The sequence below is a fragment of the Pagrus pagrus genome, assembly GCF_965226575.1.
Source record: "Pagrus pagrus genome assembly, chromosome: 6".
Taxonomy (NCBI): Eukaryota; Metazoa; Chordata; class Actinopteri; order Spariformes; family Sparidae; genus Pagrus; species Pagrus pagrus.
In genome coordinates this window covers 28070739-28142827 of record NC_140190.1, presented here as the reverse complement: position 1 = coordinate 28142827, position 72089 = coordinate 28070739, and the positions used below count along the sequence as shown (strand labels likewise).

The window sequence follows — 72089 nt, the reverse complement described above, 5'->3', positions numbered from 1 at the left end:
GATTACCATTTTTGGGGTCTCTGCTGCATGTCTTGGGGTCGTGGTGTGTATGTGTTTGAATATGTTGCTGTGCACTCTTGCCTGCCAATGTCATGTCTTGCCTTGCCTCGTCCGGCGTCTGTAAAGAAATCAATTCGCCTGCGAGAAGAAGCGCTGGCTAAGGAGGAGAAAGCTACGAGCAGCCAGACCAGCGCTGAGAAATTGCGTAAGATTTTAAAAGAGGAGAAGAGGTGAGTTGGCTCTGATCTTTTAAAGGTATGGCAGGTAAATACACTGCATATAGAGGCATGTAGGGCATCTCATAACTTCAAAGCATCTCCTGTTCGATGAGAAAAAAATTCAGCGAATGTCTTTTCTACAGGATGAAGAAAAAACGGAAGAGATCATCCTCTTCTACTTCGACATCCTCCACTTCCTCCAGGAGGAACTCCTCCTCTTCATTGTCTTCCTCCTCTCGCAGGAGGTCCAAAAAGAAGAAAAAGAAGAAGAGGAGGTCTGAGCGGGGAAGTAAGCGCCATCGCAGGATCTCCTCGAGGGAGAGTAGGAGGAGTGAGGAGGGTAAGAGCGAGAAAGACAGGAAGGAGGAAGAGGAGGACGAGCTGGAATGGTATCCGGCTCCTCCCAACACCTCCGCCACCTTTCTCAACCAGAAGGGAGGCCCAGGGTTTGGAGAGAGGGATGAGGAGGAGGCAGAGGAGAAGGATGCTGAAGAGAGGAGGATCAGTCAGCTGTATTCTTTGTCTGCAGCTTCAGACGATGACGAGTCCGACTCCTCACGCAAAGATAGGAAGAGGAGGGACAGGGAGGAGGGCAGGACAAGGAGAGGGAAAAACAGTCTGAACAGAAGCCCAGAAAGAGCAGAGAGGAGAAGCAGGAGTAAAGAAAAGAGGGATAGGAGCAGTGAGAGAGGGAAGGAAGGTAACAGGAAAGATAGTAGAGACAGCGCTTCCAGGAGGAGAAGCAGCTTAGACGAGAACCGAAAGCGGAAAGTGTCTTGCTCGTCGGCTGAGTCTGAGTATTCACGGAAATCCAGTTTCAAATCTGAATATTTTGGGAACTCTGGTTCTGCGTCCAAACACTTGGAGAGTAGGATGAGACATGACTCCTCTAAGAGGAACTCGTTTGATGGTGGTAGGTATGAGAACAGAGGACGGGAGGTAGAAGAGGCACAGAGAGAGAAGGACAGTAAGGGGAAAGTAGAGGAAGAGAGCAGCAGGTCAGAGATAGGAAACAGTAGAAGGTCAGAGGTTGCTGGAAATCACAAACAGAGTGGTTTGACATCACTGTCAGGAGGAGGTCCTAAAAAAGACCTCCCTTCTAACCTGATGGATATTTTCAATCAGATCGCCCAGTTTGAGAAGGAGAAAAAAGTCAAGCCAAAATAATAACTTGAAACCAAAAGTCCAGAATGAGCCAGATACTCGTGAAACAAGACTTTGAAACAGATGTTTGTACTATGTTGTCATTTATTCTGGACTGGACATCAAGATAATCCTGCTGAAACAATGGCCAAGTGTTGTTGATTGACTGTCCCCAGTTGTTGTGAGTTGCCGTCAGTGTTCGAGAAAACCCTCGAGTTGTTTTACTTTGAAATGTCTTGTTCTTTCTGGTAGATTTAAGGCCTGTGAACAACTAGCTGGGTATTAAAATGTTCATGTGAATGGGTTGAAAGTATCATTTAAACGAAATCAACACTAGATAACATGTTATTATTGTAACTGGGACATGAGGACATTTTGTGTACATTTTGACAAGTTATTACATTCATCAGCACTCAGTTTCCACAGGCTTTGCCAGGTCTTGATTTGTGTCCGTCTTAAGTCGAGACTGTTTTCTGTTAAAGAAGATAACTGCCTTATGTTGACTACCTTGTGCCATTTTGTGCATTCCTTCTGTGGCTTCTTAAATCTTTTTCCGCAACAACCCGACTGTTAGTACTGCAGTGCTTTTTCAAGCTTTACACAACACAGATGTTAGTTGGATTCCAACACGTTTTCTCCTGTTGTAAAACAGACTGTTGAGTAAATAAAGCATTTTTAAATGTCAAAAGTGCATGTTGTATCAAGTCCTCTTGATTAAGTGGAGTTTTTAAATTTTTTGAGTTAGACGCAGCTCTACTGTCTGAAGGCAAAGGTGTTTTGTTAACGTCTACCTAATGATAAAGGAGTATAAATATTTCTCTAATTAAATTAAGGAGGAATGAAGGCTTCAGGAATGAAGCATCCTTGTCCTTAATTCCGTCAAGGCAGCAATATGAACATTTCATTGCCTCTTTCAGGCAAGACAATGTGGCTCATAAAGCACGGACCCATGAGAAAAAGATATTTTATCAAAAAAGAATGCAATTATTGACTTGGATCGTACTTCTTAGTCAACACTGCATTATTTAGAACAGATTTAAAATTCAAGAAATGATTCATAACTTTGAGAAATGATTCTGTTATATCATCTGGATATCTTGTTTACACACCGTTTACTCAGGTATTCTCCTTGTCAATTTAATTAAAATATTTAGGCACTTTTTATGCTTCTAAGTGTTTTTTAGTGTTTCTAAACGACTCATGCCAAACATTGACCGAATGTTACCCTATATGTTACCGTCACAAGCAGTGTTGTAGTCTTGACCACCTAAACCGAGACCCAAGTCATGATTAAGACCAGTGTGAGTCCCACACTGCATGACACACAATGTGGAACCTGCAAACCATGGGCACTCCTAAAATTGATCCGAAAAGATCAACAATCGCTTGAAAGCCCCCACAGAAGAGAAACGAATATCTATATTCACCTCTTTTCTTGCCATAGATTTTAGAACCAGTCAGTATTACCTGATATCCGATGTGTAAGTGTGTGTTTTCTCATATCGGCAAGTATAAGACCTTTTGTTTTCACGAAACATGATGCAGAAAATGATGCTTGGGGTGATTCATAATTTTAAAATTTCAAGTGAAGTTTTCTGTTCCAGTGTACTGATGTCATTTTAGACGAGACTTGGACTTTTTTATCCCAAGGGGAAATTTCTTTTCACAACAGCGTACCCATCAGACAGACAGACAGGACATGTATACAGACAGTTCACAAAAACAGTACATACAACAACACACAATACCAAACTGCAATTACAAACCACACTCGGGTCTGTTCAGCTAGGCCCATTTTTTAGGGCAGTTATGGCTTAGGGGATCACACTCATATCACACCCCAAAAACGAGCCCTTCTGCACCTCAGTGCCCTGTACCTCTGCCCTGTACCTCTGCCCTGAAGGCAGTGGGGTGAGGCTGATGTGTGATGTCCTGTTAGATTGAGGTTGCAATGTGTGTAATAACCGTATTGTTCAGCTCTATAGGGCTGGGTGTGGGAAGACCAATTATCCCGGCAGCTGTGTTGTTTATGCGTGCAAGTTTGGCCGGTTTTAACAGATTGATATTGAATTGATAACCATGTTAGAGGGATTATTGTGAAGGACTGAGAGGAAACTGTATATTCACGAAAACAAAGACCAGAACAAATGTAAAACAAAGATATGGATCAGCATATGGAGTAAATTTGTGGAAAGATTTAGAAATGGAAATGAAAGAGTGTAATATACACAATAGATTAAAAAAAAAATTTAAACAAGATAATTACCATAAGTATGAAAACCATAGTGTACATAAAATGTATATATTCTTAGTTGCTGTTACTTTTTTTTGTTGCTGTGTATATATGTGTTTTCTGAAGCTTGAAAAGCATGAAGTTAATGTTTTATTTATTGTCTATCTACCAGTGTATTTGAGTTTTATAAGTTGGAAAATGACCAGAATAAACTAAAATAATGAGTCTATCGGCCGATATATCAATATTAGAATTCTTCACTCCCTATATGAGCATTGGCCCCCCAAAAAATCATGTAATGGTTGGGTTCTGATTTATGTGTACATGCGTAAGTGTACCTTTTAGATACGTCTTGATAGAATAATCAAAATCATTGTAGAGGAGCTGAAATTAACTTAATTATTAATTAAATTAACCATTTTTACTCAGCACCCCATTCCATGTTTTACCATCCACCTAACACAGTGCAATTTATTGTGTGAGCTAAGTGACTGTTGTCTCATAGAAAACCATCATGAATTACAGAAGTTATCAAACAGTTATTAATTCCAAAGATATCCCTGCAGGCAAGGTCTTGACTGGTCTTGAAATAAAATCCAGAGTCCTCTTTGTAAGAGACCGAGTAAAAACAAGTCCCTTCAAAATGTGGTCTTGAGACCAAGACCGATATAGAGCACCACAACATTAATCTATAGTGCAGAGTACAGGAAGCTGCAGTCACATTGTTCTTAACGTGTGTTCTTAAAAGTGCGTTTTGGCAGCTGTGCGATGCACTCCTGAGAGAATTTCACAAACTTTATTCATTTCCATCCAAATCACGACCAAAGCGGACCTAACACGCGTGAAATTGTCATTGTACCGTGAAAAGAGTCAAAGTTTTAACTTGACGGTTGCGAAGAGCTTGCATATTCAAGGCCTCGGTCAGTGATGATGTAAATGCAACAGTGCTGAAAAACCTCCAGTCAAACTGGATGGTGGAAATATTGAGCTGTGGGGCTGTTTCATGTGACTCAGCTACACACCTGCCAGAGAGAAATACCACTGTACTCTGCAGAGGCATGCGATCCCTTCTGGCCCAGTAATATGTGTGGAAGAGGATTCATTTTCCAGCAGGATATTGATCCTGAACATGCATGGAAGCTACTGTGTACCAGGCCTGTTTGATGTCCAGGGAAGAGCCAGCACTGCTCCACAATCACTTAACTTTGCTGAAGAAAATTGGGGAAAGTCCAAAAGTTAAAAGAGGAAACGGTAACATCACAAGTCACTGATCTGGGATACTGTCAAAGGGTTGCTTCACCCAAATGACAAAATCTCCATATTTTCACATGTTTCTGTGGTGGTTTCCAGCCAGGCAGGTACTTCTGGTTTTATCCTTCTTTGTTGGAGATGCTTGTGATTTTTGTTTCCTTTCATATCATTTCTTTGTTAGAAAGTAGTTCCACTGACAATGTTGAAAGCGTTTGATACCGTCTCTGAAATAGCATGTTACTGTTTTGAGCCGTGCTAACTGTATGCTTCTGTGTCGAGTATTTTTGTAAGCAGTGTTTTAAAACACTAAACGGTCTCCATCCAGACGAGCTTTTTAGCTTTTTAACGGATCTAAATGAGCATTCATGTGCTGTTGAAATTATCAAAAAAAACATTTTTCCAACTTGGAAAATTCGCTTGAATGCCCTCTGTTGACGTCACATGACGTTTGATGGCAAGAAACTTTTACCTGCGCAGTCATTGTATTGTTTTATTTACTCTGCCTTGTCACTCAAATACTGGAACAGTTGTCAACGTGTTTTTGAAACGCTCTGAGCGATAAAATGCAAAACGACTCCTTTTTGGCGTCCATCTTGCTCCCACATTGTGACATAACGCACATAAACACACAGGCGTTGAGAGAATGACTTCCCAACTCAGGAAGTACGACCATCAGAGATTGCCTTAAAAATTTGGTGCAGACATTCATGGTTTACAGAGGATGATGATCAAATCCCTGCGAATCTAATGACATTCTCCTCACCCTCACCTGTACTTTGGGTTTAGTGTCAATTAGCAAACCTAGACAATCTGGAACCGGAAAACTAAAGCTGTTTAGCTGGCTTTGTACTACACAAGGGATAAGGGAGAAACCTGAGATTGACAATTCATTTTTGAGCTGAGTAACAAAACGATCTCCACTGAAAGTCTTATCACATGGTCCTTGTCAACAGATGAAGTCTGCTTAATTATCACAACACTGAAGATTTTCAAGCTTTTCATTATTTTGAGCAGCTTTAGGAAAGCAAGTGAGTGTGAGGACGCTGACCGGAGATGTGAAGAGAGAAAGTGTTGTTTTTTTATGATTTGGGCTATCTGACCCTTTTAGTTTAGCTGGAATAGTGTTGAAGCTATAAGGAAGGCCAAATGTAGATGTCAGATATTAGGAGCCAACTCTTTACTTCCATCTTGTTATTCTGTAGATGCCTAAACACTTCTAGTTGTCTCTCATCCTTTAACTTTAGCCAATTAAACCCAAAGTGGCATTATGGCTTATTGGTGCTTTAAGCTACTTGGTGTCACACACATTTGATTAAATATCTGGACACACACACACAGCAGAGGCTATGCGACCAGCTGTGCGTCGCCCCGTGCCAAAGTAGCTTACTTCAGGCTTAGCTGCCAACCTCTCTTTCCTCCTCCATCATTACTGGTTCCATCATCAGTGATGCAGTGGAGAGGCTGCATGTCCCAGTCTATCTTGTTAGGGCAGATTAACCACTAATATACAGAAGCCTCTTCATCTTATACTGTACACACTGATCCTGTCCTTCCTGTCTCACACGCCTGACATCTTAATCTATATAAGTACTGACTACAGGAGACCCTGCAGACGTTCTGCTCTGGTCTCACTGAGTGCTCACTCACACTGTGGGTCATCATAAAGAGGCACGGCGGGAGTTTTTGGTCCTGAGCAAGACGCATCACTGAGCACATGGATTATCCTGGTGCCATTATGCGTCCTAAAAATGACTGGTATATGGATGCAGTCTGATTTTGCTGCACACTTTCAATTATAGTTGTCAAACATCAACATGGGTAAAACGATGCCTCTTCCTGTTTTGGTCGCTCAATGGCAGAGGTGCTTCCTTTGTGGCGTAATGCTGCCTACATTTTTTGTGGGACAAATGGAGCCCAGTGAAGAGCATAGTGAAAGTGATGTTTATCGGGAACCAATCTATACGCAGATGATGTCTTGTTTCTACAGCCATTACACTATGCAATGAAGCAAAAACATTGTAAAAAAGTTGGTAGCTAATTACAAGCAGAGCTAGCCTTTTTGAATTATAAATGAGGCTTGCAATCCTTAGTTTAGTTTGGTAAGCAAATAGCAAGAAATCAAGTGTTTTCTAAGAATGCAGTTATTGTTTCTAGGGCCAGGGTTAAATTTAACTGTGGCTATGTTCTGTTTAATTCGTTCAAAAACACAACTTTAATCTCACTAGACAAACGACTGCCAGATTCATTCAGTCAGATTTAAATCAGTCAATCACAAACCTTTATCTGGCTTTCCTTTTATTCCATCTCCAATTTTCTCTTCTTCAGCACCATTTGTGTTACAGTTCATTGAGTTAAGCCACAAATGGAGATTTATTGCAGCGGCAACAAGCAGACTCAACAGGATGACAACAAAATGTTGATCCAAGGCTACCAACAGTGCTGCTGCTGAGCGAGTCAAATATAACATAGTGTCCACGAGTTTCCTCGGGAAGTCACTGGGGAAATGATTATGGGTGATATTTCTGGTGTTTGGCAGAACTAAAGAAGTCATTATAATGGCAGAGAAAGTCTGACATCAACCTTTGTTTGGATGTTGATGAAAACAGACCTGTACCATCAAGAGCAAAAAATAATATGTAATAAGTTTCTTTAATCACCACAAATTCAATTTTCTCAGTGAAAAGGTTGCACATCACCAGTATCAGCTGATAAATGTTTACAAATGAAATGTTGACATTGGCCTGATGACGCTTTAATTATGCGCCAGCAATGTGAACCGTTGACAAAGTCATTTTCTTATTTTACCCAGTGAATGTGTAGATTTTGACAAGCACTGTACGTAAATTAAGTGGAAAAAATATCTGCATATATCGGAATTTGAATCTCAAAATCGGCTTAAATGATTTGAAGAGGATCAGCATGTCAGATATTGGCTAAATCCAATATTGTGCATCCCTTGAAAAAGTAAAACTATGTTGTCGCTGTGCCCTTAGCAGCAGTAAGGACAATATTACAAGTGGGAGTACGACCGCAGATCTTCCAGAGTGCCACAAATCTCTCCACCAAAGGTTATGACCTCTGCAGGGAGGTTCGTCAGCTTTGTACGTGTTGCTGTTGCTCATTTATTTCAACATAGACAACAAAGCACAGGTGTTTCATCTTTCTTAGTTAGACATCCTTTTAGTATTCTTAAATATATTCAAAGGGTTACCTTAAAAAATGTATTACGATACAATTACTAATTACCTCTTTAGAAAATGTAGTCAGGAACATAATCCAAGTATCACAATATTTATAAGTAATGCAACTTAAATACTATCCCTTACTTTTGGATTACCTCAATATCAAACATGCAAATAAAGACAAGAGAATATCAATAAGATTACTTTTATTTAATCCTAATAATGAGTGTGTCTTCTGTGAGAATACACACTTGTGTATTCAGTTTCTCACAAGACCAGACTTTTTTTATGTAGCTTTACTGGAATACAGTTCCCTTTTTTTGTATCCTTATTACTAATCCCGTTATATGTATACCGCTTCTCCCCAGTCCTGTATATTCACAATACTGACAATAAATGAATGAATGAACTCACTGTTGTCACTGGAATTGTTACCAAACTGAGCGACTGGTATTTGGCTCCGGTGTGATGTTTTAACATGCTGTGTGCATCAGAGGCTCTGAGATTTATTTTACCATCGTAGTTAGAATCTCAGTTTTCTATGGTCCTGAGAGAGACATTGACAGTCACCTGCTTCTGAGAAAAATCTGCCTTCTCTCGATTCATGAGTGAGCACACCTAAATGTTTAAAAGTGCCATTGAAGAAGAAACACCACCCTCGAGATGCTTCAGATCTGCAGTTCTGCAACTCTCCACTGGAGGGCAGTGGTGCACTGTGTCTGGACACCAGCAGTAGATTCTAGGAAAGAGGACAGAACACAGAAGTCTCTTCCTTGTCCATACTGATGGACCTGCCTGCCTTTGTTTAAGTAACAAAGTGTATCGTACATAAATGTATGATGTGAGCCACCTGTGAGTGATTCTGTAACAGACAGTCTGGCTCATTGTAGTGGCTTTAATAAAGATGCAGCATCTTATTAGCAGGGCTGCTTCTAGAAAATCTGTCTTCCTGAAACATATTTCACTCTGGACCCTGAATCAGTGACATTAAATAGTATTTTTAAAATATTTTAATATAATCCTTAATGTATTCCTGGCCCCTGTCCAGATCTGAAACCCCTTTTTACCTCTACACAACACATCACACCGGCTCATGATAGTTGTTTTCTTAACTTTTTGGTGCAACAAGAATGGCAGAATTGAGGTATTGGTGTATTACAACAACAACAACAACAACGACAGAAGAAATGTATTATTCCCTAAGTTTAAAAATAATAATAAAATAAAATAAGGAGAAATGTCATCATACATATGGCAAACCAAGGAACACGATGTAAGAATGTAAAGAGACGTAGATAGGTAGAAAACAAAAATCCACCAGCGCTGCAACTAATAATTATTTTCCTGATTAATTAATTAATGTTTTGTCAGAAAAAATGTTAGAGGATAGAAAAAATGCTCATCACAATTTCCCAGAACCAAATGTGTCATATTTGATTTACTTTTCTTGTCCAACCAACAGGCCAGGACACAAAGTTTACACAAATTCAGTTTACAACAATGTAAGACAAAGAAAAGAAAAGAAAAAAACTCAACTGATGGGAACATTTTATAATGTTGTATCAGAATCAAATGCTGAAATTACACAAACCAGAACAGTGATGGTTTTTCAAGATTCAAGATCAATTACATGATTGTCATACAATACGGATTTTAGTTGTATTCCCAAAACAAAAATGTAATGAATGGATAATTGAATAATACATAAATCCTAAAAAATAAAACTCGAGTTTAGGAGTCTCCCAGCCAGAGGAAAGAAGCTCTGTAGTCTGTTAGTACAACAATGGATACTAACCCTTTACCAGATTGGTGAACAGACTGTTGCTTGATGTCTTTTAGGGTCCTGACACATAAGGCTGATGGTCAGCCTTTGGCCACCGTCGTGGCCGTTGGATCTAGTTTGCCTTTTCTCAGCCGACTGAACAAGCAGAACCTGTGACAGAGCCCATTGGTGTGATGGTTTAGTTATTTCCTGTTTTATTTTGTAGTTCTCTCCTCATGTCATGTTTTGCTTTTCACTTCCTCTCTTTGTCCTTTTACCTCCTTTTTTTCTGTTCATTTGTCAATTAGTCCCTGTCTATTTAAGCCTGTGTGCTACGTACTCTTTGTCAGTTTGTCTGTTCTGTTTTCCCTGCGTCAGTCCTGTGTCTCCTGTGTTCCTCATGTTCCCGCCTGTGTTCTCAGTACTTCTTTAGTTAGTACTTTATTACGTTTTTTATTCTTTATACTCAGATTTGTCTACCTGCTCCCTCTATTTTTGTTGCCTTCTGTTTGCCAGCTTTTTTGTGCGTGGACTTTTTATTTATTGGACTTTGGTTCATAACTTTTTGGTCTTTACCCTTCCTGTCTGTTTGTTTTGACTAACACCCATTTAGTGAGGTTTCTCTTTAATTTGGATTCCACCTGTTCACCAGTGCCATTTCCACCTTTAATCAGATATGTTTTTGATTAAAACTGGCTGTTTTAGTGAGAGTGGTGCAAAATTTGCTAGGCAAACGCTGCTTTACCATAACAACCATTTGTGTATCCACAGTCTGGAGTCTTTCCCTTGTTGAGTGATGAACGGCACCTTGTGGTATGGAGTGTATCTCTTCTTGTACAGGCTAGTTGGCCATCAGCTGTAGTCTTTGAGCTGTGTTCGAGTGCAGCTTTTTGGTGCTGCTAGATGTTTGATGATGTCGGTGTGTCTGTGCTGTTAGTATCCTTTGACCTCCCTGATATCTTAGATGCTCTTAGATGGGTACCAATGATTTTTTACGTGGTTTTAATCACCTGCTTTTTTTGAGGACAGACCAACTATGTTAGTGTCTGTAGCTGTTTCTTCGCCTCATGAAGAAGGGCAAAGTTATCTTTCATTCATTCGTTTAGATAAGGTTTTAACTCACTCATGGACGAGCGTAAACACATGTTCACGTATACTATATTTCAGGCACAGAGGCACCTCCTCACTGTCCTTTTCTGCAGGCCTGAAGGACTTTATTTCTCTGGGAGGTTAAGTCCTAACCCTGCAATAAGCTGAGAGTGAAAAAGTGGTGGAGAAAGAAAAGAAAGAACGACAGAAGCAGGGAGAGCGCTGTGACTGCTGGAGGGAAACTAATAAGCAGACCTTTAGTTGTCGGAGGTGCGGGTCTCTGCGCTAGTTCGGGGGGTCAGCAGCAGCAGCTGTCCTGCTTGACCGACTCTGATGAAGCTGCAGATTCTCACCTCCATGAATCATCCCGCCCTATTCTCCACCTCCTCCTCCTCGGCTCCCACCTGGACTCCTTTTCACAAAGAGAGGGGATTCCTCCTCTTAGGCCTCTTTCTTCAGCACTGAGGCAATCAGACTGTTGAACACGCAGAAGGAGATGAGACATTTTAAATTAGTGTTAGGAGAGGGGGAGAGAGAGAGAAGAGGAAAATGACATTTTTCATTTTCTACAATAAAAGGCACTACATTGAATTCTCGGAGCATGACAATACGGAGGAGTAAGTAATGGAATAGGAGCAGACGTGGGTGCCTGTGTGTTAGTGGATAATGAGGAATTTAAAGATGTACGGTCCTCTGCTGCCATTCAATCAGACTCTCACCCTGCCGCTGTCACTGGCCCTCGTCTCAGCGCTGTCACAATACGGCACGGAGACTCGAACTTCTTCCACGGGGAGATATGTTTTTAAAATAATTTCTGTAGTCATCCAGAACTGGTCTGAAGGAGATTTTGGGCATCAGCTCATCCAGTGATGGAGGAAGTATTCAGATCCTTTACTTGAGTAAAAGTAGGAATACCATACTGTAAAGCTAGAAGGTATGCATTAAAATGTTACAAAAAACGACTAGAGCTTTGTTATATAGTTTGTTGAGTAGTGCACTTATATTATCCCAAATGTTTCCTACAATGTTTAAAGCAGAGAAATCCACAAGTTCACTCAAGCTAACGGTGAGTCTCAGGTCGCCGCCGTGATAGGGAGGTTGACGAACAAGACTACATTTAAGGTGAAAACTTTTTAAACTTTAAAAATGGCCTTATTCAGCCACGCATGCACGCTGCTTATGCAGGCAGTGTGTTCAGCCCCCCTGGTGTGAGCCCAGTCTTGGTACGTCCATTGTTACAGTACATAAAACAGAGCTCAGTTTCAGTTTTAGGCCACGTTTACATGATAACACAAAAGTTATGCGTTGAGATGACATCCTTTTAAAGACGATCCCCGTGCACACAGCCGCGTTAATGACACTGGTGCTGTAGAAAATGCTGTAGTATGTAACCGGGCCAGTAGTTGGCGGTGTAACTTTGTAACAAAGCTTGGTAGTCCGCCATTGTTGTAATTGTTGTCCACCTACTTGCACATAGCTAATTGACTGAAAGCATAATAAGCATGCGCGAAGTTGGGTTGGAGCCGTGTATTTTCCAGTTTACACTGCGACAGTAGGAATGGCGTTTTCAAAAGATTACACTCCAGAACCTGGTTTCAAAAGTTCCTCAAACATCTGTTGTTTTGATAGAGAGCCCCCTAGTGGCAGGAGTTACAAGGTGTGCGTTTAAGTAAAAGTATGTAACTTAAATCAGGAAAATTTACTAAAAGAAAAAGTAGTTAAAATGTTAGCTGTTATATTATCGTACTGTATATGATATCATTAGATTATTATTACTTATGCAGTAATGTAAAAGGGTTTTGTACCATCCGAAAGTCTTTTGACTGTTTTATAATCAGGGTGTGTTGGAGCCGATGTGTCAAATAGTTTGTAGTAATTTGATTAATTGCAAAGCACAATATCAAACTATCAGATGATATTACATTGCAAAATCTAATGGCTATATATTAATGACACCATCCCTGTTTAGATTGGTTCTGTATAAACCTCTGTTTTGTCTGCTCCTGGACATGAAATCTGTCGGGAAAATGAAGGCTGACTGCACATTCAGTCAGGCTGGCAGTCTGGCACCTTTTCTATCTGCTTTCACGTCTCCATTATAGACTAAATGAAAGACTAATGTCACGTTTTGTTCTGTGTTGTTGGACGTTGCTACTCTGAGGAAAATGAAACATAGTAGCTGTGATATGGTAAAATAAGTGAAAAGCATATATGAAGTGTTTTATAACCCAACGTGCACACTTGGTTTCGCATGGTCATGTTGTTGGACAACAATGTCTCTGTGTGAAGTGTCCAGGAGAAGGAGGTACTCCGTATGTTTTACAGAAATTAGTTTTTTTCAATGACCTGAGGGCAATCTAAACACAGACAGTGAGTCTTTAAAGGTACAGTGTGTAGGATTTAAAGTGGCATCTAGTCGTGAGGTTGCAGATTACAACCAACTAAATAGCCCTCCCCTCACCCATCATTGTATTCTGTACGATAAGGTTGGGTGGTCTTCTCTCAAAGAAAGATGTGCTAAGGGTGTCTTTTTATCGAGCCCTTAAAGGATAACTACCGTTTTTTACAACCTGGACCTTATTACTAGAAAAATATATGATCATTTACTCACCCAGATAACTTTGGTGTCATTTGAAGTCGTTCGGACGAAATGTTTAGCGTGTAGTGTAGCGCCGATATATCCATATAATGCGAGTGATCCGGGCACCGAAGCGCAGCCTCTATGAGCATTATCTGCCACGAAACTAGTTAATTTCACCAATATTTTGTTCCTATACGCTAGTGCTATTCCCCTCTGAGTCCGGGCTCATCTGTTATCAACATCCGGGGTCTGTAGGTTGACCTACTACCTCTGACCTGGAGGATGTTGTCTCTGAGCTGCACGCGCACCCGCGACAGCCCGGCTTGTTTACCTGTAGCTGCTTCTGCTAGTTTGACCCCGGATGTTGATAACAGACGAGCCCGGACTCAGAGGGGAATAGCACTAGCATATCGTAACAAAATATTGGTGAAATGAACTAGTTTTGTGGCAGATAATGCGTTATATAGAGGCTGTGTGTCGCTGCCCCGTCACTCGCATTATATGGATATATCGGCGCTACACCGGATCTAATTTCGTCCGAACGACTTCAAATGACACCAAAGTTATCTGGGTGAGTAAATGATCATATATTTTGCTAGAAATAAGGTCCAGGTTGTAAAAAACGGTAGTTATCCTTTAATGATAAATGATCTGCCAGAGCTGCTTAACCTTTCAGATGGACTTCATCAGATCATTTTGCTTCAGTTTCCACAATTTAAATCTGAACTTGAGAAGAATGCTTATAGATTTCAGTGCTTCTGACTCCTGGAGCAAAACACAGCATCGCCTTAAAAAATTAATAACTCTTTAGAAAATTGAATCTTAAAACTTCCAACCTCTACTTGTAATTGTTTTGAATAACTGTGTTATATTAACATTCAATTGTAGCTATTTTACATAACTTTGTTTAATTTTCTTTTCTTTATTATGTAATCCGTAGTTGTTCCTTTTGAGGATTTGTGGTAAACTTTGATTTTCGAGTTTTTGCTTGAATATATTATAACCTTGCCCATTCATACTGTTGTAGGCAGACAAGATGATGCTTGTTTTCTGTTAGTTACCAGTTTACTCTTTATTGAAAGGTCCTGAGTCAACTTGTACACAACGCGAACAAATGCTTGAAGGGTTGTTTGTTCGGGTCGGCCGCCATCCCAGTGCATTTTTCTTGAGTGGGGAATGAGACTCAAATATAAACTTTTCCTAGAAATAGGACCTTTAAATTGTAAATAAATACTAAAATACTAGTACTACTTTTTGCGCCTAGATTTTATTTTCCTCTTGTTTTACCCTGGTTTTAAATGGGTTCTGTGGAACTTGAGTGTTGTATTAGAAGCCAGTCATTATTTTACCTATTTCTAGGCTAATGTTAGCTACTGTTGCTCTCTGTTAGTGTAGCGGAGAGAGGCACTGAGGCCAGGCACTCGAGAATTAGCTTAAAGTCACGTAAAATCTGACTTGAGTAGCATCAAACAACTTAAACAAATCGTCCATAGGCTTGTATGGGGCAGGAGTTCCCAACGTTTTTGACAACACAGACCAGACATGAGCTGGAATTTTTGTGGTGGCCCGGGGTGGACTTTTGACCGATATGTGACATAAACAAAAATGTTCCTACTGGGTCCACCCGGTAGGCTACTGAATGGCCCAAGACCCGGTACTACACTAGGCCTGGTGGTTGGAAACAACTGGTATAGGGGACTGAGAGAGACGGGGAAGGTCTTGTTTTTTGCATCACGCTACAATCAAAAAAGTGAATAATAAATTGCTACCATTGTCACATAGAGCCCCTTTAAATTCAATTTGTAATCCCCCCGTTTCAGGGACGTAACACCTGGCTCTCGTTACACCCACAAATGTCATCATCTGTTTATAGTTGCCACAAATATGTTTTTAAGACCTCTACTGTAAAGTAAAACAGATTTGCACCTGCTCTTGCATTAAATCCACTGTAGGTTGCTACACAGTAAAATACTGATCCTAACATTACCAGTGCACATACAGAATAAACATTATTCCTTCTTTAACTACATGCTGCAGGCATCATACAGTGAAGCATGTCAACACAATAGTATGTCTTCAGGGTTTTTGTTCAGTCTTTAAGCTCTGTAATAATAATAACCACATGTATTTGTAAACTATAGCATATCATTTAGAAACATTGCGTGGTGACATCATCACAAAGCGGCACCGTAATTTCAACTTCAGCCTTCAAGCAGAAAGAAAAACCTGTCAAGCACAGGAGGAAACGTTTTCACCGGACAGAAATATTCTTTACTGTTACAACTATAAACACTGTTTTGACATAATTGCTGCCCTGAGAGTGCACGAAGTGGAGAGTGAACCCTTATTTATTAGAGCCCTAACACCCCCCACTGGGCCGTTTTCCTCCCAGTGAGCAGTCATTAGAAAGCACGCACACAGCAGGACGCCCCAAGACAAAATGCAAACATCATTGTTCCAGTGTATCCTCGGAGTTATTCCTCGCAGCCTAATGGCATAATGTGTCTTTTATTTATTTCATTTCGTTTGAGGCATTCAGTGTTCAGCATTCTTCCCCACACACGGCTGTTTTTTTTCAATATAAAATGCGCAAAGCTGAAAACATTGTTTTTGCGACACAGCCCTGTGCTGGCAGGTGAACGCTCTCTTCTGTCTTTCCTCGCAGCCAGGCAGTTTTTAATTTCACACAATGTCAGAATGTCACCTTCGAGTATTCAATTCAGTTACAATTTAGATTTTTTTTTCTCTTTGCACCTAATGAGTTCCAGTTTGGATGTTGTTGGTTTTTTTTTCACTCTCATTATTGAATCAGAGCAATGAAGAGAGGCAGGAGTTCAGGTTGGAGAGAGAGCCATCAGAACATCCTTCAGCTGGCATGGATAAAAAGGCTGAATGTTCTGGAAGTGTTCAAGGCCAAAGTGAGAGATGAGAGGAATCTGTTGATTTGCTAATGGAGCAGAGGTGGCAGAGCATATACAGCACCCTGTGTACAAAAACACGCCTGCTCTGACCTCTTTTTTTACTCTTTTTACACCCGGCCTATGTTCTCTCCCTTCATTTCCCAGTTTTGCTTTTTTCCCTCTCCCTCTTTATCCATGCATAGATAAATATTCTAGTCACCACTTATGACTGATATTTTCCAAGCCTTCAGCATTCAATTGCTACATCCTCAGCTACTCTGAAGATGCAGGGACAAGCACATTGTACACCCGAAGGAAATTTCCCTCCAACAACAAAATTACACTCAGATACAAAACAAGCACGCACGTCCGAGTATACAAATGCACGCTGGAGCACACACGCGCATACTCCCACCGCTACACGAGTGCATATTAGCATACACAGATAGACACACATACAAATAGATGTTCTCACAAAGCTCGCAAATTCCATTACACTTCAAAAACTCTCCCCCTAAAAAGGATTTGGGTTAATTTAGTAAACACAGGGTCAGAGCCGCCACAAGAGCTGAGAGGAGGTGTGGCGTGTGTGCACAAGCTTCAGTCTGTGTGTGTCTGTGTTTATGCACGTGCATGTGTGTGAGGAAGAAACGCTGACTGTGTGAAGCAGAGAGTCCTGGCAGCAGCAGCAGCAGCAGCAGCAGTCTAAACCCAGCCACTCTCTGCAGAGATAGCGCTTCTTTCTCATTTGCTCTGGCCCTATTTTAATAATAGCTGTGCATAAGTAATTTCTAAAAGGCCAGGCAGGCACATGGGCGTGGGTGGGGGGAAATTAAACTCATTTTATCTGTGAGCAGGTGGATTCCTATTTATCATTAACATGCATAGAATTTGCACAATGTTATTTCTTGCTGCTGCTACTGATGGAACGTCATCCAAATAATGTCGGAGGAGGGTCTGCCTTTTTTTTCCTTTTTTTTTTCTCCGCTTATGCTGGAGTGAAATTCATAGATAAAAGTACCAGGGGTTTTTTTTTCTCGCAATTTTCTGCAAACGGAAACTAATTCTGGGAAGCTTCTTATTACAGTGCCGGCTCATTTGGTTTGCATTAAAAGGGGGACAGGAGCGACATTAGGATTTCTGCCAGATTTCCAGGAGATGCTCCAACATTTTCTCTTATATCATTAGTAACGCCCCTCTCCCCCCCTCACCTCCTCCTCCTCCTCCCCCCTCTACTTACAGAAGCCCTTTTCCTCTTTTAACTTGCATTAAACAATCTCTACTCATTATTGGCCCAATAATAAAACTGGAATATATTTGACTTCCTGATTTAGATCCTATCAAAATATTGGAATGTAAATGTGTAATTTTGAACGCATGATATGGAGGTTTATAATTGCTGGATAATCTCTGTGTTATTTTAGCATAATTCAACAGCAGGATTATTTGTCATTTAAAAAAAAAAAAATTAGGATTGTGCTTTTTAATTTGTTTTGGATTGTTAATCTTTTTTTGTTACAGCATGATTAAAGCTGTTTCTATTTTATCCAATTCTGTCCTCAAAACCCACTAAAATCTGCCATTAGTCTGACTGTTTCCGTCATTCGTATAAATATATATATTTTACTCTCATTTCATGTGTGTATTCGGGCTACAACTGAGGATTATTTTCATATATCATTAGTTGATGGATTGTTTGATGTGAAAAAGGTCCATTCAAGGTAGGGTTGCAACAATATATTTTCACAATTTGATCCCAGAAAATATCATGATATTAAACAATTATTATTATTTTCATTATCAGTAACAATGGTCCATAAAGGAATGGAAACAGAGGGTGTTTTTTCGGTTAAACAAACCAAATTTTTTTTATTTTGTCCTGAAAGACGTTAAACTTGAAATAAAATAAACACTGATATGGTAAAATTCAATACTGTAGATAAACTAAAGTGCACGTTATGATAACCATTGAATTTAATATCTTGAAACTGGTATACTGCTGCAACCCTAGACCAATGGGACATCTAGAAAACACTGACCAACAATCCGAAACGCAAAGATAGCCTCCAATCTTCACTTTTAAGAAGCTGTAACCAGAAAATGTAAAAAAAACAATATTAGCATTGTTTAAAATGACTTCAACAATTCATCAAAATAGTTGAAGATTAACTGACTAATTGCTGTAGTGCTGATATATAATCATCTATTTTACAGCTGATTGGCGATATTGTCTTAAAAATATTGCAGTATTTTTAGGTTTTTATCACGATACACGATATATATCTCGATATTTTGAAAACTCCTCAAAAGCCCTTCATAAATGCTACAACTGGGCAAAAAAAAACAAATCAAAAACTTAATGATTTAGGTTTTTGGGTATGAGAACAAGTAATACAGTCCGGTAAGTTCAGAAAATGACATCAATTTACTGTAACGCAGCCTTGAAAACCAGGAAAAGAACACGTATGTCATATCACAGTATCCAAAATCTAAGCCAATAATTAGTCTGATATCACGATAACGATATATGTCCTATATATTGCCAAGCCCTCATCTATCTTCCTGTACTTGCGAGCGTTATCTCATTGTATCTGTTTTTAAAGCACTCTTTAAACTTAACAATGCAAAGACCAAACCGCATCTAACTGCCACTTTTACATCCCCTCCTGTCATCTCTGCATCCACGTCCATGTTGTTGTCATGTAGTGGAACAACATCACACGCCACACTTTGCAGAGGGGGATCATGGGAGATCCGTCTGCAGGCGGGATTAGACTCGCCGTTACGGGCGATGAGGAGCGAGATGATGATGTGTGTCTCTGTCTCCTTTTCTCTTCCCCTGACAAATAACAGCATGGCAGCTCATGGCAGCCCCGCAGCTCCTGACAGCCATCCAAGCAGCCAAGCAGGCAGGCAGTCAGCCATTGTTTTGTAATGTGTTTCACTCTGCCAGCGCTGATCCTTGCTAAGGTACTTACCACGCCATTGTTGTCTAAGTATGCTATTTTCTGGCTGGGCACCTCCACTATAGAATAGGGTGCTTTTTCCCCCCTTTTCTTTCTTTCTTTTTTTTTTTTTTTTTTTCAAAAGAGAGGTTTGTTACAGTCACCGTCATGCTAATCCCGGTGTGTGATATGTATATGTGTCAACACGGAGAAAGAGAGAGGGAGAGAGGAGAGTCTTAACCCGACAGACAAATGGTGTGAATGGCAGAGAGGCAGATAGACAGACAAGTCCCATTCACTCCGTACTGTCCTCCATGACACCAAATTACTGTTTATCAAAATAAGACGAGCGGTATAATAAGGATACTTTAGGAGTGTGTCGTCTAATACGTCTTGAATGTGTACAGGCCTCATGCTATTTCTACAGTAACATTCACCCGGCAGTCAGATTAACAGCGCAGGTCAGAGGAGGACTTTCAGCTGCTGCAGTGATTGATTATTCATTTATATACAGACAGAACAGTGATGTTGAGGACAAGTACGAGTCTTCTGCAATGCAATATGAGGAAAAAGAAGACGTGTCATTGTTTAATCTGAAATTTATAATTCGATATTTGGGAAAATATTTTTATGGCTGCACTGTGACAAAATTCATTTGTTATATTTTTTTGGGAAAAGTTCTGTGTGTTTGAACGATACTCAGCTACACAGCATGAGTTTGTGAACATGCGGGCACCAAGCGGGGGCCAATGCCCCCCCTGCACCCCCCCTGTGTCCACCAGTGATCTTTACATTTCTTTTGGGTTCAATTTTCTATTTCTCTCTTGTCACAATACTGTGTTTATGCTCTCTTTAGGTATAGGCACAAAAAACACTTGGTTACGGTTAGGAAAACATCATGTTTTGGCTTTAAATACCTGTTTTGGTCGGCACAAACACAACTGGAAATTGTCCTAAGGGCTCCTTAAAAATATCCAGTGGTGTCATGCTTACAATTGTTGAAACACCTTGGTCCCTTGTAAAAAACATCCAGTGGTGTTACGCTTAAAAATACTGAAATACAGACTTGAACTGTGATCACTGGCTTGGCAGCCTTGTCACCTTTAACTCCGCCACTGTCCCCTACACCTCCAGACAAGATAATCAGGTAATGAACATGTAATGTGAAGTTGATATGACACGTTTTGTAGACATGTCAATATGGTATGTACTGTAGCCCATGACACCAGCAAATTTGATTTGAACTTAATTTGTTCAAGTAGTCATTGAACATTTTGGTAAATATGCCTTTTCACGTTCTTGCTGAGAGTTAGGTGAGAAGATCCATACCACTTGTGTCTTTAAGGTAAATATAGACCTGCAACTAGAATCCTGTTAGCTTAGCATAGCATAAAGACAGCTAGCCCTGCTCCTACTTAAGAAATCTGCCTGCTAGCGTCTGTAGAGCACCTGGAGAGAAATTGTCCATAAAACCATGTTTTCATTTTTTCACTTTATTTGTTGTAGGGATTACTGACTAAACATGGAGGCAAGATAAAGTAGTGTCCAAAGCATAAGAATTCAAATATACAGTATATGCAACAATTGTAGTAGACCAAGCAACAAACAAAAAGGAAAATTAGCAGAAACAAACTGAAAACAACAACAAAAAAAAGAAAACAAAAACTAGCATTGACAGTGATCCCAACATCTTATCACATCCAGTCAAGCACATAAGATATTTGAGTCGGTTCACTTCTGCTGGGTTGTCGAACATTTGTCAAGAAGCAGTTTTCAACTTTTCATGACAACATTTCTCTTATTGACAAGCTTATTGAAGATCTTCTGCATGAATCACCTTTCCAAGCTCCTTCAGCCATTGGTGGAATGTGGGGCAGATTTCCATTGTTGGAGAATGAGGATAAGTCTTTGATAAATAGTCAAACAAGAAAGACCAAAAGCTGTGGGGTTTGGGTCATAGCCAGAGCTGATGCAGAAAATAAAAGGGATATAACATGTTGAATAGTGAGCTGGGTGTCATGAGACTGGTCTCATCTAACTCTCACCAAGAAACAAATAAGCACCTTTACTAAAATGTTGAAAAATAGCTTTCAGTTGCTCCCAAAACATATTTTTCTAACCCAACCATTTGTGCCTTAACCTAACCAGAGTATAAGTACAGCATTGTGATGAAAGAAAAATAGAAAATGTAACTAAAGAAAAGCAAAAAGATGCATAATAAAAACGCAAAGTTTTAACTTACGTATTAAGGTACTTTGCCAATATGTATTCTGGCAGTTGGGTTGCACAAACTCATGCTGTGGTCTTTCCAAAAAATATCATAAATCAGGCTAAATTTCAAGTGAATGTGCATTAAATGGAGCCCAAAAGTAGGGGTGTCACAACATATCAATACTGACGATGACCGTGATATAAAAAAAGGAAATATTGATATTGTGTTAATAATGCACATATGATAATATCATGTGAATAATCCATTAAGTGTGACTGTAACTTGCTACACTCATATTTTGACTGTAATTCATTTGCCAAGAAAAGAGACAAAACACACAGCCGACAACTTCACCATGTAGAATATTTCCATTTGATGTCATAGTGTAAAGTCTTGAATTTTTATATTAAACACCAGATTCATTAATGAGGTGGCAAATACAGACTACATATAATGCTGCCAAAAAGTGGAATATTCCAACCTTAAAGAGGAAAAAAGTGGAAAATTGTATGTCAAGCCACCGTGTCAATAAAGACCTGCTTGTTTCCTGTTTGTTGAGAAAAAATGAGGTTTGACTCACCCATCGCAACCCCACCTCAACCAGACATTTAAAACATTTGTGTAACATTCTTTGCATTTCATGTATTGATTTAAATGTTGAAGTATGTTTTCAGCATTTTTGATCCCCCCTGCATGATTATCCAAATGTCACTTTAAAGCAGAAATACAGAAACTCAATTTATTGTTTTTATTTTATTTACCTCAAAACAGCCAAAAGTATCACTGTTGACGTTATATAGAAGCTTTAAAACAACTGACCATGTGGAATTTATATGAAACAGTAGAATATGAACTCCTCCGGTAGGTCAAGCCCCTTAATTCTCAGAAACAATACCAGAGACGGTGTCCATCTTAGTGGTTCTGTCTGATGCAGCGTTGACCACACTTTGACTGCAGCACTTCTCTCTGTCGTGTGATGTATCACTGCACAATCTCCACTTTAATTAATCATCCCTCTGAGACCTTTTATTTTCCCGTTTCTGGCAAAGTGTGCATATTTCATTCGGTGGAACAGAAAATCTGTGGGAGCATTAATAAGCCTAATATAGAAACATATTTGAACCCTGGTCCTCCACTAAGTAGATTATAAACATTTATTATAGCATGTTATCATAATATCCTGCACAGCATATTGCAAAACTTCTGTGGGCCAGTTTTTCTCCCGGTGCAGTGGAAGATCATAGTTAATTCAGCAGCGTTATGGTAATGTAGAGGTCCCTATCGGTCCCGGCATCACACATACTAACAAGCTTAGGATAAGCCCAGCCTGGAATGGTATGAGGTTTGAATTTCTGGAACCACCGCGGTCTCTGCAGCCAAATCTCACTTCAGCAGAAACCAGTGGGGTGATTCCTCTGCTTAAAAAATTAGTGCTAGTGCATATATATTTTTTTGCAAGGAAAGGCGGTTTGGTACCTTGCAAGGAGAAAAATGCACTGTATGTAGAAAAAAAAATATTTTAAGGATGGCAAAAATCGTCTTGAGAGGGCTAATCAGCCGGCAACTCTGAAAAGCCTGTAATGTGCATTAAGAGATTTATACACAGCGCAGAGGTAAAGCCTCACAACATTGTTGACTCATTTAAAGATGCCAACATCTCAACTTTGTGCACTGTTAACAAATGCACACATGTTAAGTTGGTGTACTCTGCACTTCTCCTGTCTCTGTAAATCGCAGTGTATCTGCCATAAGCATGTTATGCCCCAGGGCTCATCAGTACCATGTGATCCCAGGCAGGGCTGCCACTGTGAGACAACATGCTAAATCCTGTTTGTGAGACTTGGCTGCTCTCAGCTCTTAGACTAATCTAACCACCCTCAACCTCGAGCGCAGGAGAAGAGCGTCTGTCGATCCGAGCTGAGAGGAGAGGAGAGGAAGAAAGGAGCTGGGGCGCTGGGCCATATGCATTACTCTACACTCAGATTTTTACCAGCAGGTTAAGAAAACAGGGTAGTTTGCAAGTGAAGTGCAAAGTTAGTTTTCGGTGTAGCAAACAGCAACTTACTGGAAGTGGCCAGAAATTTGTACTGGTGTTGAGGTAAAATTAGAAATAAAGCAGCTTTTCCTGAACAGGATGCAAATTACAACTATGAAGCTCTTTCATGGAGCTGCAGCACATTTATCAGAGTTTTCAGTACTGGTAGAGATGGTGACTCAGGTGTGTCTTGCAGAAAATTGACTAAATGCACTTAAGTCCTTCATGAGGAAGAAATGAAATGTGTGAATTTACAATCAGCCCAGTTGCCAGGATAAAGTGTAAGCAGTTAAAGTTTCTGCAAACCACAGATACGATCGGACTTGTACATTTCATAGGCTGCTAAACATTTCCACCAGACTTGTCATATCACATTCACATTACATGTTTACAACCTGGTTTTTTATGTCCGGAGGTGGAGGGGATTATGGTGGAGTTGCAGGCGACAAGGCTGCCAAGCCAGTGACCGCAGTTCGAGTCTGTGTCTCAACATTTGTACATGTATATATCTTTAAGGAGACCTCAGGACTATTTCCAACCATGTTTGTGGTGACCAAAAAGGCATTTTAAGCCAAAACATTATGCTTTCTTCACCCGAACCAAGTGGTTATTGTGCCTAAACCTAACCAGAGCATAAGTACAGCGCTGTGACAAGAGAAAAATTGAAAATTGATCCAAAAGAAAATGTTGGCTTCTTTGATAATTGCAAGTGTCAGAACCTGCTCCTGAAAATCCTTTTCAATGACTCTTTTAATGTTATTAACACCGAAGAGTTTCTCGAAAAACTGACAGAAATGACTGCTTTTTGATGTTTTTTTAAGACTCAAAGGATTGGTAAGGACTGCATAAAGCATCATGCAGAGCTTCATGTCACCTTTTCAAGACTGAAATTATCAAAAACTTGTTATAGGATGTAATAAAAATGCCAAAAAGCCCAAGTTGAGGTCTCCAAACTTTTGTGTTGGCTGTCCAACAGTCCGAAACCCATCAATATTCAATCAACAATGTTAAAAAACAAAAATGAGCAATTCTTCACATTTGAGTTGCTGAAAAAAGAGGAAATGTGCCATTTTTACATTGTTTCAACTCTGTTCAGATCAGAGGATTATATGTTTAGTTTGACTCAATTGTTTTAAAACAGCTTCAATGTACAAAACACAAAATGCTATGCTGCAAAATATGCCAAAAAATAACAACTATCTCTGGTCATCTCCTCAAAGTTGATACAGATGTCAATGAGAAAAAAAGGGCTACGTAGACGGACCTAAGCATAAGGCAAAAATGATTATTGTTACTGCACTTCCTCTCATCCGTTTACTTTTTGTTTTCTTAAAAAGATTTTGTTTTTATTCAAGACACCAGATATTAAAAAGGTTGCTCCCTTGTAACATAACATAACTTCTCTTAACTAGAAGACAGAGAAGGAGCAGATGAAGAAGAAGAGAGTTAGCAGGGTGGAGTTTAAGTCACGTCAAGAATAAAAACGTAACGTTGAGCTAAATATTTGCAAGTTTTTTTTTCTAAATCCCAAGGTGACATCTCCATCCAAAAATATCCTATTAACATTGCTATGAAACAGATAAAACGAGCAATTCTTTACATCTGAAAAGCTTTGGCATTGTTTCAGCTTACAGTATTGTCTGATTGCTTTGGCTTTGTGCAAAACTCAGAGCACAAGATGCAGAAACAGATCTATCAAATAAAGTAATCCATCATGCATTGCAATGTTGAACATGTTCATCGCTGAATCTTAATTGGTGTTGAAAAGAGTTGGCCATTGCCAAATGGGTTAGGGTTAGTATGCAACTGTTACTTCCTCAAAGATGATTGCAGTGAAAAAAATAGTTTATTATGAAAAGAGTGTGGACTTAATACTACAGTAAATCTGATGTCCACACAAGGTAAAATGATGATTGTATGCAGTTACTGCTGTTTACTTTTTATTCAAGACATTAACAAACATTAAATATTTCACTCACTTGTAGCAGGACTGTAACTTATCATAACTAGAAGACAAAGAAGGAGAAGATGAAGAAGAACTGAATTAAAGCAGAGCAGAGTTAAAGTTAGTTTGTCTCAGTTTTATTCTCCTTCAGCTGTCTGTCTTTCTCTGTTCCTCTCTGTCTGTCTGTCTGCCTCTCTGTCTTTCTGTATGCCTCTCTGTCTGCCTGTCTGTCCCTTCTTTCTCTCTAAATGATAATTCAGAACATCACAGATTTGGCACTTGTAGCAGGTCTCGCAGAAAAATTAATTAATGCAAACTCCAAGTGCTATCAAAATTATACATTTGGAGCGCGGGCAGATACAGATACAGAGAGAGAGAGAGATGTGAGGACGTTCTGGTCTCATTAAGAGAGCAGGCAGAGTGGAATTAGTCTGAATATAATGACAGGCCACACTATCTCATGTAAAAACAGCCCTGTTTTCCTCTCTCATTCATTGGCACTAGTAATTAGTTTTGGCCCTAAAACTGTCACCCTTTACTCTAGAAAAGGCAGATGTGATTTGAGGTGCAATTTAATCTTGCTTTAATGAAGAACTAATGGACGCATTGCAAATTACTTTTTTCCCCCGCCAACCCCCTGTGTGATTGAACAGGGGCTTGGGAAAAAAAAAAAAAATCTATTTCCTGCTTTTGAAAAGATCAAGAGTATCTTTGATAATGGTGAGAGCGTCACCGCCAGCTTCATTGCATCAAGCCAACAAGCTCTTTTACCCGAATAACAATTCAGTGGAGAGGAGGCCACAATTAGTGACAAAGCAGAGAGAGCGCTGCGGGGCCTGGGCAAGCAGAAAGCCTCTCGGTGCTCCAGGCTCCTTGTTAGAAACAGGCCCTGGAGGTGTCACTCAGGAACAATGAAGCCTGATAAATTACTCGCCGAAAAAAAAGAAAGGATGTACTTCTAATTTTCAATTACACCTATAATGCATTCCCGATTGGAGGGAGAAATTGGACATGTGTGGAGGAGAACAAACAGTCATAGGCTCAATACACCTGCCTGTGTTTGTGAGACTAAGAGCGTGTGATATCCAGAGTGTATTAGCAATAAATTACATGCTGCTTAATGTAGCAGCTCGCTGGTGATAGAAAATGAGAGAGAAGGGGAGTGAATATCGGTGCAAAAATAATGTCTCGTCATTACATTTGATTTTTGTCAGAGGATAATCACAGCCAGAAAAGACAAAATTGCATTCTTATCTAATTTAGCCCCATTTCAAAAATGATGTTGTTGTTTGGAAAAAGAACATTTGTGCAGGCCTTTTGAAGAAGAAGCGAGAGAAGAGGAGGGGAGAGTTTTGAAGTGTGTGTGTGTGTGTGTGTGTGTGTGTGGGTGGGAGAGCTGCCTGTCTGCAGCTCTCTAAACCACTTAAGGGACACTGTGTTTCAAACTGGCATCACTAACGGATGATGTTGTGGAGAATATATCAAGGCCAAATAATAGTCCTTGAAACGGGTGAAAGGGGATGTGAGAACTGAGGAGGGTCAGACATGTGGAACATGTGTATCTGTCTTCCTGTGTGTGTCTGCGTGTGTGTGTTTGTGTGTGTATGTGCATGTATTTGACTACGGCAGGAGCAAGGCAGAAAGCCTAATGGGAGTGGGCTTAACTCTTGCACACAGCCTCGCTACATATCTGATTACTGGGACCAGTAATTTTCTTTCCTTAAATAAGGAAGAAATTGGATAGGATGAATGAAATTTGGCTGTCATATTGCAATGATGGTGCAGCAGGGAGATTATGTGTTTCACATAATCGTTCATCATTTCCCAACCAGTGTTCGGGCTTAGCATAATGGAATTGGTAAACTGGTTTAAATCAGAACGTGAGAACAGACTATCAGGCAGACTGTGAGGGTCTGTGGTAATGTCTTCAGACCAAGCAGAATATTTTCACCACAGAGCTGCACACACTGAATCACACACACACAGACACACACACACTGAATCACACACAGTGCAAACACTACAGGAACACGCTGTCCTCATCTCTGCCTCATCACACAGTCAGAATACATCAAAACATACCTTAAAATATCCCTAAAGATGTTTATTTCTTATTATTTATGTGTCATAATTTGTCTTTATTTCATTGTGCAATAATTTCTCTGCCTGTGTAAGCTTTTTACATACACTGACATAATACTGAAGTGTATTCTTGTTACATTTTTCATGTATTCACTAGAAGAGTGAAATCACTATGTCTTGTTCTTACTATAATATTAAAAACAGAGAGCCAAAAACAGCAGAACCCTTAAAAATGTTTTAAATGTCAGTTTATATCAACAATTTCTTTTCAGATGTCTAAATCCACGTGATTAAGTGACTTTGTCATGTGCTTTTGGTGTGATATGAGATGATGTTCATCGTAGCAGAATAAAGAAAAGTATTATAATAGATACTTTTCTTTGGAAAGGATTGGCCGTTATGTTTTAACATGACAATGATGAAAATGTTTTTGGGATGTTATGTGCCTCCTTTGTAGCAAATGATTTCTGTCCTCATATTAACAGGAAGGACAAAACATGTACCTGTTGAATGTGACGCCTCCAGAGAATTAGTTAAACTTCCCAAAAGGCTGAGTCAGTAGTTTTTGCCTATATGAATAACTGAGAGGGAGTTTACATTATATTAAATAAGCGCGTTTTTCATTTGATCATAACTGAAAATGTGTTACTTAATATGAAAATCTAATTTCATGTTATTTGCATGCAGTGAGCAAATTAAACTTCATATTCATGATGAAGAAATAATAATAATGTTCTTTGACATGTTAGATATTCTGATTGCAATACGCTCACTAAATCTCTGGGATTCTTGGGAATATTAGAGGTTTTGAACACAATAAATGCTTATAAACATTCCTATATTATTGTTTCATTTATCCATTTTGAACATGCTGACATGTTGTATGGGTGAGTACTTTTCCAACTTATCTGTACAATCGGCTTAGATTAGTGACCTTTTCCAACATTGTTGCACTAAGTGCACCTCTCTTTTTTAAGTTGCAGTTGTTGGCTATTTTTGACAGTTTTAGATATTATTTGTATTAATAACTCCTAGACAGGCTCAGAATCTTCATCTTCCTCTGTATAAAATATCCTGTGGTCAGTTTCCTATGAAATACTGTGGAATTAAATGGATTCTTCTGTGTTTTTGTCTTTATACAAAAAGAGACAGTTAGAAATGTTCGGCTGTCAAAATCATTTGATGTGGAGCAATAATGCTCACTCTGAGCAGCTGCTGTTCAAACTGTTAATATGTCAGTTTATTCTGCATTTGAATTCTCAGTCTACACTTATATTGTGACATTTCTGAATACTATTTAAAATGTATTAAGTGATCTTGAATGTTTGTATTTTTTCCATTTTTATGACATCTGGGTGTGGTTACAATATTAGCCAGTATACACTTCTACCACCCCTTCACATGTACTTTATTATTTTCATATTCCCTCTTGGTTTTGTATTTATGTATGTGAAACAAATAAAAGGACAAATAAACAGAATAAAGAAATATAATCCTAAAATGTTTGACAGCATCAGCAAGCAAGACATTACTCTAAGATAATTTTGAAGATTATTTAAAGGTGCACTGTGTAGTTTTGGGGAAGAAACTTTAATCAGAAGAGACAGATCTTCTTTGATTGATTTTCACACATAAACATACTAAATAAACAAACTCTTCGTTTTCATGACTGACTAAACAAACAACCCAATTTCATGCTGTTACTTAGGACCGTACTTTCTTTATATGTGGTGGACCCCGCCACCTTTCTAGCTTCAAACAGTGTTCTGGGACCTTATTTTCCTCTGAGAACAGCTGTTTATCAGTTATGGAAAAAAATAAAATATTTCTGAGTTTGTATTATTACCTCATTAATATTGTAAATATTACAGTTCTGAGTTTGAATTTCTTCTTCAAAACTACACAGTGCACCTTTGAGGGATCTTTTGTCATTTCGTTGTAAGTGATCATTTTGATTTTATGACCAGGCAGAAGTCAGAGTGACTTTTCCGACTTCTTAAAACTGATCAGCTTTTGTATCTCAACCTGACCTAAAACAACTTGTCAAGTCACACTGAGAATCCAAAATCGAATGATCAAAAAATCAAATTATTTCCTGTGATAAATTTCTATATTTTCAAACCAGGGTTTGGCTTGATTTGACACCGATATGACCCATTGAAGTTCGTTTTACCATTGAGCTTTTATCTCATGTTGGTACCAAATCAGAATAAGTATCTGATGCAGAGAGTATCAGTCCCCAGGAGGATAACCGTTGGCCACTAGGTGTCACAGTGGTTGTTTCTGAAAAATGAGCCAGTGTCTGCTCCCTGTTCGACTCACTCTTGCGCTCAATGTGTCTTTACTCCAAAGTAGCCCTCCAATAATTTGTGAATGTGAATGAACAATACACTAAAAAGTCTAAATCTGACAAACACCTACCTCTACCTAGCTATTCATGCGCTGCACAGATGAATGAATAAGGGACTGAGTGATGCTGGAATCATGAGACATCAGCTGGAGTTATTTTCAGTGAAGTACTTTTGGTCTAAAAATGTCTTATTTGGCACGTTTGAGCCTTGAAGGTGGTTGCTTTGTATTTCACAGCTTTCACACTGGATTATTCCTCTGTGGAGAACAAGTGAAGATCTGATGTGAAATGAGCCCAATGTGATAAATTTGACGGATGATCATTTTATCCATTAGTAAACTGGTCCTCATTTTGCTCGAGGGAAATAGAAAATAAAAATGAGTGTGAAATATATATTCAGTTGCAACAGTAGATTTTACTGGTTTTAACGCATCAGATAAACAATGGTGAGTGCAGTGATTCTGTATCTTATACTGCATTAGTGAATCCAAATGCATAATAACATAATAACAGGAACATCAAAATGAAGTGTCTCAATATGGGAACATTGTTTTCCATATGGTGCAACAACATCTCAAATAAGTTGAGATGCTACAATAAGAGGTGGCAAAAGTCCACACATTCCTTACTCAAGTAATTACATGAGTACAGATAGTTGTGTAAAAAACTTTACTGAACTAAAAGAAATAAAGTACAGGCTCTGAAATATGCTCAGAGTAAAAAGTTCTCCTCTGAAAGTTTCCTACTGGCCATTTCTGTGCAAAGCTAACTGAACCTCTTGTCATATCAATAAAATTCAAAGACCAATAATCTTAAAGCTAGAATCAGCGGTATTTGTCCGAGCTGATCCTAAATGCACCACGAAGTTTGTTGATTGTTGAGTCTCATTCCCAGGACGTCAAATACCAACATTGGTAAATGTTTGTCAAGCTTCCTGAGCAGCAACAAAGTGAGAAAACAAGAGAATCCAGGCAGAGGGCTGCAGGGTCTCTGCAGATACAAGACACCAACACACCTTTTCTCCCCATTTCAGTCTCCCTCTCTGTCTGTTTAAGTCTTCTTATGTGTCCAGTGCGTGATGTGTGCATTGATGAAATCAGTCTTGTGGCGCTGCGATTGATAATTCTCCTCAAATGCATTAAAACTAAAGTAATGAGTTTGGGATTTCTAGGCCTTGGGAGACTTTGATTGGATGAACTGTATGGAGCCATTTTTTCAGTTGCTTTCTATGTTTTAAAACCAGTCCCCATTTACTCAAATTGTTTAGGAGAATGCTGCAATTCTTGTTTGTTGTCACGCTTCAAAAAATGTTTTGTGGACTACAAAATTTCACCCAACTTTCCATATAATTACTGAATTTTTATTTTTGGGTGAACTTATCCTTTAGTCTATAATAATACATCATACATTTGTTTGTTTTAGTTTTATTTATTAATCTGAATCTGCAAAGTAAGAGTCATTGTGTATTTGCCTCTGAATTTTAGTTGATCAGAAATATGAAATAGAAAATGGAAATAGGTACAACAAAAGTAAATGTACTTAGTTACTTTCCACGACTGTCAGATACAGATACTGTGTGATACTAGTGTAGCAGACAGTGTTGTAAAAAGAAACCAAAAGTCACACTTAAGTATCAATAATACAAGTAGAAGTAATTCATTCATATATCAACATGTATGTATACACTGTATACTAGGCATCGACTGATTATCCACTTGGTCTAATATTAGATCAGATATTCAGCATTTTTGTGGTAATTGAAGTCAGTATTCAGTCTGAAAAGTAACTAGTAACTAAAGTTATCAGATAAATCTAGTGGAGTAAAGTTAAATATTTGCCTCTATGTAGTGAGGTGGAAGTAGGCCATAGTAATGGAAAATGGAAATACAAGTAAACTACAAGTGCCTAAAATTGTACTTAAGTACAGTACTAGAGTAAATCTACATTCCATCACTGTTAGCAGTCTGTGAACTGATGAATATGATTGTTTGTTGGCGTTAACCTGTATTACACTCTATGACAACCAAAATACAACAATAAGATGTCAGATGAAGCTTCAGTTTGTTTAATTGTCGTCGTGAGGAAACATAATTAAACGTTGAAGTGAGTTACATTAATACACATCGAGGTACAACAGTGAATGAGCAGTAAACACACCGCTGCCCTGCAGCAGTCACCTCTCCACTCTGCAAACTTCACCGCTGATGCTTTCAGGAGCACCTGTCGTCCCAACATCCTTTGCGTGTCCAATATGGAAGAACTGGCGGTGGAGGTCCGTGGCTCCAACGGGGCTTATTACAAGGTAAATACCGGCTTATCAATCCAGCAACAAACACGATATCACGCTACACGACACAGTATTGTAGCTAAACTGTCGTGGTCCACAGCAACAGTTTCCGAGTCGCTCCGAACCCACCAACTGCTCGCTATTAGCTTGTACTAGCAATGCTAGCCAACATTAGCATACTGAGCTAGCATCGCTCGCAAGTCGTCGCCAACTGTCACTTTTTAGCAACCTTTTTTTATACTCAGAGTGGAACAAACATGATCATGTCCGCGGCAGTGGGACTATATCGCCGATAAAGGCTTTTATTCGTTTTACTTGAGGTTCGGTTGAAGCTTCCTCAAGCTAAAAGTTAGCTAACTTGCTAGTTGTCTAACTGTTGACGTCAAAAGATGTGGCTCGAGTAAAATGTGGTCGGACGTCATTCTAACTCTGTATGATTTATTCGGTTAATGGAGTTGTGTAACTGTTATTAGAGCTGTTAAAACCCTAATAATGTGACCATATGTCTTATTAAAGTATGTGATATTTTGTAGACAACACGGCTAGTTCTGACAGTGATTTTCAGCTCTCTGCATCAACTCAACGGCTGTCTATTATTTGATACTTCATCATGCCCAAGCTATTTTTTTCTATGTGTATGTGTGAGCCAGCTGTTCCTTGTCAATCTGGACCAGCTGGCATGTCAGCAGTGGGTCACTGATACCGTAGACTTAAAAGCTATTTCTAGACTTGCTGCCTGTCACAGTCCCGTCTCCTTTCCTTCAACCTCGTCTGTGTGTTTCCTCTGTCCTTCTCTCGTCTCCTCTGCCACAGGGACCCCTTTCCTCCTCCTCCTCCTCCTCCTCCTCCTCCTCCTCCTTCTTCTTCTTCTTCTTCTTCTTCTTCTTCTTCTTCTTCTTCTTCTTCCCCCACCCCTAAGGCCTCATTCCTCAGATGACTCCTTTACAACTATATGATCCTGTCCTCACTGCTCTCTCTGTCTACTCAGCCCTGGTTTCATGAGTCACTGTGCCCACTGGTGGATCTTGAAGTCTAGAGTTAAATTGGCTTTGTGATTCTGTGTTTCTGTTAAAACGTTATTTAACTTCACACAAGATGGCTTTAATTCCATAGTTTTGAATACCTGAACACCAAGGAAATGTTCAGTTCAGGTGTTTCATTGTGGCCAATCATAAGGTTATTTACAGCTGATCTCATTTATGATGTGGAAAAGAAGTTAACTAGGGCTGCATGTAATGTTTTTATTTTAATGTTGATTAATTTGCAATTTGTTTTATTTAAAATTTTTAAATATTTTTCTATGAAATAGTATGATATGCCCTTTATAATTTCTTAGATATAATCATATGTTTTGTCTGACCAAGCTAGTCCAAAACCCAAAGATATTCAGTTTAGTATTATTTACGTAGTATAGTGACAAATCCTCACATTTTAGAAGCTGTAACCAGATAATGTTTGGTACATTTGTTTGAAAAATGATAAATAATTGATAGCTAAAAGAGCATCTAATTGCTTCAGCTCCTCACACACACTGCATTGGAAGTATTGTTCATGTCACTTTGTGACAAATTGACATTGTGGCTTTTATGTATTTCCGTACTATAGTTATGAAGATACTTACAGGAATTTTGTCGGTTTTCAACCAGTTTTGTAATACCTCAGTATTGGTAGTTTATGCAACTGAATGATGGTAAACTTCTCTCGATTTTGCCTACGCCCAGAGCCTCTCACTGTTTTGCTTGCAAAAATCCACCAAAGGATGCAAAAGGCGTCATCTGGCAGATTTTAGGAGTGTTGTATCAACAACAGATTGTGCTTCCTTTTTTTTATGCCTGCATCCACGGACACAAAGAGTATAGTCGGATCAAGAGAGAGAGGTAAAGCTGCCTCTCTCTCTCTCTTTCTCTTTCTCTCTTGGATCAAGTGAGGGGCATCTCAACAAACTCCTCACCAAACTAGACAGTTCTGATTAACTATAAACCAAGAATTTGTTACTACACTGCCTATTAAAGAGAGACTAAAACAACCAGACTCCCAAGTCAAAAACAAACACCGCTCAACTCGCAGCATTGTTAGTCCGTCCTGTGCGGTGCAGTGCATTCTAGTTAATGTAGGTTTTTTACCTTTTGATCAAATGGGAATACCACAGCCCCTTTTCTGTAGTCTCTCTGGTGATGTAACACAAATTTCAAAAATATTTACCCAGTTTTGTTCAAGGGCCATCTTTCCAGCGGTTAAACACTTTCTTACAGGTTTTATTTGCGTAGCTTTTAAGATGTCTGCCACTGACAATCTTGCTGCTAAACCAAAAACAATGCGGTTGAAAGGAGTTTTATGTTTGATTCCCAAAAGCATTAAAAAGTCATGTGAAAACTCTTTAGCAAAAGTCTTGTTACTCTAGATAACCAGCAGAACTGAAAGGAGAGAGCTTGCTTGAAGACTCACATGTTTACTCCTATCTGTGTGTCTTTCTGTTCCGCAGGGCTTGGTCAAAGATATCCACGATGACTCTCTCACCATTGCCTTTGAGAACAAGTGAGTCTCTCTTTCTCCTGTATTCCAGTTGCTTTCATAAAACATGCCAAGTTCAAAATTTTAAAGAAAAATTACTTGTTTTCAGTTGGCAGCCAGAGCGCCAGGTGCCCTTCAGTGATGTCAGGATGCTACCGCCCACTGAAGGGAAGAAGGACATTGGAGAGGGCGAGGAGGTCGAGGTAAGGAGTAAACATGCATAAAGACTTATACTTTTTTCTTTCCTGGTTTCCTCTTTTATCCGTTTCTGTATGTCTCACCCTGTCTTGGTCTTAATCTCCCGTCAGATCTTCTCCAGAGCCAATGATCAGGAGCCTGGTGGTTGGTGGCTGGCTAAAGTTCGCATGATGAAGGGAGATGTGAGTACAGTTTGTCATGAAGACTTCATTTCTGTATTATACTCCTTATATTTACATAAAAATGAATAAAATTACAAATGTTCTATTACATCCATTTATGGCTAATGTGGCTAGAATACCTTTTTTTTTGTTGTTTTATTAAAGCGCTAGTTAAAACCTGCTATTTTGAAAATACTTTAGATCAACATGCCCATTTTTTTTAATGTTGATGTTTGTAGCTTTTATTTTACACATTGTGCCTGTCTTTCTTTTCAGTTCTATGTGATAGAATATGCTGCCTGCGACGCCACTTACAATGAGATTGTGACCTTTGACCGTCTGCGTCCAGTCAACCCTAACAAGGCCATCACCAAGAACTCCTTTCACAAGTGCACTGTCCCCGTTCCTCAGGATCTACAGGAAGCGTATGTACAGCAGTGTTACACTACCAGCCTTAGGGAGAGACAAATCTTAAATTCACATGCATGTTCTCCTCATAATTAATGATAGCATATATATACACAGTAGATTGTTTGCTGTAGGTGTTGCATATTGTCTGGACTCTAACAGCTTTGCAATGCTTCTTAAGATTACTTCAGTCCCACTCTCCTTCCAAATTTGTAAATTTGTTTACAAAGGGAAGTTTAAAGTCATTTTTCTCATAAAACAGGTGCCAGAATGAGAATGCCCATAAGGAGTTCAAGAAAGCAGTCGGAGCCTGTCGCATCTCATACTGCCCTGAGACCAGCCAACTAGTGATTGTGGTAACTGGCCTGTGGTGACATTTTTATGATAACATTTGGTCTACTACATGAAATGTCTCAACTTTGTCCTGCTCACTATGTTGTGCAATGGATAACACAACTGAACACATGTTAACTCTTTCTTTTATTTCCTCTATGTGTGTTTGTGTGTTTGTAGTCCACCAATGAGGCGACAGTGAAGCGTGTGTCGTTGCTGAGTGACATGCACCTGCGCAGCATCAGGACCAAGCTGTTGCTGATGTCACGCAACCATGAGGCCACAAAGCACCTGGAGGTCAGTTGGTAACAAGAACGCCGTGGTGATGGGGAAGTCACACGGGCAGCTAAGCAATGTTGGTGGGGGGACTCTTTGTAACCTCTGAATTTAGAAATCAGTTGGTCACCATGTTGACATGAAGGGCAGTTAGTAAACATATACCATGCCATATGACATTACCTAAAACAAAAGTCAAACTCTTTTTAGGAGCGCTTATGGTGTTGCTTTTACATAGCCTGTAAAATTTAGATAATAAAAAAGATAATTTCAGTTCATGTTACACTTATAATACTGTCTGCTGAGTGCAGAGTGTAATGTTTAGACCTCAGATGAGTGAAGAAAAGGTAAAGGTGAAGGCGTTGGTAAGAAAGAATATTTGCAGAGGCTACATTGACTTTGTTGAGGATTTTTACATGAATACCACCAATACTCCCTTATAATAGGAGTTAAATAGAAAGAGGGTTAGGGTTATGTCATATTGGTACTTGACTTTTCTTTTGAGATGAATAACATATTTGACACTTTCAACTAACTTATGACTTAAATGTATTTCAGTTTTGGCTGTAAAATGATTTAATGAAAACAAAAAGATGAACTTCTTGAAAATGTTAACTAATAAATCAAACTTGGCTCTTGGGTTTGTGTAGAGCTCCAGGCAGCTGGTGTCATCCTTCCAGGAGGAGTTTATGGTGAGACTGGATCTGATGGGCCTGGCCATCGGCAGCCATGGCAGCAACATCCAGCAAGCACGAAAAGTGGCAGGTGTCACTGCCATCGAGCTTGATGAGGAAACAGGCACTTTCCGGATTTATGGAGAGGTAGGGATTTGTCTGGAGGACTGAATATTTTCCATTATGGGGGGGAAAAAAATGAACATATGATGAATGTTGAGAGAAACAGTGTAGACATATTTGAACCTTTAGTTTATACTGAAACAAGGACTGTGTATGTGTGCATGTTGCATTCTTCTCATTTTTTTTACTTTGGTTGTGTTTGTTGTTATTTTAAGTGGATTTGAACATCATCCTTTTATGATTAATTGACTGTATTCAGAAGCTGACTGACCTAAATGTATGTAGGAAATACAGATGCATACTGTTGTCTGTCTGTGTGTGTTAAAAAGACCATTAGGTTCGACTATTGGGTCTTCATCAGGGGTCCAAGACCTCATGGTCAAAACAGGGTGCCTTTTTTAATGATTTAGCCATTACAATAAAGGCTTTTAAATATTTCCTTCCGCCTTTTTTGATATTTTCTTTTTTGGAGTGCCTGGATTGTTTTCTAATCTGCCGTTTAAAGAGCATTGTTCACATTTTTGCCTACATTGTGTTAAATAGAGCAACCAGTCATCTTCTTTTCAATCCTGTGTTGTCTTTCAGTCAGCAGAGGCAGTGAAGAAGGCCAGGGGCTTCCTGGAGTTTCTGGAAGACTCTGTTCAGGTGCCCAGAAACCTTGTTGGTATGTAGACACATACATTTACTGTCTAAGCAGGGAAATTGTCACAACTTATACGATTAACGTTTACGAAGGTACCACATGACAGACAATTACAGCATCTGTGATGCATTGAAAGACTTTTAAGTCTGTTTGACTTGCAACTCTGTTTCATTCTTACAAGTTGCCATTTCAACTTTTACCTGCTCTCTGTCTCCAGGCAAAGTGATTGGTAAGAACGGTAAGGTCATCCAGGAGATTGTGGACAAGTCTGGTGTGGTGAGAGTCAGGATAGAAGGAGACAATGACAACAAGCAGCCCCGACAGGAAGTAAGCCTGCTACTGCCACGTCTTAACTCTTTTTGATAAAGCTGCTGTAGAGTACTGATATAGTGTTTTTGCTCCATACAAATGATGTAGACACTTTTGTTTCCTCATCAGTCCCATACTAACATGTGTGTTGTGTTTTTGTGTTTTGTCGACACAGGGAATGGTCCCATTCACCTTTGTCGGTACTAAGGAGAGTATTGGCAACGTCCAGGTCTTGCTGGAGTACCACATCTCCTACCTCAATGTAAGCATGCCTATGAATATGCATTGTTTTTGATGCCTGTTTTTGCCAATTCTTTCACTCTATGCCACAGCTTCAGTTTACCACCATTTCAGGCAGCCTGCTAATGCGTCTCTTGGCTAAACGGTGTTTCATTCAGGTGGCAGCATGAAGTGAAACAATGACCACATGATGGAATAATTTCCATACATACTAACTGGCATTTATGTGGCCACTAGCATGTCTACAACGCTTTGTAAGCTTTGCTAAAATCTAAACAGTAACACTTTGATTTTGTACTGGGCATGGACTCTAATGAAGTAATACCTGATGGGAAAGTATTAAAAAACAATCAGTAATTATAAATGATTTAATATGAATAATAAACAACTTAGGAAACTGTATACATAAAAAATGCAAGAAAACTAACTTGTACAGCTGTCTTATCGAAATAAGACAAGTGCAATATCCAAATCAAAGGAGGTGGTAAATTGTGCCAACATACCATTTTAACTAAAGCGTTGTGATGCTACTGAGATGCCCCAGCATACAAATTATATTTCCCAGAAAAAGTCACATCATCATTTTTGTATTTGATTTATATTAAATGAATTATGGAAATTAATTAGATGTTCTGACTAAATTGGAACTCCTTGTAATGGCTATATCTATTCAAACAATCGCAATATGAGGTTTTTGTTTTTCCCTTAGCATGTCGTGCAGCATTATTTATTTGTATACTTTAGTATTAAGGTCCAAGCTATTCTTGCATCCCACCAATCCAAAATTTTGTAGAAGTACAAAATACAAGTGCCTCAACATTGTATTTGAATACAGTACTTGATTAAATGGAATTTAATTACATCCATTCTGGTTATGCTACATTTTTATTTTTACTGCAAATATATAATGGTTATCAGTCTGCTTTATTACTAATAATCAGTATCAGTATTGGCCCTGAATAAAATGTAAAACGGTCGATCCCTATTACTTGTTTGTTGCAATGATTAAAAGGTTTATCGAGGTATCGAGTATCAGAGAAAGCGTCTTTGAGTTTATCCCATTTTGAGGCTAACAGCTCAATCAGTCACAGTTAGTTAGCTTGTAGTTTCAATTATAGGCCAGTCATTAGGGCTGAATGATATGGTCAAAAAGTGATATTGCGATTATTTTGACAGATATTGCGATATAATTCATGATCATTATGGATGATTACATTTTGAATCACAATTTTCATTGTCATTGAAAAACTAGTAAAATCAGGATAATGTGGCATTTCTCCCGGGTTATTTTGTGATTTATTTTTCACTTTTTATACAAATTGCACTTTGCATGTATCAATGTGTTCCCTGTGCTGTTTGCATGTTTGCGTGCTGTGTTGGTGCTTTGTTTGTGTTTGTTTCGCACTGTGTGTGTGTGCATGTGTGTCCGTCCATAGGACATGGAGGAGCTTCTTGTGGAGGGCCAGCAGCTAGAGGAAGAGCTTAGGCAGATTGTGGCTGTTAAACAGGGAAACCGCCTAGGAAGACTCAGAATGACCAACACAAGTCACACTGGATATGATGTAGATGTGTGAATGATGATTATGCATATGCATCCAGACAAACACAGAAAGAATCTCACATGTTTGCAGTTCCTTGCTGTTCCTTTTGTCTTTTTTTGTTTCTCTTTAATCTTACCGTTACCCCTGGTTTCTTTTTCCCTTCCAGGAGGTTGAGCAGCTTCGTCTGGAGAGGATGCAGATTGATGAACAGTTACGTCAGATCACTCAGGGTCACCGACCAGCTGACAGAGAGAGAGGGGAAAGAGGAGATGGCAGTGCCAATGCCTCCTCGTCCTCTTCACATACCACTCGCTCCTACAATAGTCGGGGGCGTGGGCGCAGAGGCCACAGCTACAGCACTGGATATGGTAGGCACCTTGTAAAAGCAAATACTAAAAAAACAAAAATCTTGTTTGCTGCCAGATATTGTGGCATTACAAGTTGTCTGTGTAAGAATGTACAAGAAATGAGATACAAAACAGTTATTGAATGACACTGTCTGGACAAAAGAAGATTTTTGCATCTGTCTGAACCTTTCTGTGTGACCGTCTCTGTCCTCTTGTTTGATGTTTCCAGGCACCAACTCAGAGCAGTCCAACGCCTCTGAGACAGATTCAGAGCGCAGGGATGAGCTCAGTGACTGGTCCCTTGCTGGAGAGGACCAGGACAGGTAATTTGCGTTTTTATCAAACTGTAGCTGGTGTTTTTAGTCGATGACATGCGCAAGACAGCATCTCTTTTATTGAATTTTATAGTGTTGAGCATACCTATGTTTAAAGGCATAACTTGCAGGATTTGTCGGTTGTTATTAGTAAACACACCATTCAAAGTTTGCCACTTCCTCCCCGGCTCAACCTTCAAGACAGAGAGAGAGGGAGCAGGGGTGGCAGAGCGATTCAGAGAGTGAATGAAGAATGGGAGTGGCGTTGACGAAAACAAAGCAAGGAACCAGTGAAATGAAATATTTGATTTATTTCATGCCAGTTATATTCTAAAGCACAAATAAACACACCCACACCTTTGGCGCAACCCTCTAGATTTTGTGTGAATGCAGCCAAAGTGCACACTTAATCCTGTCCACTCTTTGACTGTCTACTCTGTGAGGGTGTGTGTGTAGCTCGCGCCACCCTCAGTTTAACAAACACACACACTTGCAGCTCTTTATGACGCCTGTTAGCGACGAAGACAGCAACATAACCTGAGAGATTTCTTTTGTATGAGTCTATACATTGTTTATTTTTATTATTTTAGGAAAGTCCTGCATATTATCCCTATAAACATTAAGATTTTTTTTGAATGATTGACTGATTTATCGACTGACTGACGTGAAGGGAGAGGGAGAGAGGCTCGCGCCCACAAAGAGATGGTCGCAGGAGGCTTGGACCCGGCAGAGGCCGAGGAGGGACTGGAGGACGGGGAAGAGGAGGAAGGGGAGGATACCACAACAGCTCTGGTAAAATTCCCTCTTGAGGGGGGGATAAAGAGAGGGACACAAAAACATTTTTGTCTTATAAAAGCCATATGGTAGTTTGACTTAACTGTAACCTATTTTCTGTGAATCGTATGAAACTGCAGCAGGACCTCGGGACCATGAGGACAACCATGCCTATGGAGCCCCGGAGACAAACACAGAGACAGACCAGACAGCCGATACAGACGCCAGTGAGTCCAACCTGCCTGCCAACCGACGAAGAAGATCTCGACGACGCAGAACAGACGAGGACGCCACCCTGATGGACGGCATGAGCGAGTCGGACAACGCCTCATTGAGTGAAAATGGAACAGGTATGGAAGTCTCATTTATCTGGATCAATCATTTTACTGGACTTCTTCATGCGCACACAATACTGAAAGAGGGCATACAGGTAAGATATTGTTGTCAGAACACATTTGTCACAAAACAGTCAGTGCTTTCGCAGCATGTCTTTATCAGAAAGTCCATCATACATTTCTTTGAGTAGGTGTAAAAGGTGCAGGTGCAGTTCAAAGACAGGACTCTGGTTTAAAAGCATTTTAAGCCCCAAATCCCTCTCTTTGTGACAACCTCACACCCCTAGATGAGCCCGAGGCTAAACCTCAGCGTCGTAACCGTAGTCGACGTCGTCGCATCCGTCTGCCTGAGGAGAGGCAGCCAGGTAACCATAGCAACTGCCAGAATCCCCTCTCCTAAACTGTGCACCTAAAGGCTTGTCTAGAAAACTATGCACCAGGCCTGGCGTTTGTTTGTGTGCCACCAACGACATACTAAACCAAAAAGTTGTTGAAATTGCTTGGATCTCTTTCATTGCTTGGTAAGTGAGTGTGTCTGCCCTGTGATGTGGTTGGTTGACTGGCTGTCAACAGTGGTTTGCTGTGCAAAGCAAAGTCTGCATCTTTGTATTTTTTGTTTACTAACATCTAGACTACTAGGTTTGTTTTCATGTTGTCAGGCTGTCCATTACACTCACAGCAGTTCTGGTTGTGGTGTGTCATAGTAAGCCTTAACCTTTAACTTACTTTTCTGTAATGTTGTGTTGGATGTCACATGTACAAGGACTCCAGTTAGGCGAGTGCATAACACAAAAAGAAGAGAGTCTGAAAGTGCTGAAAAGGTTCCTTTCAGACTGCCAGACAGGGTCCAGACAGATGAACTGTTTGACTGGAATTATTTAAAGAAAACAGAAAATGTCATGACCATTTATTTCTTTGTTGTCTTCTTTGTACAGTGACCGTGGCTGACTACATATCCAGGGCTGAATCTCAGAGCAGACAGACCACCAAGGACACCAAGATAAATAAGGATGTGGTTAGTACCTAAATGTCCTGTTGGCAGACAACAGATCCAGATGAAGGTCCATTAAAGTTCTTGATGCTTGACGATCACTTATCAAACTTTTGGTTTTTAACCTTGATTTTATTTACCCCTGAATGAAGCGATATCTCAAGAATGCCTTGTGGGAATTTCTTCAAATTTGGCACAAATGTCCACTTAGACTGAAGGATGAAGTATTTCGATTTTGTTGGCAAAGGTCACTGTGACCTCATCATGTCCCATTCTCGTGAATGATATTTATTAAGAGCCTTGAGGGAATTTCTTCAAATTTGGCCATTGCTCAACAATTTTATGATAATAATGATAAGATTTAACACAATTGAAAAGAGGGTAAAAGGTTGAAGTTATGACATTTAATAATTGGCCATTATTCAAAGCCATAGCTCAGGAACAGTGAGGTGGTAAACCTAGTTTGTTGTATGACTACCTATGGTGAATTGGTTTAATTTCATTAGTAGTTAACTATTTGTTTGTCCTACATTTCTGTTCAGGGTCAGGTAGATGCCATCGCTGAGAACAGCCCGCCGTCCGCCCCGGCCACCACCAATGGCTCCAACAACAATGCTGGCGACAGTGAGGGCAGCAGTGCCACCAGAGCTCCTACGTCTTCCACTGAGAGGCCCGCCAAAGTCTCCTACAAAGAGGACTCTAACCCGCAACCCGTTGTAAACGGACTCTCCTAGTCAGACTGGAGCAAAGGAAATGGTTTCAAATATTTTAAATTCTTTGGCTGCACTTGATTGAATCTCCCTGTCTCTGGAGCAGCCTTAAAAACAAAACATTTAAATACAACAAGCACTGTTGCTTTTTTTTACTTTACAAATATTTGAAACCTGTTCCACTATTTTAGAGGTCTGAACCTTAACCTCCCCTTTACACACGTGTTCTGTCCAACTATTCATTTTACTACCGTTTTTGTACAATAGTACTTCCTGTATGAGCTTGCCAAAGATAGTCAAAACACACACACACACTCACAGACATCTACTTAACTGTACTTTTCAGTCCACTCTTCATTGAGAGCTCAGGGAGAGGTCGGGCTGAACGCAGTATTTATAAAATGCAGACAGGGATTCCACTCAAACCCATACTGTGGTATGAATGCAGCAGTTCCTTTTTTATTGATATAAATAATATCATAGCAGGGTTTTAGAAAAAAAGTCAGCCTTTTACTTGGTGGACTTAGAAAGATGCTTCCACAACCTTTTTCAGGATGTTTTGTGCATCTGAAGTAGTTTGTAAATTAAATGTTCTGCATGAGCAGTACCACAGTGCAGATAGGTTTTGTTGGAAACCCACGTATGTCTGACATACATGTGATCAGCTGTTGTGCCTTGAGAGTAGATTCAACATGTTGTTGCCTGGCTCTGCACACCATCTGAAATCTTTTCACTTATTTCTGTGTTACTTGGTGACCATGGCCTGCCACAGATGAACCAGATGTGTTGTCTCCTCGGTCTACACGTACCCTTATGGCACCACAGGCAGGTGGAGGCAAACACTGAAAGGATTTCAGAGGCATATCTTTTTAAAATCAGGTGTGTTTATTCTTAATGTTTGTGGGGAAAATGAGTCCAGTTATCCTTTATATATGTATCTGTTGAAGAGTTTGACAATAGCTGCTTTCTGTTTTTCAATATGCAACCACTTCAGAGAGGAAATGTAATTACAGCGTGTCTGGAAAAGAAAAACAATAGAAGAGTTGTTTTCTTTGCACTGAAACATAAACTTTTTCTGTTAAAAAGTTGATTGTAGTTGAGTCTGGAAACTGGCCTGTTACTGTTTATTGCTGGACAGAGATGTAGCCATTAGCGCTGGGTTTCCTTGAAACGTCTCGTTGCTAAACATCAGGTAGTTCATGATATCAAATATTAAAAGAGTAATCCAATTACTTCAAAAGAGACTCAAAGCATGTTTGCTGTATCTGAGGTTAAAATCTCTTTAACATATTGCAAAGATCCTGTTTGAGCTGTAAGAACCAGCCTACCCTGGTGATGAGATGTTTCTGGGAAACCAAGCCCAGGTGACAATGATGTCATTTTCATGGTTCTTCCACAGACTGGCTGGCTGGAAACTGGTCATGACTGTTCCACTAAGGAAGGAGATTTATTTGGTTTATTTATTTAAGAAATGTACAGTATTTAAAAGAAAAAAACAAAAACAAGAGAAGCTCTCCTTTTTCTTGACACTAAAACATGCGTTACCTAGGGTTTTCTTTTAAAACAAATTTGGACTACTGAGAGTTGTCACATCCCAAGTGTTTTTGTTGGGTCAACTACAGTATGTTTTTTTTTTAATGGATCGTTCTGGTTGGTTGATGTGCAATATGTTTTGTATGCAGGTAGTTCTTAAATAAACTTGATCTTCCATGTAGATCTAAAACCTGACTGTTTTGTCTCTCTGATGAAAAGTAATATGACAGAAGTTGTACAAATATGATGCTCTGTTGCCATCTGCTGTTATTTGTACAGGGTTCATACAACATCTCATGAGTCAAATTCAGGCACTTTCAAGGTACCTAAACCAGACTCAAAGTCTTTATCATCACATCTAAATTGTTACTATAAACTCTATAGTGTAAAACAAAGTTTACAGAATACCTGTACCCACTGAAATCAATGCATATTGTCACCTTGTTTATTTTACCAGCTCTTGTTAACTTTATATGTTTTGATCAGGATTATTAAATGCTCATTTCCACAGTAAGGGATCAACAGAGTACTTTCAGTATGATGACTGGATAGTTTGATTTCAAATGTCAGACTTTTGGTTTACATGACTGATTGTAGATGAAAAAGCAGATCATTCTGAAAATCAACCTCTTTTTCAAGTATATTCAAATTCAAGCATATTTCTAACCCTGAAAACATACAGTTGAAATTCCTTTTTCTTTTTTACCTGTGTGAACTCAAACCCCTCACCATTACACTGACACACAGGTGGCTGTTACACCAAAAGGCTGCAAAAAGTTCCCATCTTGTGTAAAACTCCCTCAGAAAAACAAAGAAAATGAAAACAAAGTAAATTTCAAATACTGCATAATAAACCAGAGACAGTCCCATTAATTACAGAGTGATTTTATTTGATAATCAGTTAGAAAAATCTGGTAATCGCTCAAGTGGATCAGTGCAATGTCATAGATGAGATCAGTGTGGAACCACATTTACTGTATGTCATAATCCGCATCTTCACTTCTATTTCTTTATCTGGCCGTCCATCAAATCCTTTGCTTCATTTATCTTCGCTGCGAGGTAGGGAGATCCACCTGTGACACACACAAACAGTCCACAATTAAATTGCACATGTATACCTTAATTATTTTGCTCTAGGAGGCTGGACTTTGGCTTCAATTTAAAGCCTCACCTACCTCTGTCTGGATGGTTCAGGATCATTAGTTTTCTATGGGCTTCCCTGATCTTATTCTTGTTGGCTGTTGGACTGAAACAACAGTAACAACAACAGTGAATTATTATAGTAATAATCAGTATAAATAGTACTGATAAGCAAATTGAGCTGGAGAAAAAAAGCTAAATGTATTGCACATTAACATGCAACTGGTGGCTGAGTTACTGGTGTGAGTGTTTTACATACCTGACACCTAAAACCAGGGACGCCTCTCTCTTGTTCATCTTTGGATCAAATCCACCTCTGTAGTACCCTCCTCCAAAAGTCTGCAACAACATATACAGTTAACAGCTCACCGTGGCGGGTCTGCTAACTGATCCTTACTTTCAAAAAAAACACCTGTTCTTACCGTCTTGGGGAAACTCTGAAGGGCCTGTTTCACCTGAGGCTCCATGTGCTTCATGGCCTGCATGGCATAGCGACCTGGGAGACAAAGAAGAGGGGAAGAAAATATCATTGCATGATATGGTCAAAGAATCATATTGTGATTATTTTTGCATCACAATTTTATATTTTCCTTGAAAAGATGATTAAAATCATGATGTTACCTGAAGACCAATGATTACCTGCCTCTCATGGCCAATACCAATTAGATATATGATAACCAATACTTTCACACGTAGTATTTGAAAAGCAGTTTGACTTGATATAATCATCTCTATTTATCCCTATCAATAAAAAGCCAGTGTTACACATTTCCCAATGTATATATTGTGTGTCCCTGGTGTTTTGTGTGCACATCCAGGGAATTTGACAACGGTTTTAAATTGATCTCAGTGTACTTGCACACATAAAAATGTACAGGAAGACAGAGATGGACACAAATAGGACAACAAAGCTTGACAAAGACAGGTTAAACTTCGACTGATATGTACATACACGTGGATGAAAATAAGTGTATACATGGGTATATACAAAGCAAAAATTACCAACAACTTAGTGCACAAGTGTTTATGTAAACTAATACAATGAGTGCAAGTGAATAAACACTGAATGGGGAGAGATTAGCCTGACACTTAACTTTGAACTTGTAGTTGTGTCAAGGTGATTGGTCAAACCACTGAACAGCTGATGCTCAGTTTCACATATACACATTCTCAATTGGGGCAATTAACATATTAACAAACTGTCAGGCTGACAGCAACATCCCGCCCTTCCTTAGTAAAAGTAATAGCTTTCACAGGAGTAACTGACCTGCAAATCCAGCTGCTGCCAGAGCCAGTCCCACTGCCACCATGGAACTGGCCTGCAGAGAGAGAGACAGAGGAGGTGAAGAGCACAAAAACATTGTGAAAACACACAGAAAACCACTAATAACGAGCCGTCCTGAGGCTGTAATACAAACACATGGCTCATGACCAAGCTGTGGTATCTTATGAAGCCTGAGCAATCAACGCTTCCTCCGTTTATTTTGAATTACAGCAGTAAATCGAACGTTTGGTCACATCGTGTTGGGTCATACACGAGTGAGCTAACGTTAGCTTAGCCGTTCAGAAAGAGCGTTGCCGGACTTATCGACTGATAACTGATCACGCGACCGTTTTCAGATCGTCGTTACAGTTTGTAAATAACGAGTCCGACTTACCATGTCTGTGTGTTACGTTCCGTTCCTGTTAAAAGTCAGGACCATAACTTTTGACCTCTCATGTTTTCCTCGCTCTGGTGTTCATATGTTTTGCCGGAAATGGCGTAGAACTGTCGTAAAACCTCGACACGCGCTGGTCCCTCCTCCCACGGTCAAACTGTCCAATCGGAGCCCGACTTGACTGCAGCCTCGCGTGGAGGCGGAGTGAACATCCAGCCACACCTGTGAGAATATTGAATTCCCCTCACCTGCCCAGCATGAAACACCTGTGTTTCTAGTCCTCCTCATGAAGAAGAAGTTGGAGGTTGATGGTAATTAGAACCTGATTTCTATTTATATTATTTTAATGTTGAGGACTTGAGAGATGATAAAGCTAGCTAAGCCAGCCGTGGGTTACTGGGTGTTCAAGCTAAACGCTACTGTTACAAAACTATCTCATTTTAGCTTATGTTAATAAAATAATACAAACATTTGTCTGTGAATGTTTATTTGCAATTTAGCAGTAAACACTTTGAATATGCTGTAAAATCCAGCTAGAACCAGCTTCAAAACTTAGCTGGTCGTTAGCTGGTCTTGCTGGATTTATCTGGTTGGCCAGCTTCCTCAAGCTGGTTTAGTTAACTGGTGATCAGCTGATAGACCAACTTTCTGGTTGAAAGACCAGCAGCCAGGTTGGTACTGCTGGTAGCTGGTACGATTAGGTGCTGGTCGCTGGTAGGAATAGGAGCTGGTAGCTAATTTGAATAGGAGCTGGTAGCTGGTACGAGTAGGAGCTGGTAGCTGGTACAATTAGGTGCTGGTAGCCTGTGTTACCAGTAGTAGCTGGTACGAATAGGTGCTGGTAGCTGGTATGATTAGGTGCTGGTAGCTTGTTAGAATAGGAGCTGGTAGCCTTTGCGGCTGGTTAATGCTACTGTAACTTACTACTCAGATAAATTCCAAACCATTCACACATCACACCTGTACACTATTGTATATGATGTAAGTTATATATATACTGTATGAGGGCCTATTCTTCTTCTTCTTCTTCTTCTTCTTCTTCTTCTTCTTCTTCTTCTTCTTCTTATATCGTATGAGACTATTTGTCCTCACCTGCCTCACATGAAATAACTGTTTTTCGAGTCCTCTTCAAGAATTCTACTGAAGCAGAAGTTTAAAGAGCTATGGTTTCTGTGTGATAGCTATATGCTACTGTGAACAAAAAATTACATTGGCTAAAAAATTTAGAGGTTGTCTGTAAATGCTTGCAAATTAATGTCAGCTGTAAACACCCTAAAAATGTGCTACGCTTTAATTTGCTAGAATGCTAATGTTTATTGTGGCTAGTAAGGAAATTATGCTCTGCTATCTTGTGCGCATGGTGCACATTTAAATTGCATATTTTATTTTCTTGCAGAACATAATGCAGTTAAAGATGCTTAGGGTAGTTTGTGATAATTAAATTCCAATGTGAAGTTTACTGTTTCAGTGCACTGATGTCATTTTGGACAATAAGGTTATTTGTAAAACTGTAATATGACCTGCCAACATTACATATCTTTGTTACAAGCGTTTGATAACCACATACTGTGTATTAATGTATGAATATGAATATTGACCAATATATCAATAACAGAATTTTGTACTTCTTACAGGGAAAATATTATTTTTTATTTCAAAAGTTATATTCTTGCTCTAAGTCAGCTCAAAAATAAGTCACCTAATGTTAATTTAACTGTTGTGTAATGCTTTTGTTTTGTTATCCACAGGAAGAAGAGGGGAGCTGCAGGGAGTACACTGAATTCACATCCAGGCCTCTGCAGTCAATATGGGTTGTGAAGGTAAATTATCATTATGGAATACAAGATTGTTTAATGAAAGTGAGAAAGTGAGAAAAATAAAAAAGTCATGGTAGAGACATCTCACTTCACCGATGTCACTGATGCTCTAGATGGGTACCAGTGATGTTCTGAGGACTGCAGGCCTTCCTGTCCTGGGGTCCCCTTTTATTACACTTTGCGTAGGATCCATACTAAAAGTGTACGTGCGCCCAAAAGCCGAAAATGGCGTGCGCCAAAAAATATTCTGTTCATTCTTACAAATGACACCGCTAGTTTGAATGTTTATGATAACGTGGATCTATAAATAATGTTTGATATGAAGTGAAATCAGTTGAGAGATGTATTAATATGCACAGAATAATGCCTCTCACGTTTAATTTCTATAATCTGCTTCAATTCACCACCTCAACTTTTGTGTCGCCAGTTCCCCTTGCCTCCAAAATGTTCAGAGTTTGCTTACAGGTGCGCACATTCTCCCGTCAAGTTTGTTTTTATAGATCACAACTTTTGCGTGGAAAGTGGCGTATGCCTCTTTCAGGCCCCATTTTGTGCGTACTACAATGTTTATAAATGAGACCCCTGGGCTGTGCACGAACCATGCCAGTTTGTAATGTTTCCAGTCAGGATGCTTTCTATTACTCTTGTGTAAAAGTTGACCAAAATTTGGCACAGGAATTTAACTTTTCTTCAGAGGAGCCTTTTCTTTGCTTTTTTGAACAGGGTGGTGATATGTGGTGACCATGACAGGTTCTCTGTAATGTTGATGCAGAGGAACCCAAAACTGTTCACCTGCTCCACCTCAGCTCCTCTGATGTAGACAGGGGTGTGTCTTTGCCTCTTTTTCTTTCTAAAATCAACAGTCAGCTCCTTTTGTTTTGCTGACGTTGAGCAATAGATCGTTCTCTGTGCGCCACTCTGCAAGATTGTTCATTTCCTCCCGTTATGAACTCATTGTTGTTTGTAATGCAGCCAAGGGGTCAACTGATATGTTTTTTTCACAGCCGATACCGATTATTAGTAATCAAGGAGACTTATAACCACTATTTGGAACCAATATACACATTGCTGGAAAAATAACATTCTTAGTGTAAAAGTTAAGAATAGCCAGTGATGGAATGTAACTAAAATTTACTCAAGTACTGTACTTAAGTACAATCTACAATAAATTAGGTACTTTACATCAATATTTCTATTCCATCTGTTACCTTATACTTCCACTCCTAAATGTATTTGGTTACTTTGCAGATCCGGATTATTCGGTGCTGATATCCTATAACGTGTAACGTGAAACCAATCAGAGTAGTGTTGTGGGCAGGGCATTGAGCGAGACCACAGATTGGTGACTACAGATGGAGAGAGGCTGCGACTCCAGAGCCAAAGTATTTTATTTTTAAATTAATTTATCTTATCAGCATTCTGACACAAAAAAACACTGACACTGATAGTTGCAAAAATGCTGATTATCGGCCCTGATAATTGACCGGGCCAATAATCAGTCTAGCCCTGATACATAGAGGACAGACAGGTTGTCGTGCTTATTTGTGAAACAGGGAGTGAAGGCAACGGAGTGTATCACATCCCACCAGGCCCGCTGGCTTATAAAGCTGTATGTTGCAGTGACAGTCTCAGGCAGCTCTCCCACAGCTAAACCAGAGTCTGCTGCAACAGTATGCAGAGGCACCCTGGCTCGGATTGATGGCTAGTTATAGGAGCGAAGATGCTGTGAACATCTGCAGGCTGTCTGTAAGGAGCAATTTCAACCCGAACGTGCCCTGCTGCGTCTCTCCTACCATTGGACTGAAACGCGACAGCAGCTAACACAATGGGACAGTGAAGGGCCTAATTATTGCCCCTATCATTTGCATAATTACAATGTTTTTCTGAGGCAGGGGCAGTATAGAAATTGTAAATTGTAGTGGACCTGCTGTCTCTCCTTAGTGGAAGTCATATTTGAATGGAGAGAGCCTGTTCTGCTAGCCAGGCAGCCAGGCAGCCAGGCAGCCAGGCTCAGGCAAGAGGTCCCAATCAGCCAGCCTCACAGACTGCTCATTCAATAGGATTTAAAAAGCCAACTGTGTGGAGAAATGAGAGTTTTGCCCCCCAAATCATATGGAATTACAGTGCTGGTTGCATATGGGGGGAGCCAGTGGCAAGCACAAAAGCCCACAGGAAGCAGCTATTTCTGTGTGTTTTATTAACCCAACCAAGCAATTTAATTCTTTTGTTCGGGGGAGTTCTACTTCATTGATTAACAAAAGCGGGGATATAATTTTTTCAGCCCCTTTTGAAAAGCCTGAAATGTCAAGCCTTTTAAAGGAGATTATTCTGCCTGTGTGCGATGAATAGAGCCCAGAGTAACCTTTTGTCTACAATTAAATATTCCAGCATAAATATAAAAGAAAATCAGAGATGGGGAAGATTGAGTCAGGAGAGATTGGAGAGGTAGATCCTCTGCCCGATAGTGGCAACAGCCTGGCTCTAATTAGATATGCCAGGCGGGCTGTGAGCAGTCACTCTCCACAGCACGCCGAGAGAGGAGGCAGCCTGAGAGAGGAGGACAGAGGAAACCTATCTGCTCATCTGTCTGTCCAGCGCCTTCCTCTGGGCATCCACAAGGTATTTCAGGAGACTTTGTTTTGTTTTGTTTTCCGCCGCTATTTGTTTTCCTGACGTCTTTGCCGCCGGAGAGGGAGAGTCTAAAAGGCAATGCCTTCTGGGAACTGCATAAACAGAGAGGGCTGAATAAAAAAAAAAAAAAAGTTGTGAGATTGTTTATGATTCTGAGGAGTGATTAGGAATAACAATAAGATACTTTAGGGACAGAGAGGGTGTTTTTTTCCCCACTCAGGAGGTAGACTGTGAGGCTGCTGGAGGAGATGAAGAAGGATGATATTAAGTTTTGATTCATGAAGGGCTGCATTTGATTGTGTTTTGTGAGTTAGACTTTTGCATTGTGCCCTGAGGAGGCTGAAATGTATGTGGGCCGAGGTGACCTGCATGCTTTGATACAAAGTGAGCTTTGCACTGTCGTCTTTATTCCTTAAGGGCACATGTTGGTAAAAGTTTGTCATGTGGTGGATCAGAAGTTCTCGAGACTCCGTTGCAGAAGATATTCGTGCGCAGTTTGTTGAAGCTGTCAATGATTTTTTTTTTAAAAACCATGAAACATTTTCTAATTTCTTTCCCTTTTAAAGAAATCAAGTAAAGGAAGTAATGAATTCCTTTGCTACTGTCCTACTAGTTTGCTCAAATGAAGTTCGGTGGTTGGTGCTGCGACCTCTTGTGAGGGGATTATTTTCCTGACCAATCATTTTCTGGAGTGGCTTCATGTGAAGGACTCATTTCTACGAGTAGGCGTGGTGCTCCTGTTGGCTTTTTGACGCGATGCATTCGAACATGGCTTTTTAACACGTGTGTACTTTATTCTCCACCGTTAACATGTTAACTAGAGAGTTGTTTTCATTCTGGAGCCTGTTAATGCTGCTTTTTTATATTATGATTGAATATTATACTATCTATTGATTTGTTAAAGAGGAAGCTTTATGATTTACTGTTTTGATTTTTAATCCAGTGGACAATGCATTTCAACATCAGTGAGGGAAAGAAAAGAAGATGTTTCTGAGAAAAATCTCAAAACCGTTATTGAACAGTTATTAGAGGCAACTGTATTAAAAACAGTCTCACATAACTGATGGCTTGTAAAACTCAATTTGAAATTCTTTCTGAACCACTCAAGGGCTTCAGTTTATTTTGTCAGAGCCTTCAGCAGCCTTGTCAGTCATGTTAGTCAAATCACTTTTTTCCCCCAAATTATGTGCAAGTTCCTCAGCTAAGACTAGATTTAGTATTTGAGCATGAACATAAAAACAACATATCTTCATTAGAGAACCTTGGTTAAAAAAAGGATACTGGATACATCTGTCGATACCACAGCTAAAAGAAGACAAAAGTCAGAGACACACGTAATAGGATCATTCTTTTCTTTTCTTTTTTTTAAAACACAGCGCTGATACAGAGGAAGTCACTCAATATATACCAACATGTTTTTAATAATATAATCTGTGCAGACGTGTTGAAAATCTGATTAAAAATCTGTTATTTTTATAGCTTTTGTACTTTTGATACCATCAAATGCAAATATTATATTGTTTTAAACACGTGGTATCGAAAATGTACAGAAGTATCGATACTTCAACAACTTCATTAGACATTAAGCATGATGTAACTGAAGGAAAATCATTGGTTTATTCATCTGCTTTCTAAATTTATGTCGCAAATCAACATATCTAAATTTGTCAAATAAGATTAGCCCTTTTCATTCGTCTGATATATCAAGTTTACAGGGGTAGTATAAGCATGCAGTACATGTCAGAAGTATTTCTGCGTGACCTATACATGAATGAAAAAAGTATTTTTGCAAACCTTATGAGGAACATTATGAGGAGAGACGGTAACTTGCAGACTCTGTATTGACAATGGATGCAACAGGCCCTCCAGACAAGCTAAATTACTGACTCTATTCAGACGGCTGTTTTCCTTCCTTTCCAATTTTTCTCTTAAAAATGGCATCCTATATTATCCTATATCATCCTATATTAACCTGCACTGCAAGAAAGGATGTTTGAAAAATGTATTAATAGAGCATTGCATACACCAAGCTGTTAGCTTATTTGCTTTTATGCTAACTTCCTGTGAGACACAGTCTTGCTACTTTGCAGCCATCTTGGCAATGCCCCCCTGGGGCAGTTATTTCAGGCTAACAAGACTGGACTATGAAATGTATAGGGAGAGGGCCATAACTTTACTTTCAGTGGTCACTGGGACATGACAACTGCATGTATAGAATCATCAGTCAAATCTGATTTTTTTTAAAAATGCTGTGAATGTTCAGTGACTTTGCCTTTTTTTTTTTTACTTTGCTTTTCCCCCACAGGTTGTACTTCTACTGTGTATGTTTTCATAGTTTCACAACATCAACTTCTTTTACGGCTCAATCAAGAGGTGTAGGGGTCAGCTCATCTCATCAATAGCACTTGATCAAATGCAAGTTTAATGTCTAATGTTTGAATATCCTCTTCTTTCTTGGTAATCCTGTGCATTAGTGTGCTACCCTCCACTTCCTTGCTTCTAATAATTCCATCTGCAGTTGCACCTAATTGGTTGAAACTGTCGTGAATCTCAACTGTGTGCTTGCGTCAGCGTTTGCCTGGGATAAAGCACACAACTGGCCTTTGGGAGAAAAGGACAGGATAAGCGTCATACAACCACCACCTCTGGCTTTAACAGACCTTTCTATTCAAAATGCTTTAAGTAGTTTGTCTCCTCCCTTTTAACGTCTCTGTCCAAAAAGTTAAACATTTTCAACTTACATGTGGCATATTCCAGACAGAACAATATAGAAACAGAGCTTCACAAACACATCGGCGGTTGCAATAGGAATGAATTGACTTCTGGTTGACTCGTATGCGTACACAGAACTATCTGGAACCAAGGCGTACAACACTTTCTAGTTCAAGTAGTGTCTGGTCTCTCACCACTGTGAGCTGATAAAGAAGAGGCAGCCGGGTCTTACGGGGACGTGATGATGTGTTAGGCCTTGTATGCTGATCTCCCTTCGAGGGGAGCCAAGTGAATCATGTTAATCTTTGAGTTCTGTCTGAATGTGACTGAAGACTCTAGACAAAAAGGAGTGAAATCATGCATTTTTTCCTGACTGTATACAAGACAAATATGCATCAATGTGAGTTTAAATCAAAAAGATTACTCAGAAATGGAAAAACAGCAGTGTGGCTGTTGTTGCAATCCACTGCACTCGGACCTCCGACATGGAAAAGTGCAGTTATAGATGTTGAAGCAACAACTTTGTAGATGCCATTTTCATTTCCATTCAGTGGATTTATGTTTGATAGAAGTCTTTCTGACCGTGCAGTATAAGACTGACGTTATTACACTAATCTGTTAAATCAGCTGCTGTAGTTGCTTGTGAAGTCACAGATTTGCCATGCAAACATCTGTTTGCTGCTGGCTTCCATTTTTTCCAGAGCAAACGCACTGGGATGCATTTAGATTGGAAGTCAGGAAGACAGACTCAGAAATATCGACCTCCGACTTGCAATGGATTGATGCATATGGGGTCAAAATTTCTCCCCCCTCGAGGATGATTACCACCTAATCCAAGTCTCTGGTTCTAATCCAGACAGGGATGTTTGTTTCATGTCACTGCCCCTGCTGCTCCTTCCTCTCATTTTCTGTCAACTCTCTACCAGATCTTTTTCAATTAAAGGCAAAAAATGTGCCCAAAGTAGCTTATTTAAATCCCAAACAGATTCATGTTTATTCAAATTGATTTCTGTGGCATTTTTAGGAAATATCTTTATTTGACATTAAATCCATCAGAATATAACGATGTACATTGCTTTAACCCTACATTGTCAATCCCAAACCCTCCCACCAGTCTGTCTGTCAACCTAACCGTTTAACGTAAAACCCAAGTTAAAACACCAAACTATTCTAATTTTAACCCCATTCCTCACCTGCACTTCATCTTAATTCTGATCTTAACCCTGAAGCAAAGAGCTAATCCTAAACTAAGCCCTTAAGGAGGTGAGCAGCATCAAAATATGGTGGGTTTTCCTCATCTTTCTATTACTGGGACAATGTCTTGGTCCTTATAAGTATGGGAGCATGATAGAACACACACACACAGAAGCGTGCATGCACAGTAACATTACTGACACACACGCATACATAAATCTAATGTCACCTCTATTCCGACAGCCTGTTTTCTCCCAGAGGGCGTTATCAGAGCTTTGGAGGGCTGATTGGAGGAGGCAGCAGTAATGACTGCGGGTCATGAGGTCACAACCCTGTTATGATAACTAAACTCTGAGGTCAAGCGCCTCTACGACAGTGCGCCCCGCCTGGTGATGATGCCTGATAATAGTAGATGAACATTGCTTTGTTATTTTAACAGTTTAAATCAAAATTCATCCATGAATGGAATTTGATTTAGCCTCATTTTCCCATGCCGAACACCAGCCAACCTATCCCTACCTGGTAACAATGAATGACCAAAAATGTTTTGGGCATTGTTTTCCCTCTAGCAGTGAATTTTATAGTGTTTCAGTTTAGTTTTCAGTTGTGTATGTCTTGTGCGGTATATTACAAACAATAAATCATGTTACATGTTTACAAAATATTGTCAGAAGCTCTGAAAGTAGCCAGAAATGGTCTGATTTTAAATAGATTTGCAATTTTACTCTGCACATAAAGAAAAAACCTACAAGATATTAATGTTTTATTTTTTAACTTATGTGAATGCTCACTTTTTTGTTAGTGTTTTTTAATTTAATTTTCAGCACTTCATTTTTCTTCAAGGTAATGATAAAAACCTGCATAATGCAGACTTTCCATGAGATTCATGGTAGTACTGAAGTAGATTAACACAGTTTATGAAAAGGCAGAGACATTTGATGGTGAAAGTGGTGAAAGTTTATCTTAATTTTTTATTTTTTCCACAGTATTGGACCGACTTGCAGAGTGATCTCTGGGCCAGTTTTACAGGGCTAGGTAGTTTCCAGTTTGTCTGTTTCATATCTAATCTAAGTGCAGGTTCCTTTCCTGGTTCTTCTGGTTTCAAACAACACATCCTCATAAATCCCAAAATATCCAGATTACCAATGGGTTCCAAGACAACATCATATGACCGTTCCTCAAACAACACAAAACCAATGGCATGTGATTGTTGAACTGGACTTCACCTTCATTGTCACATGGTAAATGGTCGCACTTTGGTTAGGTTTTGGCACAAACACTATTGGTTAGGTTGAGGAAAAGAATGTGGTTTGGGTTAAAATTAGTAAGCTATGTTAGTAACATTAAATATATGTTACGTCGTTTACCTCCTCTCTTGCCCCGCTCATAATTACTATGGCCACTAGAGATCATCGCCGTAAGATACATGTCAGTATGGACGGTGCTCATGCTGGATTTACGTGCTCCTCCGATGGTCCCATTTCCCAGAGTTGAGAAGTCGTTCTTCCGACTTTGGTATGTTAATGTGCATCATGTTGGAATATGGGAGCAACATGGACGCCAAAAAGGAGTTATTTTCCAATTTATCACTAAGAGTCTTTAAACAACACGTTTATAGCTGTTTCCATTATTTGAGTGACAAGGAAGCACAAAGGAAAAGAAACAATGAAAATACAATACAAGATTCTGGAAAAAGTTTCTTACCATCAACCCAATGTTTACCTTTCATCCGCCATGTTTCAGCGTCACATGACGTCAACTTGGCAACTTGTGTAAAAAAAGAATTCCAAGACTTTCCCAGTTAATGTTCCGACTTGAGAGGCCATTTGTGTGATTGTATTCCCAGTTGGGAACTTTATTCCTATTATTCCGACAGCACATGAACTGCACAGACGAACTATACAGCTGTTTTTCTGGTGAGGAAGGGCTGGTTTCAGAACATGCTTAGGGAAATGATTACTTTGGAGCCCCCTAGAGTCCTACAAGATTGCTTTTCTTATCTTGTGGCTAAGATAAAACTGTTACTCTTGATGTTTAGAGAAATAATGTATGATCTTTGTTCTGTCATGTGCATGTTCTCTTGAACCTACCTGGTTACTGGAGTGAAAAAGGAACACTTCTTTTTTTTCCATTGTTCCATTTCAACATTTGTTGGACTGTCCAGTCTGACATTACGTAACGGTGCTTGTTTAAAATGTCATCAGCAGCCAGAAATACGGAATAAATATGTTTATTGTAACGTGTGTTTCTACATCTTCCCAGACACAGACATGCAAACATTCAAACATGCAGACAGTCAGACATACAGCACAGGCAGAGAGACTTCTACAGACAGTCAGAGCACATGTGTAAATCTGGCATAATGCTGATTTTTTACTTTTCCCAAAGAGGACTGCTAGCTTGGCAGAAAGGAAACAAGAATTATTCAATCAAACAGCTCTCCTTCCATATCCAGATTTGACTCCAGCAGCATAAAGCTTGCCACATAATCCTTTTATCAAACCCTCCGATGGAATACTCTTATTGGAAATGCCCAGAGTAAGAAATAATATTAAGGTCATTTCTATCTCTAGTTTATTTTCTCCCCCTTTAAAAAAAAAAATCTCCCCTGCTTTCCGTTTTTATCTTGAGACAATAATTACTTCAGGTTTGCGGATGGAGACCTAACTGCTGATTATGAATGTTCTCTGACCACGGAGGGAATCTCTGCCCTCATCTGTAATAACAGAATCAAATTGTCCTCATTTAAAAGAAAAAATCACCATTTCTTGGAAAGTGTGTTCCTATGTGCTGTGTTGAACCTCAGTCAGGCAGGTTGGAGGAGAAAATGTAATGTGGGCCGGCCAGTGATGACGACTGGTAGCACTAATATCTCTAAAGTAGTAGATATGGAAGCTGTGAGAGCTGCTGTTCGGCCCTGTCAGCATTTTACAGCTTTATATCTCTGCTCACCGAAGCTCTGTGTGTGTGTGTGTGTGTGTGTGTGTGTGTGTGTGTGTGTGTGTGTGTGTGTGTGTGTGTGTGTGTGTGTGTGTGTGTGTGTGTGTGTGTGTGTGTGTGTGTGTGTGTGTGTGTGTGTGTGTGTGTGAGGTTTTATGCAGCCCAGGGTTTTGTTTTGTTAAAACAATATTCCACAGTGGACGGATATTATTTCAGTTTAACAAGCTGTTTCAAGACCTGCAGTAACTTCAGGTGTAATGTTTATTAGTGTGGAACGTCCACATTGTGTATGTACATAGATTAGGTTTTTAAAGAAAAATAGAGGGTTTGGTAACTAAAGCTGTATGTGTGTGATACTGACAGATACTGATGTGTGTAAGCCAGCATTTTTAAGCACAAAAAATGAAACTCACTTGATTTAGGCACATTTGGTTTTAGGACTCACCATGTGAAATATTGCCATAATGCAAGAAGCAATTTTGAATGTGGTGAATTTAATTACCTTGTTTCCTACCAAGAAATCTAAAATAAAACCTTTCTTAAAATAATATTTAAAAAAAATGTTTGACTAGTTGGTATATATACTGTAGCAAATATGATACTTTTTTATGTCCACTACATTTGGACTGAAATGCACTCTGTGGAGATTCTTAGTCAAACTTCTTAAATAAATGTATACCAAACTAATTTTCTTGCACCATGTTGTGTGACATAATTGAATGGGAGTGAATTTCATGGCAAGAGTTTGTAATGTCAGGACAAATTCATTATGATAGTGATGAAAGTGACATAAAGGAATTTGTTAAGGAAGTGCAAGGCTAAAGGATACATTTGTTTTGTCAGTTTTCGGTGTCTTTAGAGAGAAAGGTTCATAATTAAAGGGGCGGTGTACTGATTTTAGTTCACCGAGGAGTACAGTACGACTCAGCCTGTGACAGCAGTTGAATAATGTCTTCTATGGCTCTGGAGAAAGTGCTTCAAAGTATTTCAGGCCTAGCGCCCACGCTGGTAAGTACTTGCTCTCCTCTGTGCGCCCATGGGTGTGGTCTAAAAATGAGGTGTGGTCAGGTTTGGTCACCACTGATGGTGAATTGCTATCTTGAGGCAGCAGAAAGCAATTGTGCCACGGACTGGCAAAAAGCTGGTCTTAAGTCAATGGGGCAGTATTCCTAATGTGACGTGTGGCCACTGCTTTAATGGTTAGAGAGGCTGCATTTAATCATTTTAAACATTTACACGCACGCAGTAATGTCTGTGCAGAAAATATCACGACATATTTAAGCAGCAAAGCTAAACGCTGTAGTTATAAACTTGACAGGACAAAGTGTAAATCAGTTTTAGACAGCTCTGATGGAGCTCAGGATTTATCAGGAGGATGGCTGCTTTACTCTAAACAGTTTCACTATATGAACCTGTGTAGAGAAACACAACATTAGTTAAAATGATATCCCGACCGATCCTATCGATGTTTTGGGAATTAAGCTGCTGTGCTTGTGTGTAAGTGAACACAGCATCTCTCTTAATGGAGAGACACACTTATCTGCTGGACCGTGGCTGTAGGTAATGTCAAGATACTATATCACCCATCTGCTTCTAATCAAAATGATCATTTTTATGAGCAAGACCACCCGAGATCACTGTGGCTTGCCAAGAAATTTGACATTTATGTCCCCGTCAGGATGAATTGTTACCACATTGATGATCCCTGAACGTTTAATATAGTGCCATCACCCGATTAAGTTGGGTTTGGTTTATGACTAAATACCTGCAAATTCATGATACTCCAATCTGCCTCAGCTGTACTTAATGTATTCTTGGTAACACACTAAACTAAGATAGTGAACCTGTTATTACTGTCTTCGTCAGCAGGTTAGCGTTCTGACTTTGTCATTTAGCCTTGAGTACAGCTGCACAGTGTTGCTACCATAGCTGCGGGCTTTTCTCGGAGGTCTTGGAATTGTATAAAAGGTTTAATTACAGCTCAGATAAATACATTGAAGCAATTCCTGATGTAGAAAAGTGTCACCATGTTAATATCCTGTTCTTTCTACTTATTGCAAGATCAATTTGGTTGCTGTTCAGTTACTCAGTGTGTGAATCTGATCCTCTTTACATCCGGAAGACAAAGACTGACAACGACTGAATCTCTGTTTGTAAAAGATGTCCAGTTGCTTTGGCCGATTGACCTCAGCGATGGATACCATTTTATCACACTGATGGAATGACACAGTTTACGACCTGCACTCTGATGTCTGGTCAGAGGATCCATGAAGTAACTGACCCCTGTCCATTAGTCTCTCCGATCCAGAGTGGCCGTGCCAGGTCCCAGACCATCGCTTCATCCTACATTCTGTAGTGTGTGATGATATGGTAATGGCGTGAAAAGTCATAGTTCACTCTGTACTGGCAAGTCCTCCGCTGCAAGTGTGTATGTTAGCGAGAAAGCATGGGAGCTCTAAAGCTGTGTGTGTGTGTGTGTGACTACAGACCTATAATTATCCTCCTGAGGAAAACAAGTGCAGAGTGAGTGGTCCATTGTGGAAACAGGATTATAGCCTGTGAGAGAACAGAACGCTCTGCGCTTTGTGTTGGCTAGTGTTTTTGAGTTCAGTCTGAGCTGTTTGATTTGAGCTGGGTGTGTGTGTGTGTGTGTGTGTTTGTGTGCTATCAGATCTGGTGGTCAGAGTGTGTCTCATTTTAATAATTTCCTTCCTGTCCATTCTTGCTGAATGTGCGACTTTGTTGTCTTGGAATGTGGCTTCGTGTAGGGCCGAGGCAGGTGGTTATTAATATGACAACACACACACACTCACGCAGGCAAACACGCTCTTTCTCTCACAATCAAACACCTCGTTTAGTTTGTTTTGATGAAGGTGTACGACCCAGAGAGAGCGCGAGGTGCAGAGACAAGGAGAGCAAAAGAAAGAAAGAGAAAGAGAAGGCAGGCTTTTCTTTCTCAGAGTTCCCCGTGTCAGTCGTGTAAGAAAGCCGCCAAACCAATAATTTTGTCAAGTTCTTTTTTTAGTGGAGCGGCTGAAGCGTCTTTGGATTGCCACATGTATAAAGGCAGCCCATATAAAGCCATTCACAGCACTGAATGAACACGCCATCTGTGGGGCTTTCTTATTTCCTCTTCTCTTTTCTTCCTCTCCTTTTTCAAGCCTTGTAATCAAATTTGAGCAAAATCAAATGGCGGGAGGATAGAGAGAGAGCAGTGGGGGGGGAGGGAGGGTTCAATGAAAGTACCTTTTGTTGGTCTGAAACGAGCAAGTAATTTACAAAATGCCCTCCCTTTGTGCAGGGGGCTAAGGGAAGAAAGAAATCAGTAGCTTTTAGAAGCTAGGCCTTGCGCTGCGACGGGCAAGATAATGAAAGCCGTCTTGTGTTTGTGGGCTAGAGAGCATCTCAAAGGCAGACCGGGCCCCGGCTCAGGGTTAGCTCGGCTGCTGAAAAAAAACAAAACACAACACTCTCCTCTGTGTATGTGCGTGTATGTGTGTGTGTTTGTGTGTTTGGCAAAGAGCGGCAAAACAGGACGGCTGTGCCCGGCTACTCTTGGCAGAGACACTCCGAGGAACAGACAGAGTTGTCGATGCTGAGGAGAGAAGAGGGATGAAAGAATGGTTTCACCGGCACTAAAGGCTGCTGATCTCCTCTTACCTGTTGTCCTGCTGCAGGTGCGTCCGGCCAGCCACTACATTCAGAGGTGCAACACCTCCGTAGAGGAGTCTGGAGGAGAGATGAAGATGCAGAGGAGGAGATGAAACATCCTGCAGGGATCATTGTGCTGAAGGATTACGAGGGGGCAGGAAGAGGATTTCAGCTGACTGTTTTCATCCTCTGCTCCTCTGCTTGGGCGTCTCGGAGGAGAGCACCTGACTACTGAAGGACACTTTACCTGCATGGATCGGCTGGATTATTACCTGAGTGACACCTGGGCAGGCTGCTGTTGTGGATTATTACAGGTCAGACCATTTGGAATAACCGTGCATTTATCTTTCATTTGTGCAGACTGAACTTAGCCTCACTTGTTGACTCAGTAAGGATAAAAGATAAACAGATGCAAGCAGGTCGCTCACCCCGCTCACCTGAGATGTAGTCGAAGCAGTGATAATCGATTTTCTTGACAGCCTAAACCGTCTTTTACCTTATTTAGGTTAGTGGCAGTCGTTCTTGAAGTTGCAACGATGAAATTATTCCTAATGACACGTCATTCAGGTGCATTTAATGTTCGCTGTCTCTGGCCTACAGATTAGTTCCTGATTTAATGAGGCTGTCACCTGAAGTGTCTTCGTTTTGGAGACTGGTGAGTTATGACAATTTTTGCGTCACAGATGTGTACTATTTCTTCTGTCGTTCATTTGTTTTTGTCTTTATCTCTAACTCACTGTCTGTTGTTCTCACCCTTTTCCTTAACTTAGTTCTCTGTGTATCTCTCAGACCTCTCTCCTCTTTTCTAAATGTCTCTATATCTCATGTGCTATCTGACGTGCCTACAAGGTTGTTTCCTGCAGTCTTGTCTTTATACATTTATATAATCCGTATTTAGATTGTTGTCTTATATACGTACATGTATAATAGTTGCTTCTCTCACTTGGTAGTGTTTAACTTAAAAACTAAACAAAAAACTATTCCTGCACTGCAAGAAAATCTTGTCTCACCTGTCTTTTTACTGCATGTTCTGTTTTTCTTAAATTCAGAGATTTTAGTGCAACAGGAACGCTAATGTCTGACTTTTGTCTTGGTAGATTTTTTGTTACCACAATTAGACAGCCAAAGGTGATACATTTAATTAAAACTTGGCAAATGATGCCATATGTCATCATGCTTTAATCAGTATTTCTTCTTCAGTAAGTTGTCAGTCACAGATGGCAGCATAATGCAGAGCTGATTGGATCGTTCGATTGTTTGTTTTTTTAGATATTTTATATTCTGGTACAGTTCAGCAGATGAAAATGAACTTGTTGTGGCTTGTTGTGCCACATGTGGCCATGATGAAACAGAATGCAGTTAGAGCACCGTGTTTACTTTGCCGTTTCTCACAAAATTCAAAATGAAAATGAAAGTGTCTTAAAAGTTCTCAGTTGGATGCCACTCATGACAAACTGTAAGTCAGTGATGTTGTTCCTGAGATGGAGTTACTGGTAAGTTAAGGAAAACAAAACATTTAATACAGTAGAAATTAAATTATGGACATAACAAGTTCAGTTATTTTGGGGTTGTGGACAAATGTTCAGAGATGTGGAGTGAGTCTCTAATTAAAGCAGACAACAAAGGTTGCAGGGATGCAGGTACACTCGAAACAGTAAATGACAACAACTCATCACAAAATCACTCCCAATGTCTCCTGAACATTACATGATTATAGGAGCGAAAACTGATTTTTATTCAGTGATAAATCTGCATCTTGTCTAATGATTCTGCCTCAAAGTCTTGGGAAACAGATGGGAAACACAAAATGTGCCAGATCTGATGTAAAATCACAATGGTCTTATTTTCAGCAGTATTTTCACTTTCTGCCACTGCATACTTCTACTACACTACAATTCAGAGGCAAAAATTGTACTTTTTGCTACATTGCATTGAAGTTATTTAGTAACTAGTTCTTTAGTAAATTCCGGGCATAAAATATAATCAACAAATAAATGATGATGTATGATTATAGGTTGATAAGGCTGTATTGATCCTGTGGACGTATTTAAGTAATTAAAAGTTGCCCCCACTTTACCAGCTGCAACATTAAAGTGAGATGCATATTAATGCATCAATAATAATATTATCTGATAATACAATATATTATTAAACGACTACTTTTTGTACAAGTAGTGTTTCTCAAATGTGGTAGGATCTGAGTATTTCTCCCACCAATGCTTACTTTTCCAGCTGTTTTTTCATAATTGTATTATTTACATTTCGTTCAACTTCAGGATTTGCATTTAGGTGATGTCATCACAATAGTGGGTTTCTGTGCTTTTCAGCTTAGGGCTGCTTCACAAATGTAAAGCAACCTTACAGCTTCCAAATCATTTTGATGCTACAGTGTCTTGTAATAGGGTGAATGGTGTCTCTGTCTCAGCCACTCCGCCCCTCATCACTAGTTTCTGCACTATGTAACTTCAGTGAGAGGGTGGGATCACAGTGTTACATACATGTTTACTTCAACATGCAAGTTTTTAAAACATAACATGCAACAGACCTGGGATTTGTATTTAGGACAGTCGTGTTGCTCTCAAAAACTGTGTGGGGCGATCAATGGCAGTTTCTACATAATGTTGCTTTAAATATAGCTGTACCAGATTTAAGCAGAAATGCACAATGAAGTGTCCTGATTTAGGTGTTTGTTTGTTTGTTGGTTGGTTGGTTGGTTTGTCAGCAGCATTACACAAAAACTAGCAAACAGATTTCCATGAAACTTGGATGGAGGATGGGTCTCAGCTCAGAATAGACCACATTAACTTTTGGTGTGGATCTGGTTAAAGGGACGGATCCAGGATTTTTTTTCTTACTTCCATTAACTTTACAACATAGGGCATTTTTCAACATTTGGGTTTCTCAGGGAATAATGAATGGATTTTGATGAAGAAATCAGGTGTATTTAGATGGCTTGTACTATTATCACACAATAGAGATTGTGTCTTGTTTTGTTGTCTTAGTGGTTGGCTGGTCCAGGTCTGGTGATCTTACTTAAGTTATGGTTGAGCAGTTATGGAAAGTACAACATTTAGAGTGATACAGGGCTATGAAGTTTGATATTGGAATAGCCTCTATTGAACTAAAGGGGACTGTTGGGCCTTGGCATAGGTATGCACTCTACTTTGTACCATTCTAGTTGACTTTTAGGTGTCTGTTTATACCACACAACAGGACACCTCAAGCAAAGATCTGGGACTGACTGATACTCTGTATTTACTGCCTGGTGAATTACATTTACTTTGTATGTCTGAATTTTTAGTCTGAGCTTTAAACTCTAAATGAACTCAGTCAAACAAAAAAGTAGTGTCAGTTTTTTCCCCCAACATTGCCACAATGCAGTGTCACATTTGTTGGATCCAGAAATCGTCACACTTGACTTCATAGTAATAACATAAAGTGACATTGATTTATAAATATCCAAAATCTTCAATGTATTGCTTACCATGAAGTGAACTGATGAGTATCTATTGTATGAGGAGTAGTGAATAACTAAACAAGTTGAACATCGACTGATCAACAGTCATCCACCATTCAACCACCAGGTCACCATAGCAACAGTCTTGATGTCACCACATCATGACTTTAACTGAAACTTACTCAATCATGAGTTAAACTTACCACAAACAAACCTTTTAAGATGGATTATTATTTGAACACAGGCCTCTTTGCTTTCTTTTGATTCCTGGCCATGGAGTAAACATGACAATCCACTCAGAGACGTCTGTTATAAACAATAAAAAAGACAGAGTGGAGGAAACACATTCAGCTTTGCATCAGTATCTTCCTCACCTCCATCTTTTATGTAGTGTTTTTTATGAAATCGAGACATCTGACTGTATTACCACTCAAACTTTTCTGTTGGAGGGTGAAAACTGAACCCTATTGTATTGTATTATGCGAATACTTCTGTATCTTTTGCCAGACGGCAGCAGGGTGGACAGACTGTGGTGGGTGTTGTCTTTTAGTATCCTCTGGGCTCACTGCTGCTCTGTAGATGGTACCAGTGATGTTCTGGGCGGTTTTAATCCCCGCTGTAGAGCCTTCCTGTCCTGGGCTGTGATGAACCATGCCAGTTTGTGATGTGTCCAGTCAGGATGCTTTCTATTACTCCTCTGTAGAAGTTGACAAGAACTTAGCACAGAAATGTAACCTTCTTAAGTTTCCTTAAGAAGTTGAACCTTTTTCTGCTTTTTTTTTTCTTCTTTTTACCAGGCAGTGATGTGTGAAGACGATGAGATAAGGGAAATTCACTCTTTTCACCTTTCACAATTGTGCAGGATTACTGCACCAATAATTGTAATATACACGGTGCAGTGCAGTGCAGTGCCCGCTATGCTCAGATGCTATGCTATGAAAAATAGTTAATTAATAATTGAGGAACCTACATATTTAAAGAGCGTTATTGCCTCACAGAATACAGAACTGCATGAAAATTATTATATATAACATATTTCTAACAAACATTATATAGAAACATCTGGTGGGCCAAATTAACCCTTACAGTGGACCAACTTTGGCCCTTCTTTAGGCAGCCCTGCCTTAGAGTATATTAAAAAGTCTTGACGGAGCTATATCTTTATTTAAGATTTCTCCCTCTTGGCCAAATTTACAAAGGTCTTGGATATTGTTTTTTCTTCTGTAGACTGGAATACATGTTGAGACTGGTGCGGCATTGGATTGGGCAGGCAAGAGGCTGCTGAATCTGTTTTTGTGGAGTTTCAGACAGCGCTATGGAAAATAATGGAAACACTTTATAATAACCATAATTTATTTATTTAAAGTTATTTTACGGTTAACAAACAATGAAATGCGTTATAAACCAGTTATTAAGCAATTGTTTATTGGAAAGTTGCAGCTGATGTTTACAAACCTTTACAATTACTAATCAATAGTTTATACAGCATTTCATTGTTTTTTGCTATAAATTAAAGTTTAGTTAATGTTACATCTACACTTATTAATGATTGTTATCATAAAGTGTTAACTTATTAACTTCAGTTATATTTAATTTGTCAATCCATCCAATTTGCAATGTCACTTTTCGAGGTTCAGGTCGCGATAATTAATGAAGTATATTACTGTGCCTTCTTTGTTAAATACAGCTGGAAAGTACTAATATGAATACCTTACATTTAACCGGGGGACGCTGCATAAACCCTGTTAAAGTTGAATTTGTTTTTACCTTCGACTCACCATATCAATAAAGTTTCACACTTTTCCTCCCCCCGTATTTTCTTCAGGGAACAATAAACGAGCAAGCCACATTCAAATGAGCTGATTTCTCTGTTGGCATATTAAAATGTCAGAATTTGCACTGGAACAAAAACTCTGGTTAAGATCCAACTGGAACAGAATGGGTAATGAGCTATCTTGGTGTTGCCACACACTAACAGGCAGAGTCCCGGTCTGTCTGGAGGGTTACAGTCACTTAGTCACACGGCATGCATCGCTGCTTTGATTGTTACCAACAAACGGCTCAACCCCTCGCTCCCCCAGCACAGGTGTGTGTATCTGTGTGTGTGTGTGTGTGTGTGTGTGTGTGTGTGTGTGTGCGTGCGTGTGCGAGAGAGAGAGAGAGAGAGAGAGAGAGAGAGAGAGAGAGACACGCACACCAGCTTTTCACTTTCTTGTTTCTTTAAATTAAATACAGTCGCAGACCACAGCATTTTAACCCTCACAGTATTTTTAGGCCTATTTTCTCGATGCATTTGACCAAAAAACCTTAGTTTGGTGCACTGTTCAACAGTAGGACATGTTATTTACAAGTGCATAATTGTAATGCACATACAAGTGCCCAGGCCCACATAGAAACCAAGCATTTGCAATAGTGAGACATTTGTAAGACGTGATATGGTGTCTTGTAAAAACATTACTTTGCAAGCAAAAATATTTTGAGACATTTTACCATGAAAGTGAAGCCCTTAAATGATCATAGTACATACAGAAAATGGACCTGAAATAGATTGTTAATCTCACCTAAATCCCTGAGACAAAAAGACTTTTCTCTTCAGAGAGACACATGAATACAAGTTTCTGTAGATCAACATAATGATGCACTCAGATCTTTGATTTTGATCTACATGAGACAATATCTTCATAATTTATGTTTGTACCAACATACAATTTTCCTTGTACTGTACATCATCAAATGTCCTGAATACACTGGTAGTGTGTGCTGATCTTCTTCGTCGTCGTCTTCTTCATCTTCTTCGTCTTTTGTTGTCTTTTTCCTCTTCTTCCATTTCCTCATCTTTTTCTTAATTTTCTTCTTTCTTTATTTAGTTTTTTTTATCAAGATATTGATCCCTCTGAAATTCATGCATTAAGAAACAATGCAAGCCTTCTTTCTAACAACACTTAATTATTTATAGAAACAGCATCAATGGAAGAAAAAGTTTAAAAAGACATCCATGCAGCTATGTGACCAGTACACAGCAAAGATGACTGGAAGTGTAAAAACAAATATTTAATATTAAATTCTAGGTTCCTCCGATCAGCCTTTCACCCTCTTCAGAGTCACACATTATTTAGAATTTGTCTCTTCTATTAAATCTCATGGGTTATTAATCTCTGCTCGGTTAGCAGTGTGTTGTGACCCTTACAGCTCCCTGAGGACCCTCTAATAACTGTTAATGGGCTGTTAAAGTAGTGAGCGGGGCCTCCGCCGCTCAGGACTCGATGGTCGGGTCTCACCACCAATTACAGCTCATCGAACAGGAGAGGCAGAGGGCTGGATTCATCTGTAATCTGTCAGTGTGTTTGTCAGAGTGCACCTGCATGTGTGTGTGTGTGTGTGTGTGTGAATCTGTCAGTCAGGCTCCTCTTCCACCCAGCTAGCTGTGCACAGGCAGTCATTAGCAGCAGCAGCAGCCAGTCATTAAGCCCGTCATTTCCTCTGTCTGCCAGCTGACCTACTGATTTGGACAGCTTCTGTACTTAACCTATGAACTCCCATGATTCCCCTGCTCACTACACATGGCGAGTGTGTGTGTGAGTGTGTTTTCAGAAGCGGTGGAGGGCTGTGTATACAGAGTTTTACAAAATAGAGTATAATATGTTGTATAATATGTTGATAATAAAGAAGGCAGATGTGATGGGCTGCACTAATGTGCATGTGTGTTTTTAGTTGGAGTGTTGTAGACAGATGCCACTGATGCAGATTAATTAGAAAGCAACGGTAAATCAGTGTTTGTAAAACAGGGTTCTCCCCAGTGTCTGAAAGTCTGCTGCCAAAACTGAAATACCCTTTTCCTCCTTTGCTTCATTTTTTAAGAACAAAATTGTGCAGAACTTAGTCTCCTTGACATTTTTCTGTATAAAGTGTATTTTTAAAAATAAGTTCAGTCTGGGTTAGTTCTGTTTGTTTATTATCGTTTTGGAAATTATTTTTGTTTGCTGCAACTGTCAAACAAATTCAACCCATATTTACAACAATTACAGTCAAAGACATTTAACATCACCAACAGTTAAGAATTTAGTATACCAAAATGCAAGTGACACACCTTAATTCAGTTGAGACTAGCCTCTTACTGGATGATGGCTGTAATGCAGAGTCTGACAGTGTAGAGAAGAATACATTTAAAACATTTTTGCACAATCCTTATTTACTGACCAAACACTCTCTAACAGTGATCACAGTTGGATTATAGAGCTATTTAACACCTATTATAATAAAAAAAACAAATATAACTTACAGCAGCTTTAATGGGGTCTGTTCTGGGCGGAGACCCATCCTCCATTCAAATTTGGTTGAAATCCGCTCAATAGTTTTTGTGTAACCCTATTGACAAACCAACCAACAGACACCGGTGAAAACATAATCTCAATGGCATTAATAATTAGTGATGATGTTAGTTAAGGGCAAAATATGTACTTCATTAAAATGTCTAACACCACAACAGAAGCACACTGTTAGATGGCCTTCAGCTACATAAAGAGTATAGAAATAGAGTAAGCAGGTATACACAACATTATGACTTTAGTAGGGCTTGTTTCTTTGGTCCTCTTTAATTTCGCCTCAGTCTTGTTCTCATAAATATATCCAAATTTGATTTAAACATTTACTGTACTTAGCAATTCCTTTGTAACTAAATTTCACGTCTGTTTGCATTTATCACATTTAAAAAGCTGCTGTAGAAATAATGTATGTTCACCCACACTGAGGTTTTAAACAGGTGTGCTCTGGTCCCTTCATTTAAATATCCGCTAATACCTTCTGACTTCACCACTGTTGGGATTAACCTCGCTCTACTTTGTCTTAGCTGCTGCTCACTGTGGCTCTCGGGAAGCCCCCTGAAGCGCTGCTTGCAGCGATAGAAGCTGAAATTAGGCAGCTTTCTGCCCCAAAGCTGCTGCATTAAGACAGACCTCACCTTGGCCTGCGCGAGCTGCGTTAGCCGTACAGCTAATCCAAAAGCTAGCAAAGTCAATCAGTCAGACCTTAAGCTAACTAAAGCTACCTCTGCTCTGCCTTGTCTTCCCAAGATAAGGTAATGAGGATACAGAAAGGTGAAGGTGAAGTTTGGTGGTGTTGTATTTGAGTCTCGGGTGCCATGTGTAATGGATGACCAGAGTATATCTCAGTAAATACACCGACTCTCAGGTAGAAGGTGGGGAATCAGAGGGGTATTGTCTTAAGATGATAAGGCAACGAGAGGCTTAGAGGGTTGTATCACTGGACGAGGATGTGGAAACCCACAGAGTAATACCTACTATCTAGATGTGACACCGCAGCTTGGCCCCTGAGCGGGCTAGGTGGTGTTAGTATTCCCTTTTGTCTTGTCCCGATAAGCTAATGAGAGTTATAGCGAGGGGTGATGAGAGCATTATGAGCTGCATTAGTGGACGGAGAGGAACAAGGGACAGTCAAGCTGTTAAACCTTCTAGGGAGATATTGTAGGACAGCTCTCAGCTCCAGGTGTTGATCAAAAATCAAGGGTTGTCTCTTGCTGATAAGGAGGAGAGGTGAGAGGAGAGGGCAGGGTTAAAGTTAGAGGCCCTGAAGGAAAAGATTCTTTCCATGTGGACTGTTGAAAAATGTTATCCTGTTCCCATGCACATCTGCCCACTCTTTATATCAGCATCTACCATATAGAGATCTCTTCATTGTACTAATAACAAATATATTTTGTATGCAGTGTATTGCTTTGAATTAAAGAGCACTCAGTTTTTTTTTAAAAACCAGACAGACTTTTGAGGTATATAATAAGTGAGAAAATGTTTTGTTGCCTCAACAACTGTCATTTGCATTTTTTATGAGGTGCACCTGAATGCACCATGAAGTCCCTGTAAGTGTGTTAAACTTCGGCATGGACAGACAGCAGAAGGGAAAGGACAGAGTAAATATTGGACTTACATTCAGGTTGTCCCTCTGAAACTCCAGAGACTCTTAGCTTTAATAACATTGATTTTAAAGGTCGTAACATTACCTTGACACTACAGTCACATGCTGTTAAACCACAACTTTTTATGTGATCTGTCAGGAGAACCAACAATATCTCCTGACTGGTAGCAACTTGTCCTTGGTCGGTGTCTTGATGCGTAGGAAACAGAAGTGAGAAGTCATACAAGTTAGAAATTGAACGAAACAAGAAGAACATACTATAAACCATTAGTTTATTCATTTTTGAACCATAAATTATCTTATTTCAGTGACTTTGTGGAGATTT

The 72089-nt window shown here is 39.6% G+C and overlaps 3 protein-coding genes and 1 long non-coding RNA gene across 11 annotated transcripts in view; 3 read left to right on the top strand and 1 right to left on the bottom strand.

Moving 5' to 3' along the window:
• ttc14 (tetratricopeptide repeat domain 14) overlaps positions 1–2052 on the top strand; it is a 15602-nt gene extending 13550 nt beyond the window's left edge. Inside the window, exons 11-12 of the mRNA XM_084355673.1 lie at positions 127–230; positions 362–2052. Of these exons, the coding sequence (XP_084211799.1) occupies positions 127–230; positions 362–1385 (1128 nt within the window). The 3' untranslated portion in view covers positions 1386–2052. The remainder of the gene's footprint in view (positions 1–126; positions 231–361) is intronic.
• Positions 2053–32024: 29972 nt separating this feature from the next.
• fxr1 (FMR1 autosomal homolog 1) lies at positions 32025–44831 on the top strand. Of its 8 annotated transcripts, none has more exons than XM_084355025.1 (19): positions 32025–32230; positions 34698–34750; positions 34836–34929; positions 35035–35106; positions 35362–35510; positions 35756–35849; positions 36007–36123; positions 36753–36923; positions 37485–37563; positions 37760–37869; positions 38027–38113; positions 39528–39659; positions 39799–40000; positions 40209–40302; positions 40964–41085; positions 41208–41417; positions 41690–41767; positions 42338–42417; positions 42936–44831. In XM_084355025.1, the coding sequence occupies exons 1-19, from the start codon at positions 32069–32071 to the stop codon at positions 43125–43127; spliced, it is 2298 nt and encodes a 765-aa protein (XP_084211151.1). In that variant the 5' UTR covers positions 32025–32068; the 3' UTR covers positions 43128–44831. The 8 variants fall into 8 exon arrangements, with proteins under 8 accessions (XP_084211151.1, XP_084211150.1, XP_084211149.1 ...); XM_084355024.1 differs by having other exon boundaries at positions 38021–38113; XM_084355023.1 differs by having other exon boundaries at positions 32027–32230; positions 38018–38113.
• Positions 44832–45505: 674 nt separating this feature from the next.
• On the bottom strand, positions 45506–47542 carry dnajc19 (DnaJ (Hsp40) homolog, subfamily C, member 19). Its single transcript, XM_084354180.1, has 6 exons — positions 47435–47542; positions 47044–47095; positions 46199–46272; positions 46036–46115; positions 45812–45882; positions 45506–45709 (listed from the first exon to the last, which is right to left on the bottom strand). Exons 1-6 carry the CDS (start codon positions 47435–47437, stop codon positions 45639–45641), a joined length of 351 nt encoding a protein of 116 aa, XP_084210306.1. The 5' UTR covers positions 47438–47542; the 3' UTR covers positions 45506–45638.
• A 73-nt stretch (positions 47543–47615) lies between these two features.
• Positions 47616–63035, top strand: LOC311258127. The gene is made up of 4 exons (XR_014622696.1): positions 47616–47745; positions 49183–49254; positions 62406–62693; positions 62980–63035. It is a non-coding gene; the product is annotated as an uncharacterized lncRNA (long non-coding RNA).
• Positions 63036–72089: the final 9054 nt, after the last annotated feature.

What these genes read in the sequence shown, in the direction of transcription:
- dnajc19 (XM_084354180.1), bottom strand. An exon ending in GGCAGCAGCTGGATTTGCAG is followed by an intron (nt 46,273 to 47,043) that starts GTCAGTTACTCC and finishes TTTGTCTCCCAG; the next exon opens with GTCGCTATGCCATGCAGGCC. An exon ending in TCCCTGGTTTTAGGTGTCAG is followed by an intron (nt 45,883 to 46,035) that starts GTATGTAAAACA and finishes CTGTTGTTTCAG; the next exon opens with TCCAACAGCCAACAAGAATA.
- fxr1 (XM_084355023.1), top strand. Translation starts at nt 32,069, where the DNA reads ATGAGCAGTAAACACACCGCTGCCCTGCAGCAGTCACCTCTCCACTCT. An exon ending in CCTCAGGATCTACAGGAAGC is followed by an intron (nt 35,511 to 35,755) that starts GTATGTACAGCA and finishes CTCATAAAACAG; the next exon opens with GTGCCAGAATGAGAATGCCC. An exon ending in GCCTGAGGAGAGGCAGCCAG is followed by an intron (nt 41,768 to 42,337) that starts GTAACCATAGCA and finishes TTCTTTGTACAG; the next exon opens with TGACCGTGGCTGACTACATA.